Source organism: Bos mutus, chromosome 21 (genome assembly GCF_027580195.1).
Source record: "Bos mutus isolate GX-2022 chromosome 21, NWIPB_WYAK_1.1, whole genome shotgun sequence".
Lineage (NCBI taxonomy): Eukaryota > Metazoa > Chordata > Mammalia > Artiodactyla > Bovidae > Bos > Bos mutus.
Genome location: NC_091637.1, coordinates 56,650,557 through 56,722,645, shown reverse-complemented (window position 1 = coordinate 56,722,645; position 72,089 = coordinate 56,650,557). Strand labels below are relative to the sequence as shown.

The 72,089-nt window shown below is 42.8% G+C and overlaps 1 protein-coding gene across 2 annotated transcripts; it reads right to left on the bottom strand.

Annotated features, from left to right (window-relative positions):
* Positions 1-40,408: 40,408 nt before the first annotated feature.
* Positions 40,409-69,222, bottom strand: GOLGA5 (golgin A5). Of its 2 annotated transcripts, none has more exons than XM_070357874.1 (13): positions 69,038-69,222; positions 66,353-66,929; positions 60,839-61,063; positions 59,566-59,785; positions 58,989-59,112; positions 57,071-57,274; positions 52,647-52,817; positions 49,818-49,946; positions 47,546-47,644; positions 46,593-46,818; positions 44,549-44,654; positions 42,209-42,272; positions 40,409-40,878 (listed from the first exon to the last, which is right to left on the bottom strand). In XM_070357874.1, exons 2-13 carry the CDS (start codon positions 66,897-66,899, stop codon positions 40,798-40,800), a joined length of 2,196 nt encoding a protein of 731 aa, XP_070213975.1. In that variant the 5' UTR covers positions 66,900-66,929; positions 69,038-69,222; the 3' UTR covers positions 40,409-40,797. The 2 variants fall into 2 exon arrangements, with proteins under 2 accessions (XP_070213975.1, XP_005907689.1); XM_005907627.3 differs by having other exon boundaries at positions 60,839-61,066; positions 69,038-69,219.
* Positions 69,223-72,089: the final 2,867 nt, after the last annotated feature.

Sequence of the window (72,089 nt, the reverse complement as noted above, 5' to 3'; positions counted from 1 at the left end):
GGAAGCTTGAGAACACGGAGATTTAAGGAACAGGTGGGGATAGCCCACAGGTATGTTGGAGAAAACCTCCATTCTCCTGACCCTGGAGAGGAGCCTCTGACACCAACGTGCCATCCTTTTCCGAGTCCAGAGGATGCTGACTGGAGATTCTGGTTCCCTGACCATCGGCCCAGTCTCCACTCACGGCCTTGCACTGCGGGAGCCTGGACGTGTGTAAACCCAAATCCTGCCATGCCTACAGCTAACTACTCCATTCTTCCAAGTCACACCATCTAATGATAAGTCCTCACTTACATTTTCTATTTGCGTAAACTGATTAGTTAATTTTCTATATTAAAAAATATTTATTTATGCATGTGACTGTGTTGGGTCTTAGTAGCAGCACGTGGAATCTTGTGGGATCAGTTCCCTGGCCAGGGATCAAACCCAGGGCCCCTGCATTAGGAACACAGAGTCTTACCCATTGAACTGCCAGGGAAGTCCCAAGTTGCTCTCTTTTGTAACAGAAAGAATTCTCACTAATACCTCTACTAAGGTTAGTGTCTCTTGGGTGCCATTCCTGAATTCTGATGTGAAAACTTTGTTTTAAAGATTTTTCCAGGATCACCGAGACACTTACAGTCCCTGAACTACAGCAGTTTCCCTAAGGAATCCTGTTAGTGTTTTTGTTGTTCAGTCACAAAGTCATGTCCAACTCTTTGCAACCCGATGGACTGTGGCACGCCAGGCTCCTCTGTCTTCCACCATCTCCTGGAGTTTGCTGAAGTTCATGTCCATTGAGTTGGTGACACTCTCTAACCATCTCATCCTCTGTTGCCCCCATCTCCTTTTGCCTTCTATCTTTCCCAGCATCAGGGTCTTTTCCGATGAGTCAGCTCTTTGCATCAGGTGACCAAAGTATTGGAGATTCAGCTTCAGCATTAGTCCTTCCAAAGAATATTCAGGGTTGGTTTTCTTTCGGATTGACTGATTTGTTAGTATTAGTCATTTATTACTGTGTAACTAATTAGCTCAACATGTAGTGGCCTCAAACAACAATAAACATTTATTGTCTCACAGTGTCTAAGGGTTAGGAATCCCAGAATGGTTCTGGCCCAGGGTCTCTCTTGGGGTTGCAGACAAGATGGCAACCAGGTCAGAAGACTTATCTGAAGACTTGACAGGAGCTGGAGGATCTGCTTCCAAGGTGGCTCCCTCACACAAATGGAAAGCTGACGCTAGCTGTTGGTAGGAGGAGCTTCCCACGTGGCTCTAGTGGGAAAGAACCCACTTGCCAATGCAGGAGACACAAGAGATGTGGGTTCAGCCCCTGGGCAGGGAGAGCCCCTGAAGGAGGGCACAGCAACCCGCTCCAATATTCTTGCCTGGAAAATCCCCATGGACAGAGGATCTTGTTGGGCTATGGTCCACAGAGTTGCAAAGGGTTGGACACGACTGAAGCGACTTACCACACATGCACGCATGTTGGGGGGAGGCCTCAGTTCCTCACTCCCTAGGCTTCTCACAGAGCTGCCTGAACATCCTCCTGACATGCAGCTGGCTTCTAATTTTGACCTGGCCTCAGAAGCATGGCCTATGGTTCGTACAGTTTGGCTTATTCAGCCTATGGAGGTCTGCACATGCAGGGGAGAATCGCTGGGGGCCGTTTTGAGGGGTATGTACTTCCCTGAGAGCTCAGTTGGTAAAGAATCTGCCTGCAATACAGGAGACCTGGGTTCGATCCCTGGGTCAGGAAGTACCCTGGAGAAGGAAATGGCAACCCACTCCAGTACTCTTGCCCAGAGAATTCCACGGACAGAGGAGCCTGGCAGGCTACAGTCCATGGGGTTGCTAAGAGTTGGACACAACTATGCGACTAACTTTTTCTTGAGCGATACAGAACCAGGCCATCTGGTGGCTGTGACTAGGGCACCTTTCTAGCACCCCTGCTGTTCTGGAGAGAAAGACCGGCCCCACCTTACCCTGCGAGAGTGAATCTCATCCAGAAGGAAGTAGCACCATCTCTCCCACCCCTTCAGGTGGCTGTCCCACCCCGTCCCCCAGAACCACAGCCAGGAGGACCCTGATTATAGCTTCAGGTTCAAGACTAACACCATGGCAATGGGAGGGAAAGGTGGGGAAGGGACCGTGGCTGGAGCTGGGGGCTCTGGGCAGTGTGGGTGGTGGGTGGTGGTTTAGTCACTAAGTCATATCCAACTTTTGCAACCCCATGGACTGTAGTGCACCAGGCTCCTCTGTCCATGGGATTTTCCAGGCAAGAATGCTGGGGAGGGTAGTCTTTTCCTTCTCCAGAAGATCTTCCCAACTCAGAGATCAAACTCATATCTCTGGAGATTCCTGCATTAACAGGTGGATTCTTTACCACTGAGCCACCAATGATTCTCTGGGCAGTGTGAGAAGGGGCTTATTACCTAGAAACAGAGCCTGAGAGGCTCTGGGTCCCCGGGGGTGGGGGTGGAGGCTACCATTTGCTCTGGCCTCCTCTCTGAGGCCTCCTCTCACAGGTTGCCTGGCAACCATTGTTCATATAATCCCCACCGACTTTGAAAATCAAAATCAATTTCCTTCATGACCTGAGTCAGAGAGGCCATATTAACCCCCAAGTTTGAGCAGTCCCGTTTTATTGCTCAAAGCTTTATGAACAAGGATGTACACAGAGCTTTATTTATACGGGAAAAGTGTCTTGGCGGGGTGACCCTAAATATCTGTCAGGAGATGAGATTCAGTCAAGGCCCTTTCTCAACACAGAATATTCTTCCCTTGAGAAAAAACGCTGCTGGAGATCTGGGTGTGCTGACTAGTTTCACGATGTAACTGAAAAATAGCAAGCAGTTCACAGAACAGAGTGTATGGTGTGCCGCTCTTATTGTTTCACACACACAAAAAAGGTGTGTGTGGGCGTCTGCATGGGCCTATCAGTGAAAACATTCTGGAAGGATGCACAGCAAGACGGTAACTGTGACTTTCCTGGGAATAGGACTGAAAAGAATTTAAATCTCCTTTCTATCTCTCTGGATTATCTGATTTAAAGAGTAAAACAAGCACTTTTGACTTTTTCAAACTGTAAATAAAAAACGAATCTCATTTCTTTTTGAAAGTGGAGAATTCCGAGTCTGGGGCTCAGGAACCCTCAGAGGCCCAAGGGGGTTGAGATGCCTTGGTTAGCAAGGGCAGGGCCTGGTCAGGGCAGGCCAGCAGGAGGGGGAAGGAGATGGATGCACCCACCAGGGTGAGGAGACCTGGTAATGAGTAATGAGTTCACCTCTCTGGTCTCCCGGTGCTCCAGGCTGAAGCTGGTTGCTGGGGGATGGGGGAGGTCTCTGCAGTGATGGAGGCTAAGCCAGATGCTTCTTGGGTTCCAGGAAGAGAGGAAGGTTGAACCAACTCACTGAGAAGGAGGGAGAGGGTGTGGACCTCAGGCTGAGACCAGTGGGACCAGGTCTGGGAGCAGCAGAGGACCCACATCCTTTGACCACTCGTCCACCTCATCCTCTTGCTGGCATCCCCTCGGGTCCCTCTTAGCTTTGCAGTCGACGCCCTTCTGGATGGTCTCATTCACACCTGTGCCTTCAACCCCCTCCTGGCCAGAGACCATGTCATCTTCTCCACACCTGAGCCCACCCTCCAGGCTGCCCCCTCTTCTGAAAGCTATGCTTTATCATGTCACTCCTTTGCTCAAGGTCTTTCATGGGCTTCCTGTGTCTGCCAGGAAGGGATGCCAGGCCCTTCAAATCTGGCTCCAATCCAAGCCCTCCCCACTGCTATGCCTGGGGTTCCTCTCTGTGTCTACAAAGCTACCTTTCCTTTGTCTACACGACAAACTCCTATTTTTTCTTTAAGACCCAACCCAAAGGTCAACACCCTCCACTGTGAAGCCTTCTAAATACTCCAGGGATTCCAAAATTTTTTCTTCTATAAGCCTCTGTAACTTACTCTCCTTTGTCATGTGTTGCTTTCTCCCTCCATTAGAATACTAGCTCCATCAGGGTAGAGGTTGGGGATTTTTGTTCCCTGCTGCATCTCTGGCGCCTAGAACAGGGCACGGCACATGGTGGTTTCCTTATAAGTGGGTATGAATGAATAAAGGACTTTATGAATCTTTGCCATTGATGTTGTTCAGTTGCTAAGTCATGTTTGACTCTTTGCAACCCCATGAACTGCAGCACATCAGGCTTCCCTGTCCTTCACTATCTCTGGAGTTTGCTCAAACTTATGTCCATTGAGTCAGTGATGCCATCCAACCATCTCATCTTCTGTTGTCCCCTTCTCCTCTTGTCTTCTATCTTGCTATGCACTTCCCCTTATTTTTTGAATGAGGAAGCAGAAGCACAGGGATGTTAATTAATAATCTTGGCCACCTGACCAACCCAGTCCATTCTAAAGGAGATTAGTCCTGGGTGTTCTTTGGAAGGAATTATGCTAATGCTGAAACTCCAGTACTTTGGCCACCTCATGCGAAGAGTTGACTCATTGGAAAAGACTCTGATGCTGGGAGGGATTGGGGGCAGGAGGAGAAGGGGACGACAGAGGATGAGATGGCTGGATGGCATCACTGACTTGATGGACATGAGTCTGAGTGAACTCCAGGAGTTGGTGATGGACAGGGAGGCCTGGCGTGCTGCAATCCATGGGGTCGCAAAGAGTCGGACATGACTGAGCGACTGAATTGAACTGAACTGACCTGACCTCAGTATACATTCTAAATACCAGGTGCAACTATCCTGAGCCTCAGTGTTTCCATCTGTCAAATGGGGAAGATAATAATACAGCTGCCCTGAAGTTGCTACGGGTTGTTTGGGGCTCGTATGAAATGATGTTTGTGAGTGAGTGTTCTTTCAAACTGTGTTGACTATTATCATTTCTCCTCTTAAGAATTAATGTCACAAGGGAAAGAACTAAAATGAAGACCTCAGAGATCAACTAGTCTAACCATCATTTTCCAGGGAGAGAAGTTCAGGACTCCTGGTCACTTCTAGGCACATGTTGAATGACTCTGGACAAAAAAAATCGGGACTGACCTCTCAGATTGGTCCTCCCTGTAAGGAGCAGTTTGCAGGCATCCATCCGTCTCTCAGTTCTTTTCTCCTTCCACCCACCCTTTCATTCTTCCATCCATCCTTTCTTTCTTCTTCCTTCCATCCATCCTTATCCTTCCCACCAACCATCATGTATCCTTCTATCCATCTACCCATCCATCCTTTCCCTCTCCACCTATTCATCCTTTCTTCTTACCATCTGTCAAATCCATTAACCTTCCCACTCATCTATTTATCCTCCATCCCTTCATTCATCCGTCTATCCACCCGAAGTGAAAAAAGTGAAAGTGTTAGTTGTTCAGTCATGTCCGACTCTTTGCGGTCCCAGGGACTATAACCCACCAGGCTCCTCTGTCCATAGAATTCTCCAGACAAGAAACTGGAGTGGCTAGCCATTCCCTTCTCCAGGGGATCTTCCCAACCCAAGGATAGAATCTGAGTCTCCTGCATTGAAGGTGGATTCTTTACCACCTTAACCACCAGGGAAGCCATGAACACAAGCATCTCCTCAACTATTCATTCTTTCTTACAGTCATCATTTCACACAGATCGTTTCCTGAGGCTCTGCTGTTGCACTAAACACGATGGAGATCAACAGACCATCTACCTTTGGAGCTGCTGATGGCCTTGAGAAAGGAGAAGTGTAATATGAGAGTGTGGGAAGGCACCCAGCAAGGCTCTTGGTGCATGTACGTGCTTAGAACTTGGAGTTCTCCCTATGATTAAGTCACTTGCTGGAGGTCCCACACTAGTAAGTGGGGGAACTGGCTCCAGAGCTCAACCGTAAGTATTCTTCTTACCCTACCTTGCTGCCTCTTTCCTGAAAGACTTCCCTGAACCCTGTCAGCTCTGGGGAAAACATGCTAACTGGGGGGCTTCACACAATGCGATCACCCTCGTGGTGGTCTACGACATCAGAGACCTCTGTCCAGGGGACCGGCTAGGCGCAGGGAAACAGGCTGGGTGCCAGCAGGCAGGAGGCTGCAGGGAGAGGAACAGTTAATTCATTAGTCATGCAGGCAAGCGGAGCTGTGCACATTAAGCCCCTTCATCTCCGAGCAATTGCATCCATCAAGGCAAGAGAAAGCAATTTGGTTAAGTGGTGAATTTAATCACACTGCAGCCGTTCAGAAACCACTTAACGCCTTTGACGGCAATCGTGCTCTCCTTACCTGGAAAGCACACTTCTTTAAACACATGGCTTCTGTACTCTCAGCTCCTGGTTTGTCAGATTATAAAAACTACAGAATGTCGGAGCTGAAAGGCAGCCCCAGGAATGTCTTTCTGGTTCCACCCTTCCAGTTTGAAAGGATGAGAGAGCAGAAACATGAGGAATCCCATGTTCCTCATCTATTCCTCCCGACAATCCTCAGGGCCCAGGTACACCTTCCTCTCACAAATGCTGAAACTGTCACCCAGAGAGGTGAACCTCCCCACCTGAGTTCAAACTCAAGAATGCTTTATTCCTAAGCCTTCACTTCCTGTTCACTGGAGTCATTTCTGTAAAACTGCATCTTCATGTATTATTTTTGCAATTGCAATTTTTTCCATCATACTACGCAAGCTCCTGAGCCTCTTCCATTTTATCTCCTAATCACTCTGTAATTTTCTCCCCTCTCCTCCCCCCAGCCACCAAGTTCAGGCCCACATAACTTTGTGCCAAAAGCATTGCCACTCCCACTCGCCCCTATGATCTCTCTGTCCGCAATCTTGATATCCTCCACGCTTGTGCTGCACTGCTCAGCTCTCAGGCTCACAGCATAGCACACCACCCTCATCCTGCCTCTCCCTGGCTCAGAATTTTTCCTTGGCCCCCACTACCTACAAGATAAGATCTAAGGACACTGGTACAGGACACTGCCCTGTCTTCCCTCCCACCCACTCACCATTTCTCAAACAAATCTCATTTTCAAGCCTCAGATTTAGCAAGCCTCTTCCTACCTGGAAAATCCCATGGACGGAGGAGCCTGGTGGGCTGCAGTCCATGGGGTCGCTAAGGGCCGGACACGACTGAGCGACTTCACTTTCACTTTCCTAGCTCAGGGCCTTTGCACATGCTAGTCCCTTCCCCATCCCCCAGTTCAGCCTTTCTCATCCCAACCCTCTCTGGTTTCTTTCCCTAACTGGCTATCAGGCAGGAGATAGATGGATAAAGGGTCATTATTCTGTCTGCCAAGTGGTCCAAGGTGGCAGCCAGAGTCCCAGCCATCACATGAACATTTCCAGCCAACAAGCAGATAGAAGGGAGCAGAACACAGGGACTGTGAAGAAGTTACACACAACACTTATGCTGGCATCTCATTGATCAGAATTTAGACACATAGTCCCATGTAGCTGCAAAGAATGCTAAGAAGCAATGTATTCAGCTAAAAGTTAGGGTTCTATCATCAAATAGGAAGGAGGGAATGGAGGTTGGGGTAAGTGATTCAACAGGGTCTACTGCAGTCACCATTATTATTTGATGGTGTTTTGGAGGTTCTGACCAATGCAAAAAAACATAAACAGTAATAAGAGGTATAATTCCCAGAAAGGAATAGACACAGTAGCATTATCTGAAGAACATACAATTTAATTACTTAGAAAACCCAAGTTCAGTGAATCTCTGTGGGGATGGGAACTCCTCAGAAGGTTATTGCAGAATCTGTGGAGAATAAATGTCATTTAAGAATACTGCATGAGGGAAATTATTTTTAAAATGTGAGTACTGAATGAATTGAATGAAAAACCAGTAAAATTCTGTGTCTTTAAATTTTGGCATAATTATTTTAAAGTTAACATGGGAAAATAAATGTAAAAATAAGGTTTAAAAAGTTGAAAAGAAAAATGAGTCTTACCTAGTATGAAAATATAAAAGGACAAGAATTAAGACAATGTTGTTCTAGTTCATGGGACTAAGAAGGTCAGTGGCCTGTGCAGACATCACTGTAGTAACTCTAATGGATGGTCTGTAGCCAAAAGGGACGGAAGGGAGACATTTGAACAGGGTAAAGAAGAAGGGAGTGCAGATTTAGGGCTTTAAAGGGCCATTAAACTCGAGTCCTCTTGACCTGGGTTGAAATCCTATCACACTCTAGCTGAGGAAACTGGGGTGTTATGCAATTTATCACAGACTTGATTTCCTCATCTGTATAAATGAGCTAATCATATCCTATTGTTGGAAGATGACAAAAGCACTTTAAATGTTGAAAAGAAAAAAATGGTTAGTGACAAACAAGTATCTTGGAGTCAGGGTCTGAGTATGTGAGTTCTTGTTATCAGCAGGAAGTGGATTTTTCTGAAATGCAGTCCTTATCTTTTAAACTGCAGTTTAGTTCATTTACATTTATTGAGACTAGTGATGGTTTAGATTTATATATAATCCTTTATTTCCAATGTTCTATTCACCTGGCTATTTCATCTTTTTTCTTTCCTTTGTGTCTTTCATTGGATTGATCAAATTTTCTTCTTCCCCTTTGTCCTTCTACCGGTACAAAGTTATGCATTCTATTTTCCTTCCCTAGGGGTTACTCTTAAAGTTTTAACCCACTTGATTTAATAAAGTCTAAGGTTAGCCATTTTGCCTTTTCATACTGTTCATACTTTCCATACTGTTCATGACCCAGATAATCACAATGGTGTGATCACTGACCTAGAGCCAGACATCCTGGAATGTGAAGTCAAGTGGGCCTTAGAAAGCATCACTACGAACAAAGCTAGTGGAGGTGATGGAATTCCAGTTGAGCTATTTCAAATCCTGAAAGATGATGCTGTGAAAGTGCTGCACTCAATACACCAGCAAATTCGGAAAACTCAGCAGTGGCCATAGGACTGGAAAAGGTCAGTTTTCATTCCAATCCCAAAGAAAGGCAATGCCAAAGAATGCTCAAACTACCGCACAGTTGCACTCATCTCACACGCTAGTAAAGTAATGCTCAAAAATCTCCAACCCAGGCTTCAGCAATATGTGAACCGTGAACTTCCAGATGTTCAAGCTGGTTTTAGAAAAGGCAGAGGAACCAGAGATCAAATTGCCAACATCCGCTGGATCATAGAAAAAGCAAGAGAGTTCCAGAAAAACATCTATTTCTGCTTTATTGACTATGCCAAAGCCTTTGACTGTGTGGATCACAATAAACTGTGGAAAAGTCTTCAAGAGATGGGAATACCAGACCACCTGATCTGCCTCTTGAGAAACCTGTGTGCAGGTCAGGAAGCAACAGTTAGAACTGGACATGGAACAACAGACTGGTTCCAAATAGGAAAAGGAGTTCGTCAACACTGTATATTGTCACCCCGTTTATTTAACTTATATGCAGAGTACATCATGAGAAACGCTGGACTGGAAGAAGCACAAGCTGGAATCAAGATTGCCGGGAGAAATATCAATAACCTCAGATACGCAGATGACACCACCCTTATGGCAAAAAGTGAAGAGGAACTCAAAAGCCTCTTGATGAAAGTGAAAATAGAGAGTGAAAAAGTTGGCTTAAAGCTCAACATTCAGAAAACGAAGATCATGGCATCCGGTCCCACCACATCATGGGAAATAGATGGGGAAACAGTGGAAACAGTGTCAGACTTTATTTTTGGGGGCTCCAAAATCACTATAGATGGTGACTGCAGCCATGAAATTTAAAAGACGCTTACTCCTTTGAAGGAAAGTTATGACCAACCTAGATAGCATATTCAAAATCAGAGACATTACTTTGCCAACAAAGGTCCATCTAGTCAAGGCTATGGTTTTTCCTGTGGTCATGTATGGATGTGAGAGTTGGACTGTGAAGAAGGCTGAGCGCCGGAGAATTGATGCTTTTGAACTGTGGTGTTGGAGAAGACTCTTGAGAGTCCCTTGGACTGCAAGGAGATCCAACCATTCTGAAGGAGATGAGCCCTGGGATTTCTTTGGAAGGAATGATGCTAAAGCTGAAACTCCAGTACTTTGGCCACCTCATGCGAAGAGTTGACTCATTGGAAAAGACTCTGATGCTGGGAGGGATTGGGGGCAGGAGGAGAAGGGGATGACAGAGGATGAGATGGCTGGATGGCATCACTGACTCGATGGACGTGAGTCTGAGTGAACTCTGCAAGTTGGTGATGGACAGGGAGGCCTGGCGTGCTGCGATTCATGGGGTCGCAAAGAGTCGGACACGACTGAGCGACTGATCTGATCTGAAGGTTAGCCAAAATTTATCTTTTATTCCAAATAATAAAAAGATCTTAAGTGTTTTCCCTCCAAGTCTGCCCTACGTGTTGTCTTAAGTGTCTTCATTGATCAATATTTCTATTTTTTAGCTTCCTCAAATGAGTCATTTTTGTGATTGTTGTTTCCTACAGTGGACATTTGTTTAAATGTATCCAGGTTTCTCAACTGATTTGATCAAGATTCCTTCTTATAGCTTTTTCAATCTCTGTATCTCTCATTCTTAAATTGATGCTTGTATTTCCCCCAGCACTTCAAACTATTGTTAAAATAGCATTTCATTATCTTCTAGATTCCGTTGCTATGGTTAACAGTCTGTTGTTCCTTTGTAAGCAGTTTGTCTTTTCTCTTTGAGCTTCCAAGCTCTTTTCTTCTGCTTTAGGGTTCTGAAGTTTCTCTTCAGTGTTTCTAGTTGTAGGATCATTTATTTTAACCCTGCTCAAGACTGCTTCCTCAACTTAAGGATTTAGAGCTTTCCTCTGTGATGGAAAATTCTCAGCCACTATTTCTTCCATTGGAAGGAAGAAGGGAGGATGACCTCTCCTCCACTGTCACCTTTTTCTAATGGAGAAGATATTCCTGTTGTATAAAGATGAGCATCCTTCCTGCCCCCCAGCCACCTTCCCCAGCTACCCGCCTCAAGCAGGGTGAGGTCTCTCCAAGCCCAGCCCCAACTGATCAGTCAGCAGTACCTGAGAAGCCGGAATCCTGCGGATAGGCTGCTCTGGGTTTACGGGAGACTCCAGAAGCTGGAGTTAAGACCCTTTCTTCCAAACTGCCTCAAACCTCGCTTATGAGGTGGGCTCAGAAGGTCTCAGCCCAACAGAGATTGGGGGAAGGGTTCCTCTGGAGGCGTGACAAGGGCCTCCTGAGCCCCGTACCTCCTATGCTAATGAAAACATCAGAACCCACTAGCCGTGACCCCGAGTGAAGCATAGGTCCTGCCACATAGACTGGTTCCTCTCGCTTTATTCAAGTCTGGGCTGGGCTCTCAGGCCTGTTTGCTGTCACTTCTGTTACCCCAACAGTGCCCTCCTCCCCACCCGCAGGAGCCCATGAAGACCCCCACCCAGGTGCTCCGAGCCTGCCTGGAAACCTCCAGGTTCCTTCAGACACTCGGGGTGGGGCCTCAACGGAGAAGCCCTCCCTCCGCTGGTGAAAGGGCTGGAGTAGGGGTGTAGGGGGGAAGGGGGGACCCAGTGTGGCCTGTGGAGCCACGAGGAAAGCAGGCCCTGAGATAATCCTGCCTCCAGCAGAAGGTCAGCGCCACTTCCCAGGGGCCCGTTAGGTCTGAGTCACCTCAGGAGGAAGAGGTCGCTTTACGGGGGAAATACAGCTTCAACCCACAGTAAAACTACACCGCCAACCATGAATGCTCACAGGTTGTAAGCACGAATAGACTAGTGTTTCCCAGAAACTCAGACCTGAGAGGGAAAACAATTTCTGAGCCCGTTTCTGTCTTTATAAATTATAAAGCTGTGGAGCATTTTTCTATACATCAGACTCTGTGCTCAGAGCGTTACCTTATTTAATCTTGTGATGTAGGGATCTGCTATCTGCCTTACAGTCCTCCTGGGGCTTCTCTGGCAGCTCAGATGGTGAAGAATCTGCCTGTAGTGCAGGAGAACTGGGTTCAATCTCTGGGTCAGGAAAATGCCCATGGAGGCGGGCATGGCAACCCACTCCAGTATTCTTGCCTGGAGAATCCCACGGACAGAGGAGCCTGGTGGGCTACAGTCCATGGGATTGCAAGAGTTTTTCACGACTGAGCGACTAACGCACAGTACTCATGAGGAAAGCTCAGAGAGGTCGGGCCACTTGTCCAAATTCACACAGGGGCTCAGTGGCAGCCAGGATGTAGGACCGTTGCAGGATGAAAGGCAGATCTTCCACATGATGACAGAGCAGGACTTGAACTTATCCCGCCTCCTATCTGTGTTCTGTGGGTATTAAGGCTCTGCTTCATGCAGCTCAGCTTCACGCGATCCCCCTGCACTGCAGGGTTTGTTAAATAGCAGCTCCCTCTAGTGCACTGAAAAATGACTGAGTTGATTATTAAAGGGGGATGGGGGGAGTGATCAACTGTGAGGTTGGGATTAATTTATACATACTATTATATATAAAATAGGGGCTAGATAGCTAATGAGAACTTACTGTACAGCACAGGGACCTCTACTCAATACTCTGAAATGGCCCGTATGGGAAAAGAATCTAAAATGATGTATACGTGGGTATAACTGATTCACTTTGCTGTACAGCAGACTCTGCTGCTGCTGCTGCTGCTGCGTCGCTTCAGTCGTGTCCGACTCTGTGCGACCCCATAGGTGGCAGCCCACTAGGCTCCTCTGTCCCTGGGATTCTCCCGGCAAGAACACTGGAGTGGGTTGCCATTTCCTTCTCCAAGGCATGAAAGTGAAACGTGAAAGTGAAGTAGCTCAGTCGTGCCTGACTCTTAGCGACCCCATGGACTGCAGCCCACCAGGCTCCTCCGTCCATGGGATTTTCCAGACAAGAGTGCTGGACAGCAGACTCTAGCACATTGTAAATAAACTGAACTCCAATAAAAATTAATTTTTTAAAAGAGGAGAGAAAAAAACAGAATAGGAAGAAGGTGGGAGGCGAGAGGAAGGGAAAAAGGAAAAAGAAGAAAAGAAAATGAAAGGGAAGAAAGCTTTGGAACCTTCTGGAACTGTTTCTAGGAGCTGTGACTTGTGCACGAGAAGACCCACTGGTGCCCTCTTTGGGTTAGTTAAGGAAGGAGCAATACTCAGGGTCTTGGGAATAAATGTTCCAGTAAACATTACCAGGAGGCAGGTGGCTCTAACCACCACCGGGACACCTGCAAAGAGGCAGGCTTCCCAGCCGCCACTCCTGGGCACCGTGTTCAGGGTGTGACAGCGGCTGCACAGGGAGCTGGAACCACCTCATACCAGGTGAGACCTGCCTTCAGGTCTCAGGCTGGAGGAGCCGGGGTCAAGCTCATCGCTGCCAATCAGAGATGCGCCCTGGAGGCCTTCTTACCCAAATGATTCCAGAAAGTCCACACCAGGGAGGAGCAGTGAGGCCAGAGAGGGACCTGTCCTACCCCAAATGGCTTACCCCTGGTGGGGTCTTCACCCCACCGTCCCAACATCTTTAGTCATTTCTAATGCTTTCCAAACCCCCTTTAAGAGAAATTCACATTGACCAAGAGAGGCACCTGAAAAACAGTCTTTCTTTGGAGTGTTAAAAAAATAAAACCCTCTAACTATCAATTTTCTGGACATATAGGGGAGAGAGGGATGTTCAATGACACTATGAAATGTAATCAGAAAAATCCAAAATGCAAAATCTCAGCAGAACAAATGACCTAGTTTCTTGCACAAACAAACGTAAGGGGGAAAGTGAGGATGGGATAACAGAAAGACTTCTAAGGGATGGATCAACAAAATAGAGACATGAATGTGTAAGCTTCTTTTGGGTCCTGATTTGAACAAACCAACTGTAGAAAAATAACATGTATCACTGACTTGATATAGTCAAGGCATTAAGAAGTCATTGTTATTTTTTAAGTATGATATGATATTAGGATGATGTTGAAAACAAAAGGGCCGTACCTTCTGCAGACAAAAACTGAACTGCTCACAAAGAAAACTATATGATGTCTTGAATTCAATTGTGTACTAATCCAGGAGGGGGCTGTGGGTGAGACCAGGGATGATGACACTTGCCTGGAGACTCATTATCCTATTTCCTTAAACTTTTTTGTGTTTAAAATTTCCCTTATTAAAAAAAATCACTAAATGAAAGAAGGCAGACAATGTGATTCAGAAGAGTCAGATCATGAATACTGAAGTTTCTTTTTCTTATTGTTTATTTATATGACTCCTCAAAAGAGAGATAACTGATTTACTAAAATCTGTATATAACGTAGGGCTTCCCAGGTGGCCCTAGTGATAAAGAACCCACCTGCCAATGCAGTAGACATAAGAAACTAGGATTTGGTCCCTGGGTTGGGAAGATCCCCTGGGGGAGGGCATGGCAGCTCACTCCAGTATTCTTGCCTGGAGAATCCCATGGACAGAGGAGCCTGGCGGGCTACAGTCCATGGAGTCACAAAGAGTCTGACACAACTGAAGCAACTTAGCACAGCACACATACCACAAATACATGAAGTAACATTTGTAAATGATGAAGTGCCCTGGAGAGGTGCTGGCAGTGGCAGCGGTGCCCGGGCTGATGTCTCAGAGTCCATGAACCTTGGCATTCACGCTCTTCCCAGAAGAGGAAAGGGCTCGGCTGGGTTAAGGGCTTGTCCATCTTGGGCAGGGGCAGCCCCGTGCTGGTCAGGGTCCAGTCCCTGCCGCCCGCCCTGGAGGGCTTTCCATTGCACACTGTTCTTCCTCCCAGGACAAAGAGCAGCCTGGGTTTCCAGGAACCATTGATCAATAGCAACCCTGGGGGCTGATGAGGCTTAGCAGGTGGCCTCTTGGAAACAGAGCCCAGCCTGGTGGAGGGTCAGATCCCACAGGAAATGTCAAACCCAAACAGGAATCACATTCGTCCTCCCCAGAGTTTAGAAGGATGGATGGAGTGTCCTCGCTCCGATCAGACAACTGCACTATTTCAAAACCCTGGCCAAAGGCTAATCCAGGGATAGGGCTCTGGGAGGAGCCGGAGGTGGCAGGTCTACCCTTTCTCCAGGCCAGGGGCTGCTTGTGAAAGATCATGTCTGATTCCTAAAGCATTCATATAAATCCATGAGAGAGAGAGAGGACGCCCCTAGGCATAGAGACACCACCACGCAGTGCATGAAAGGAAAAGGACAGACGAACAACTCACGCCAGAAGTGTGCAGCATCAGCAGAAATCAAATTCGTGAAAATTACAGCAAGAGACTAGTTGGGCCTGTCATATTGGCAGAAGTATTAAAAATATATAATGTGTGCTTCCCTGGTGGTCCAGTGGTTAGGAATCTGCCTGCCGGTGTGGGGGACATGGGCTCGATCCCTGGTCTGGGAAGATCCACTGTGCCTTCGGGGCAACTAAGCCCATGAGCCACAACACTAAGCCCACACTCTAGAGCCTGTGCTCCACAACAAGACCAGCCACCTCAGTGAGAAGCCTTTGCACCACAACAAAAAGTGGCCCCCGCTTACAGCAACCAAAAAATTGTATATATAAAAGAATGAACTGACTGATTTTTTTTTAAACGTATAGTGCTCCAGATAACAGGTGACCAGAGATGTGACAACCAATCCTGCATTTGGATCGATCCTGGATGGGAGGGATATTATTAGAATAATTGGTAAATTTTGAATATGGATCATGGATTAGAAATAGCTCAGATGGTAAAGAATCCGCCTGCAGTGTGGGAGACCTGGGTTCTGTCTTTGGGTTGGGGAAATCCCCTGGAGGAGGGCATGGCAACCCACTGCAGTGTTCTTGCCTGGAGAATCCTCATGCACAGAGGAGCCTGGCAGGCTACGGTCCATGGGGTCACAAAGAGTCAAACACGACTGAGTGAATAAGCACAGCACCGCATTGTATCAAGGGTAAGTTACTGATTTTTATCATGCTCCAGAAGTTATGTAGGAGGTTTTTAGGAAACACACAGTGAAATATATGGGGGTAAGTGGTCCTGATACCTGCAACCTAATCTCAAATTGTTCAGAAAAAAGGGAGAAGATGAACAAATGGGGTAAATCTGGGTAAGGGGGAATTTCTTTGCACCATTCTTTCAATCTGTCCGTAAATTTAAAATTACATCAAAAAGTGAAAAACAAAAAACGACTCAGAGTACTTGACGGCATTCAGTGCTGCAGGAGGACATTTGTCCAACCAAAAGAGGGGAAGGCAGTTGTGTGTTCTGGAGGAGACTTAGGTAATAAATAATGACATGACTTTTGCCCCAGCTAATTCTCCTCTATGTAGTTAGCCTAAAGAAAGAACCATGGCTGTACACAAAGATGCAGTGATCAGGTTTTCACTGAAGCACTAAATGTTCAACAATAGATTGGTGAAATTAATGATGGTAACATTTGCAGAATGGAACACTGTGTAGCCATTTAGATGACTCTGTGAAACTATATTTAATCACATGGGAAAGTGTTCATAATTTTCGTAATACATTAACTGGGGGAAAAGGTCCCAAGACATCCTGTTCTTGATGATCATTATGTTGAAAACTAGTCAAAGCCAAACCAAACTGAGTGTGTGTGTGCATGTGTGTGTGTTGTGTGTGTCTTCATTTAAATCTCCTTGAGGTCAGGAACCAAAGTTTATTTTATTTTTTAAAATTTCTTTTTCCAACTTATTTTCAGCTGCACTGGGTCTTTGTTGCTGAGCATGGGCTGTTTCTAGTCAGGCAAGCGGGGGCTACTCTCTAGTCGTCGTGTTGCCGGGAGGAAGCCAATTCTGACTCCATGTTGGAAACTGTTTCTTTGACTTGCTTTTATTATTATATGCATACTCAGTGGCTTGCCTGGGGGACCCTGCCCCTCTGCTTGACTGTAAGCTAAAGCGCCTTTGTTCAGCTCATGGAGAGAGGTTTGTCCTGCCCACCTGTGAATAGAAGAGATTCACACACCCCTTCTGAAGGCTGGACATTCCCTTGGAGATTTTTCACCCGACTGAAGACCCTTTCACGATTCCCCACCGCATCTCCCTCTCTATTCTGCCTTTTGACTTTAGCTCCTCATTGCCTCTTTCTCTCTGCTCTATAAAGGAACCTGGCATCCAGACCCCAATAAGATGGTTATTTTGAGGCGCTAGCCTGCCATCTTCTCGGTCTGCCGGCTCCCCGATTAAAGTCTCTTCCTTGGCTCAGAACCTTGTCTCTCGGATTCATTGGCCTGTCGTGAGGCGAGCAGAGTGAGCTCGCGCTCGGTAACAGTGATGCAAGGGCTTCTGTTCTCCGTGGCTTCCCTCGATGCGGAGCACGGGCTGTAGGCTCGAGGGCTTCAGTAGTAGCAGCTCGCAGGCTTAGGTGCCCCCAAGGCATGTGGGATCCTCCCAGACCAGGGATTGAACCCCAGTTCCCCCGATTGGCAGGTACATTCTTAACCACTAGACCACCAGGGAAGTCCCCAATTTTATTTGTTATATTGCGTTCCCAGAGCCTGGGACTCTACTTGACAACCAGAACATGGTAATAAGAGTTTATTTAATGAGTGAGTGAAGAGCCAAATGACGTAAAAGAACATAAAAGGTGTCCTTCACAATGTACAGAGCAGAATTTCTGGGTGGTGTGACTCGAGTTAATTTTCTTCTCTCCTGTATGTCTGTATAGTCTAAATGTTCCACTCAGAACATTAATTCGTTTTCTTGTAAATTATTTACAACAATAAATGCAATTACTTGAACAATGGTAAATTATTTAAAAACAATAAACACAGAGCAGAAAAAAAAAAAGCAGCCTTAATCTCAGGGCCGTTGGATACAGGATCTTTCTGGAAGAAGGTTTAAGGTGACCTTAAACCTCTGGAAATCACTTCAGCCAATCTTCAGAGTGCATCAGTGCTCCCATGCCCAGTCTCACTGAAACAGGAGGGAGTTGTGCCCTGAAGCAGAGCGTTAGCCTTCTCTGTGGCCCCTGCCTTCTCCCCTGTGGAGCAGGGGAAGGACGTATGTAGCATCCAGCACAGGGCTGGATCCCTCCAAGCACCCCACAGACTGTGGGAGATTCGGAAGGGGCGAGAGCAAAAGACGGTTATTGTCCCGTTTGCAGATGAGGTGTTGGAGGTCTGGAGGCTGGAATTGGAACCTCAGTGGGGGGAGTGGTGGGTTCATGGTCTCTGTCCCTCCACCCCTGGACCCAATATCCAGGAACATGCCCCTACCCCACCAGCTCAGCTCTGACACTGTGAGTGCTGACCTCCCCAGGGCGGGTGACGCTCGCAAGTGTCCCCCATCCTTGAGTGTCCCTGGAGATAGCAGCGTCCCGCCAGGATGACAAATGTCTGCTCTCAAGGCCAGGCTGAGACTAGTCACCTCTCCGACCCAAGGAGTGATTCATTGCTGACCCTGCTCTCCCGGCACGGGCCTGTCCAGACCCACTGGGAAGACATACAGCCTGCGAGACGGCTGTTGACAAAATCCAGGCTAAAGCAAAGTGAGGATTTTTTTTTTAATGAATAGTTTTTTTTTTTTAAGCAATTTTCAGTTTATAGAAAAATTGAGCAGAAAGTACAGAGAGTTCCTGTTAAGCCCCCGACTCCAGACCCCACAGGCTCCCCTACACACCGCTTGACTTTGTGTGACACGTGAGTTAAAATCGGTGAGTTACTATTCCTAAAGTCCAGAGTTTGCAGGGTTCACGATTTTTTTTAGTTGTGGTAAAATACACAAAACATAGAATGTACTGTTCCTTTTTAAAAAAGTATTTAGTTTGGCTGCACTGCGCAGCATGTGGGATCGCAGTTTCCTGAGCAGGACTCGAACCTGTGGCCACTGTAGCCTCAGAGTCCTAACCATTGGACCACCAGGGAAGTCCTGACCATTCTAACCGTTTTCAAGTGCACAGTTCCATGACACAAAGTACTTTGACATTCTTGTTCAACCGTCCCTACTGTCCATCTCCCAAATTGAAACTCTTGCACCTGTTCAACAGCATCTCCCTGCAGAGCTGACTCGTGCTGCACATTCTGGGGTTCTGGACAAATGTACAATGACGTGGAGCCCCCATCACAGGGTTATACAGAGTCGTTTCCCTGCCCTAAACATATCCCGTGCCCCTCATCTAGTCCTTCTCCCCCACCTTCCTAACCCCTGGCAGCTGCTTTTTTTTTTTTACTGTCGCTATCATTTTTTGCCCTTTCCAGAATGTCGTGTAGTTGGAATCATACAAGAAAAAAAGTTGTGACCTTTTCAGACTGGCTCCTTTCACTCAGCATCTGACTTTCAGACTCCTCCTTGTCATCTGAGGGGCTAACGGGGCATTTTTTATTAGTGATGAATAACATTCCATCATCTGAAGGTACTGCAGTTTGTTTATCCACAAATGGGGAGTTAGTCGTGATAAAAACTTGTATATCAACTTTTGAAAACTGAGGGAAGCCAAGAGAAACGGAAGAAAAACTTTCCCCTGTTACCCCTTACAGGGATTATGCTGTGCGCCTTCTGCTGCCATTCCCCACGTTTTGTGCGCGTGTGTGTGTGTGTGTGTGTGACTGTGGGTGTGCAAGCGTGCTCAGTCACCCAGTCGTGTCTGACTCTGCAACCTCATGGGTTGTAGCCCGCCAGGCTCCTCTGTCCATGGGATTTTCCAGGCAAGAATACTGAAGTGGGTTGCTATTTCCTCCTCCAGGGGATCTTCCTGATCCAGGGATCAAACCTGCGTCTCTTGGATTGGCAGGCAGATTCTTTCCCAGTGCACCACCATCATTTTTGGTTTGACACAGCATGGTACATACATTTTGATTCCTCTTTTTTTAATTAGTTGTGACTTTGCTTTGTTCATGTTCACAAATTCTCTGTAAGCACTTTTTCTTGTGCATTGTTTTAAAAGTCTGCAGTATTTTTCCATGGATTGGGAAAGTCACCATTCCTTAACTATGCCTTCATTTCTCACATTGGAGTTGTTTTCAATTTTATGCTAATATAAATATAGCCTTCCTTGAACTGTTGACCCTTTTATAATTGTGTAGGTCCTCCTCCCACTTGCTAAGAAACGGAGCAGCTAAGTTAGAGAGGGAGGTGTGTGTTCAGTTGCTCAGTCGTGTCTGACTGTTTGTGACCCCATGGACTATAGATCTCCAGGCTTCTCTGTCCAGGGGATTCTCCAGGGAAGAATGCTGGAGTGGGTTGCCATTCCCTTCTCCAGGGGATCTTCCTGACTCAGGGACTGAGCCTGCATCTCTTTTGTCTTCTGCATTGGCAGGCAGATACTCTCCCACTAGCACCACCTGGGTAGCCTTGATTTAGAGACAGTGAATGTTTTAAAGCTATCCCAGACACTGCTCTCTTTCTTTTTGAATGCCTTAAAAAGTTTTTTCAAAACTAACTTTTATTGATTGAAGATTTACAATGTTGATTTACAATGTTGTGTTTTAGTTTCACACTTATGGATGATCATGAAAATAACAATTTTATTGTTTCGGTAAAAAAAAAAACATGTAAATTTTACCATCTTAACTGTTTTTAAATGTACAATTCAGTAGTATTAAATATATTTGCATTGTTATGAAATAGATCTCCAGAACTTTTTCATCCTGCAAATCTAATCTGTATCCATTGAACATCAATTCACGATTCCTCTCTCATCTCCCTCCTTCCCCAGCCCTTGGCAACCACCATTCTACTTTCTGTTTTTAAGAATTTGATGATTTAAAATACCATATGTAAGTAAAATTATACAGTATTTATCTCTTGTGACTGGCTTGTTTCATTTAAATATACATCCAAGCTGTGGCACGTGTCAGAGTTTCTGTTTTAAGGCTGAATAATATTGCTTGTATTTTTATACCACATTTTGCATATCCATTCATTCACTGATGGACATCTGGGTTGCTTCCATTTCTTAGCTATTGTGAATAATACTGCGGGGAACATACAGCAATGAACACACAAACAGTATCTGAGTCCCTGCTTTCAATTCTTTTGAATATATACCTGAAGTGGGGTTGTTGGATCATACGGTCGTCTATTTTAGTAGCAATAGGACCATTTTAAATCCTACCAACAGTGCACAAAAGGTTCTGATTTCTCTACATCCTTGCCAACGCTTGGTGTTTTCCTGGGTTGTTTTGTGTTTTGTGGGGTTTTTTGTTTTGTTTTGTTTTTGAGATTTCCTTTTAAGAGCTGGAATCTGATCAGTGGCTCCCAAATTTCATGTCTTTCTTTGGAACTCATGCTTCAAGAGATACTAGGCTCCAGCACATTTTCCCGAGAACTCACTATTTTTCCGTCTCTATCCTTTGGTGCTTTCATGTCTGCAGTCGCAGTCTGCAAATCACTGTGGGTAGTGATTGCAACCATGAAAGTAAAAGACACTTGCTCCTTGGGAGAAAAGCTGTGACAAACCTAGACAGTATATTAAGAAGCAGAGATGTCACTTTGCTGACAAAGGTCTGTATAGTCAAAGCTATGGTTTCTCCAGTAGTCATGTATGGATGTGAGAGTTGGAGCATAAAGAAGGCTGATGCTTTCAAACTGTGGTGCTGGAGAAGACTCTTGAGAGTCTCTTGGATAACAAACCTGTCAGTCCTAAAGGAAATCAACCCTGAATATTCATTGGAAGGACTGATGCACAAAGATCCCGTGCTTTGGCTACCTGATGTGAAGAGCTGACTCATTAGAAAAGACTTGATGCTGGGAAAGATTGAAGGCAGGAGGAGAAGGTAGCAACAAAGGATGAATGAGATGGTTGGATGACATCCTTGACTCAACAGACATGAGTTTGAGCAAACTCTGGGAGATAGTGAAGGACATGGAAGCCTTCACATGTGCTGCAGTCCGCTGAGTCACAAAGAGTTGGATACAACTTAGCGATTGAACAACAACCAATCCTTTGATCCCCATGCTCACGTCTGGGGATTTCCCTTGGGGTCGATTGCTGGCTGTCTGCCCAGTCCTGTGCCCCTTTCTTCTGGGCATGCTTCCAACTTGACACAGTTCCCAGCAGCCAGCTGTGGCTGTGTCACTATGTCCTCACCTGTGGAATGGGCACAGGAGTGATCCACACAACTGTTTAAAGGGCTGGGTCACCTGGGGTTTCTCTCTCTCCTTCTGGCAAAGAGAGCACAGGTCAGTGGCCCAAGGGATAGTGGGCCATCCTGTCCTTCCAACAAAGGTCTCTGTGTCACAGCACTTGGCCTGCAGGGACCCCCACAGAAAGACTACAATAGTCATTGTCCCTTCGATGTTGTTTATTGGGGTGTTGTTTGTCAGAGCAGAAGACTGGAAACAGCCTAAATGTCCACTAGGAGGAAATAGTTTAAAAATGGATGAGATGGTTGGATGGCATCATTGACTCAATGGACATGAGTCAAACTCTGGGAGATAGTGAAAGACATGGAAGGCTTGTGTGCTGCAGTCGGTGGGGTCACAAAGAGTTGGATACAACTTAGCAATTGAACAACAACCAATCCTTTGATACAACATGCCCAGTAGAATTCCATGCAGCTTTTTTTTTTTTTAATGCTGTTAAAAAAATGTAATAGACTATATTTTAGAGCAGTTCTAGGTTTACAGCAAAACTGAGCCAAAGGGACAGATATTTCCCGTAGTCCACAGTCTCTTCCACCATCAATACCCACACAGAGCGGTATGTTTATTACAGTTGATGAACTTGCACTGATACATCATCATCAACCAGAGTCTACAGTTGACATTAGGGTTCACTCTTGGACGTTCCATGGTTTGGACATGTTTCTAATGACACCTATCCACCATTACAGTGTCACACAGAGCAGTTTCACTGCCCCAAAGAAAAGTTTTAGTGTTAAAAAAAAAAGCAAGAATCAAAACAATATATTTATCTGCTAACGTTTTTTTCAAGTGGGAAGAGGGTATTTGAATTTGCTTATACATGCAAAGCACCACATTGGAAAAGAAATTCCAGGATCAGAATCCTAGGATCAGTAGAGACCAGTGTCACCCTTGGGTGTGGATGGGTGGAAACTGGGCAGGTAGGGGCTGGGGGAAGAAGGTTTCTGCAGTTGGTCTTTTCATACATTTTAATGTTGTGTGACTGTATTACCTATTCAGAATGTAAATAAATGCAATGTAAAATTTAAACAGTGAATAATTTTTTCCACTTTATTGTAACTCAAAGTTCAAAGTTCATATGCACCCCATCCAGCTTCTACTGTTAACACCCTGAGCTGAAAGCCGCCAGCTGAAGGCAGAGCTGCTCAGGGTTTGAGCTGTCTGTGCGGCCTCCATGCACAGAGAGCAGCTTTGCCACAGCCTCTCCCAGGCCTCCTGCCCCGGTCCGGCCTGTTTCCGGCCTGCTATGCCCAGGCGAGGCCCATGCCTCCATCTGCTGCCCCAGACAGACAAGCTGCTCACCCCCTTCCTGCCAACTGAACATTCTCTAATTACATGATAAATACTAATTGCCCATGACTAGGATCTTCCACCTTCATAGACATTAACCAAAGTCACGCCTAACGAGCCTCACCGTTAATTATCTGTGCTCACTGCTCCAGGATTTAATTAAGCCTTGGCAGGAAATAGCAGTCCACGTAGACTGAGTGAGGAAGCGGAGCTTGGAGATGCTCTCCTTTCATCAGGTGGCCTGGCAAAACTGCTCCAAGCCTTCCTGTCTCCAAGCCCTGGGGTTTTCCCAGTGAACAGGACACAATGGGGGATACGCATGGCCTGCTGTATGCCAGGCAGAATCAGATCCAGTCGCCTACACCATCTCATCTAATCTTTGCACTCACTGAGGGGGCTGGGTCTCCATTTTACAGATGAGAAGACAGAGGCTCAGAGAGTCCTAGTGACTCACCGAGCAAGTGGCAGAGCCAGGTGTATCTGAGTTGCAGGCCCATAATTCCCACTACTTGTTTCTGGAGGAATGGTCTTAACAATATTATTTTTTACTCTAACCTTGAACTTGTGCTTTTTATTTCTCCAACACATTTCCAAGTACCGTTTTGTCTTAGTCTTGTATTCGTTTATTAAGAGAACAGAAGGCTGACGTATCTGAAGCGCAGAAAGATCATGATGGGCACAAAGCCACACACCCAGGCCTCATACTCCCAGGGTCACGGCCAGGAAGATGACGGGGTGGGGAGGGGGGGTGTTAAATGACTGGCCCCCACACACGACCGCCAGGTTCTCATCCCGGCACATCTTTCTGAGGTTCTTTGCACTTCTTGAATCTAAGGCTTGATATCTGTGTTAGTTAGAATTAAGTGCCTCTTGAGAAACCTGTATGCAGGTCAGGAAGCAACAGTTAGAACTGGACATGGAACAACAGACTGGTTTCAAATAGGAAAAGGAGTACGTCAAGGCTGTATATTGTCACCCTGCTTATTTAACTTATATGCAGAGTACATCATAAGAAACGCTGGGCTGGAGAAAGCACAAGCTGGAATCAAGATTGCCGGGAGGAATAGCAATAACCTCAGATATGCAGATGACCCCACCCTTATGGCAGAAAGTGAAGAAGAACTAAAGAGCCTCTTGATGAAAGTGAAAGAGGAGAGTTAAAAAGTTGGCTTAAAGCTCAACATTCAGAAAACTAATATCATGGCATCTGGTCCCATCACTTCATGGCAAATAGATGGGGAAACAGTGGCAGACTTTATTTTGGGGGGCTCCAAAATCACTGCAGATGGTGACTGCAGCCATGAAATTAAAAGACGTTTACTCCTTGGAAGGAAAGTTATGACCAACCTAGATAGCATATTCAAAAGCAAAGACATTACTCTGTCAACAAAGGTCCATCTAGTCAAGGCTATGGTTTTTCCAGTGGTCATATATGGATGAGAGTTGGACTATGAAGAAGGCTGAGCACTGAAGAATTGATGCTTTTGAACTGTGGTGTTGGAGAAGACTCTTGAGAGTCCCTTGGACTGCAAGGAGATCCAACCAGTCCATCCTAAAGAAGATCAGTCCTAGGTGTTCATTGGAAGGACTGATTTTAAAGCTGAAACTCCAATACTTTGGCCACCTGATGCCAAGACCTGACTCATTTGAAAAGACCCCTATGCTGGGAAAGATTGAGGGCAGGAGGAGAAGGGGATGACAGAGGATGAGATGGCTGGATGGCATCACCGACTCAATGGACATGGGTTTGGTTGGACTCCAGGAGTTGGTGATGGACAAGGAGGCCTGGTGTGCTGCGGTTCATGGGGTCGCAAAGAGTCAGACACGACTGAATGACTGAACTGAACTGAACTGAATGTTAGCTTCCCTGGTGGCTCAGTCAGTAAAGAATCTGCTTGTGATGCAGGAGACCTGGGCTTGATCCCTGGATGGGGAAGATCCCCAGAGAAGGAATGGCAACCCATGCCAGCATTCTTGCCTGGAGAATCTCATGGAGAGATGAGCCTGGTGAGCTACAGTCCATGGGGTCGCAAAGAGTGGGACACAAGTTAGCGACAAAACCACCACCAGAACAAGCAATGCTAGCTGCTGTAACAGACAACTTCCAAATCTCAGTGCCCCATTAGGAAAAGAATTCATTTATCATTCACTGAAAGCAAGTGGGTGGTCATCAGGTGGCCTTAGCAGGGGCCCAGGGATCCATGCAGAGGTTGTTAACCGCTGTTCGACCCTTGAGAGGTCTATGCATAGAATTCAGGGGACCTGTGGACTTACATGGGGAAAGTTACATCATTATTTATTTTTGAATTAAATTTAGCCTTTTCCTTTAATTATGAAAACAGATAACAAACCACAAATTTATACCTGTGAATTTGTTTCCAATGAAAGTCACAGATATTTTGATATCATATTAATTGCTGCAGATAGCTTGAATTATTGTTTGTACTCATTCACTACTTTGACACAGTGGTGGGTTGTTTGGGGTCTTTTTGCTATACAGTAAGTCCTTGTTGGTTATCCATTTAAAATACAGCAATGTACACATGTCCATTCCAAACTCCCTAATTATCCTTTCCCCCAATCCTTCCGCCCCAGCAACTGTAAGTTCATTCTCCAAGTCTGTAAGTCTGTTTCTATTTTGTAAGCAAGTTCATTTATATAATTTCTTTTTAGATTTCACATATAAGGGATGTTATATGGTATTTCTCCTTCTCTGACTTATTTCACTCAGCATGACGCTCTCTAAGTCCGTCCATGTTGCTGCAAATGGCATTATTTCACTCTTATTAATAGCTGAGTAATACTCCATTGTAAATATGTACCACATCTTCTTTATCCATTCCTCTGTTGATGGGCATTTAGGTTGCTTCCATGTCTTGGCTATTGTAAACAATGCTCCAATGAATGTTGGAATGCATGTATCCTTCGGATCATGTTTCTCTCTGGATATATGCCCAGGAGTGGGATTGCAGGGTCATATGGTAGCTCTAGTTTTTTAAAGAATCTCCATACTGCTCTCCACAGTGGCTGTACCAATTTACATTCCCACCAACAGTGTAGGAGGGTTCCCTTCTCTCCATGCCCTCTCCAGCATTTATTGTTTGTGGGTATTTTTTTGATGATAGCCATTCTGGCTGGTTTGAGGTGATATCTCATTGTAGTTTTGATTTGGATTTCTGTAATAATTAGCAATGTTGAACATCTTTTCATGTGCCTGTTGGCCATATGTACATCTTTGGAGAAATGTTTATTTGGGTCTTCTGCTCATTTTTTGAGTGGGTTGTCTGTTTTGATGTTGCTAAGTGTCGTGAGCTGTTTGTAAATTTTAGAGACTAATCCACTGTCAGTCACAGCATTTGCAAATGTTTTTCCCAATCTGTGGGCTGTCTTCTCATTTTGTTTATTGTTTTCTTTGATGTGCAAAAGCTTTTGAGTTTAAGTAGGTCCCATTTGTTTATTTTTGTTTTATTTCCATTATTCTGGGAAATTGACCAAAAAAAGATACTGCTGTGATTTATGCCTATGCCTAGGTGCTCTGCCTATGTTTTCATCTAGGAGTTTTATAGTATCCGGTCTCACATTTAGGTCTTTAATCCACATTTTAAAAGAATGTTTGGCTGCACTGCATAGCATGCAGGATGTTAGCTCCCCGACCCGGAATCAAAGCCATGCCCCTTGCTGTGGAATCACAGTCTTAACCACTAGACCACTACAGAAGTTCTGAAACAATGGTGGCATTAAAGGTAGACTATGTTGCATGTGATCAAAGCCTTTCTGTCTATAGAGGCTTGGTTGGAAGCAGCTGGCCTATTGCTGGATGACTTTTGTTGTTCAGTCACTCAGTCATGTCCAACTCTTTGCGACCCCATGAACTGCAGCACATCAGGCTTCCCTGTCCTTCACCATCTCCCAGAGCTTGCTCAAACTCATATCCATTGAGTTGGTGATGCCACCGAACCATCTTGTCCTCTGTCATCCCCTTCTCCTCCTGCCTTCAATCTTTCCCAGCATCAGGGTCTTTTCTAATGAGTCAGCTCTTCCTATTAAAATGGCCTGATTTTATACAACACATTCAAATAATAAACATGAAAAACATCCTACTGGATTATATTCAGCCTAACCAGTAATCAAATGAATAGAAAACCAACGAGATATCATGCTCTCCATCAGATTTAAAGAACTGCTCTCTCTTTTTTAGATTTTTTTTTTAATGTGGACCATTTTTAAAGTCTCTATTGAATTTGGTAAGATGTTTAATGTTTTGGTTTTTTGACTGACAGGCATGTGGGACCTTCACTCCCCAACCAGGGGTGGAACCTGCACCCCCTGCATTGGAAGGGGAAGTCCTAACCACTGGACTGCCAGGGAAGTCCCCCTCTTTCCTATTCTAATACTTGCTGCAGGTGAGAGTGCGCTAAGAATCTGATCCACTGCTAGCAGGCGGCAAGCTGGCCACCGTCTCTCTGGAGGGTACTTGGGCGATTTGCAAAGCGAGTCTGAAAAGTGCCTCTCCCTGTAACCCAGTGACTCCCCTCTGGGGTATGTCCTCAGTCACTCATTCTTAGTTCAAAAAATGTATTTGTGTCCAAGTTGTTTCATCACAGTGTTATTTTGAATAGTGAAAGATTTTTTCTCTTCAAAGTACCCAGTATTAATGGAATAGTTAAATGGTAATACAACCATTACTGGAAATATTATGCGGATGTTGTTGCTCAGTCACTAAGTTGCGTCTGAGTCTTCGTGACCCCATGGACTGCAGTACCCCAGGCTTCCCTGTCCTTCACCATTTCCCAGAGCTTGCTCAAACTCATGTCCATTGAGTTGGTGATGCCATCCAACCATCTCATCCTCTGTCATCCCCTTCTCCATCTGTCTTCCATCTTTTCCAGCATCAGAGTCTTTTCCACAGCGAGTCAGCTCTTCACATCAGGTGGCCAAAGCATTGGAGCTTCAGCTTCAGCATCAGTTCTTCTAGTGAATATTCAGAGTTGATTTCCTTTAGGATTGACTAATCTTCTTGCAGTCTGAGGGACTTTCAAAAGTCTTCTCCAGCACTGCTATTCAAAAGCATTGAATTGGTGTTCAGCCTTCTTTATGGTCCAACTCTCACATCCATACATGACCATTGGAAACACCATAGCTTTGAGTATATGGACCTTTGTCAGTAAAGTAATGTCTCTGCTTTTTAATATGCTGTCTAGGTTTGTCATAGCTGTTCTTCCAAGGAGCAAACCTCTTTTAATTTCATGGCTGCAGTCACTGTCCTCAGTGACTTTGGAGCCCAAGAAAATAAAGTTTGCCACTCTTTTCATTTTTTTCCCTATTTGCCATAAAGTGATGGGACCATGATCTTAGCTTTTTGAATGTTGAGTTTAAGCCAGCCTTTTCACCCTCATCAAGAGGCTCTTTAGTTCCTCTTTGCTTCCTGCCATTAGGGTTAACAACTTGAAAAATTGTCTCGGAGGTCTTAATGTTGAGATCTTGGTTTCTATCATTCTCCTTAAAAAGGAACGCTTTTTGCAGAAATGACTGATTCCAGGTCAAGGGCAGGGAATGTTCCGTGTTAGACTGGAACATCTTGGCATGCCGGAAAGCAAAGATGTGCTCCAAGATGAAGGGGACAGGTGGAAAGGACATGGGAATTGGCTTGGAGGGGCTCCCACTGGCCAAACCTGGGGCAGTTTAAATATCAACAAGAATGACAACATTGGATTTTAACACTTTTTTAGAAAAAGGAATTCATAAGTATACAGTAATAGTATTTAAAAAAGTGTGGGGAAAAAAAGATCAGCACACAATGGTATGAAAAATGGTGATATATTAATAAAATATAATATAATAATATATAATATAATAAACTAATATAATAATTCAGGTAAGGATTGCCAGTGCATTCCTTTTTGCTTGGTCTTTTCTTTTTGTCAGTGCATTCTATAACTACTGAAAGTTTGTTGGGGAATAAGATCTTTGCATGGTCTGACGTATCACTCCACCAAATACCTATTAACAACAACAAAAAAAGGCAAAATACGCTTTTATGATGGAGAGACCTGTCAGGAAACATTTTAACTAAGTGATCAAACTTAGCATCACTGACAATTGGTGCCTCCTGAACTGATATATTGACCTGACATCATCTGCTTAAGAATTCCTCCCTGAAATGTTAAACCTGAATCCAATTGGGAAGAAACATACATCTATGTTGTAGGTCCTTCGACAAGAAAACCATGCCACTCTCTTCAAGATATCAGTGCAAGAAGGACCAAAGGATAGGACAGGACAGGGGGCTGTTCCAGATTAAAGGGACTGGGGGACTTGGGTAATTCTGTGCAAGGTTGGATTGGATCTTGGATCCTGAATCAGGAAAAAATTTTAAACAGCTTACAAAGAACATGTTTCAGACTATTATAAACATATGGACTGGATATTAAATAATATCCTTGCGCAGTGCTAAATTTATTGGCTGTGTTAATGGTGGTGGTGGTGTAGTCACTTAGTCATGTCTGACTCTTTGGGACCCCATGGACTGCAGCAGGCCAAGCTCATCTGTCCTTCACTATCTCCCAGAGTTTGCTCAAATTCATGTCCATTGTGTTGGTGATGCCATCAGATCATCTCATCCTCTGCTGCCCAATTCTCCTTTTGCCTTCAATCTTTCCCAGCATCATGGTCTTTTCCAGGGAGCTGGCTCTTGGCATCAAGTGGGTGAACCTTTAGATTTTCCTTTTACCAGTTTGAACTGGTACCTGTTGCTCGCAACCAAGGAGTCCTAGCCCTGCGCTCTGGAAATGCATAGATGAGGTGTATTTCTTTCCTATCACTGTGTAACAAATTACCACAATTCTAGCACCTTCAGACAATATGCATTTATTATCCCCAAATGTCTGTGGTTCAGGAGTCTGGGTACAATTAGCTGGGCTCTGTTCTGGATCTTACAAGGCTATAATTAGGATGTTGGCCAGGCTAATTGGGAGGCTTGACTGGGGAAGAATCTGCTTCCAAGTCTGTGCAAGCTGTGAGCGGGATTCATTTCCTTGCAGTTGTATTATCTAGGACCTGGCTTTTTGCTGGCTGTTAGCTGGGAGGCTGCCATCAGGTCCCAAAGGTTATGCACTGTCTGTTAACACATGGGCTTCTCAATACAGACACTCGCCTCATCAAGACAACAAGGAGAATCCAGTCTGCTAAAATGGAATCTTACATAATGTAGTGTAATCATGAGGCTGACACATCCAACCGTCTTTGCCTTATCATGTAACCAAATCAAGGGATGGACATACTATTACACTTGCTATATTCTATTTGTTAGAAGCTAGTCATGGATCCCATCTGTACTCACGAGAAGAGAATTACACAAAGGCATGGGCACCAGGAGACAGGAAATCATTGGTCAACTTACGGTCTGTCTGCCACAAAAGGAATGAGAAGAATCCATTCTAAAACTGCCACACTGGGACTTTCCTGGAGGTCGGGTGGTTGAGACTCTGTGCTTCCCTCACAGGGGGCTTGGGTTTGATCCCTCGTGGAGAAACGTAAGATTCTGCATGCCACATGCTGTGGCCAAAATAAAATAAAATAAATAGATACAAGTGCCACACCTCCCCTTGCCCACCACTAAATCCTCATTCACTGAGGATTTACAAGTGAGCAGTCGGAATCATTCCCTCCTTATTTAAGAGGAGTTATCCTTGGGAAGTGGCTGGATGGCAAAGTGCTAAAAATGCATTAGAGCTTTTTGCTCTGTGTAGGGTATTGCTTTGGGCTTCCCTGGTGGCTCAGATGGTAAAGAATCTGCCCGCAATGCAGGAGACCTGGGTTCAGTCCCTGGGTCTGGAAGATCCCCTGGAGAAGGAAATGGCCACTCCAGTATTCTTGCCTGGGAAATCTCACAGACAGAATTGTTTGGTGAGCTATAGTCCATAGGGTTGCAAAGAGTTGGACGTGACTGAGCAACACACACACACACGGTATTGCTTATAATTTTTATAATGAGCATGTAGTATATATTAGAAATACGATTAAAATTGAAAATTGTATATAGGGTGTAAATTCCACTATAAGCTGTTTTTCTCCACTTCTGGACCACTCCATGTACATACACATACACAATGGAAAAAAAAAAGACTGGAAGGAAACGCCCAAATGTGAAGACTTACTTGTTTAGAGTCGTGGGTCTATGGATAAATGATACCCTCTTCTTTACACTTTTCTGTATTTTTTACAACAGCAATATTACTCTAATAATCAGATTAAAAAAAAACAATAAGTGATTGGAAATGTTTTTTAGGTCCAATATTCTGACTAAAAATAAAGCAAACCCTCTTGTTTACCTTCTACAGAAGGGTAATTTCCTGCTGGGGCGGCTGGTGGAGCGTCTGCTTCTAGATCTCAACGGAAGAAATCAGATGGCAGCGGGGAACACACACCTGCTTCCTCTCAAGCTGATAAAGAACAATTAACTCTCATCAGAATATCTGGCTTTGGCCCAGGACTAAGCGTTATTTGAAAAAAAATATGGCAGGTTTTCTCCAGCGACTAAAAGCTACTGGAAGGTTCTAGCCACGATGAGAAATAGGAGCCTGGGTGCCAGACAGATCTGGTGAGTTGACATGTTCAGTAATCAAATAGCCCAAGTCCATCATGATACGAAAACAAACACAAGTTTGATCTCATTTTTGTACCTAATCGGAGGACCTTGATGGGTCTCCTAATCTGTTTGCTTGTTTGTAAATTTAAAATTATGAAGAGCTTCCAATGGACCAAAGACCACACCTGAAGTCAAAACATATAAACAAAACACAGACTCCCAAATTTAGGTTTACCAAGCTTACTGTAGCCAAGGAGGAGGTGTCCTCAGGAGTGTCCCAGCAGGGGAGATGAAAGGGGCTTCTTCTAGGGTTTGCGTTCAATGATTCAGAGGTATGTTAATCAGGGGCCTCCTCTGGGTTTGTGTGTGTGTGTGTATGTGTGTGCACGCTTAGTCGTGCCCTTCTGTTTGCAATCCCATGGGCTGTGGCCTGCCAGGCCCCTCTATCCATGAAGTTTTCCAGGCCAGAACACTGGAGTGGGCCACCCTTTGTTGAATGCTGACGAGAAGCAGGGGCAACTGGGTGACTGAGTACTTAAGTGATTGTCATCTAAAAGGAGATTCAGTGGGGCTTGAGTTGTTATTGGTTGAAACAGCAGCAATTTCTCAGAAAGGAGGAATGCATGTCAGAGAGTGTATTGGGGTGTTTAGGAATTTGGGGGCTGACCAGAGTGACTTTGCCAATGTCCCGTTCTCAGCATGGTTCATGTTTGGCTGGGAACATGGCTGACTGGATGTCAGTAGGGCTGTTTTCCATTTTCTCAGTCCCATCCATCTTTAAACTAAACAGCATCTGATTAAAAAAAAAAAAAAAACGAACATTTGTATACACTTTCAACTTAGAAAATGCTCTTTTACCTGGGGGAAATTCTTTGTGTTTCTCTTCAGCTTCTCTATTCTTAAAGATGAGGACACTGAAGATCATAAACGTTTAGTGCCTGGCCCAGTTCAGCTGATTTAAGCAAACCAGAAAGTAGAAGCGTCCAGCCTTAGGCTTATACTTTTCTGCCACCCATCACTGTTCCTCATTAGTCCTGGTTGTCTGTTCATTCCAGAAGGATGGAGTGATGGAAAGTGAAGAGACAGTTCAAGTCAACATCAGTATTATGCTTAGGGAACTACTGGGCTATTGGAGTTCACAACCAGGGAAGGACACTGTCTTAGTGGTCTATTGCTGCTGTAACAAATTACTAGAAACTTAGTGCCTAAAAGCAACACAAATTTACTCTCTTATAGTCTTGGAGGTCAGAAGTGTGAAGTGGGTCTCATTGGGTCAAAATCAAGGTCTTGGCAGGGCTTTCTTCCTTAGTAGAGACTCAAGGGAAGAATCTGTCTCCTCGCCTTTTCTAGCTTCTAGAGACTGCCTGCATTCTTTGATTCATGGCCCCTTCCTCCATCTTCAAAGCCAGCAATTCAGTCCTTCTGCCTTCTGCTTCTGACATGACATCTCTGACTCTGCTGCTTTCTTCTTCCATCTTTTAAGGGCCCTTATGTTTACACCCAGGCACAGCTGGTTAAGATAATCTTCTTTTGTTATGATCCTTAATCACATCTGCAATGTCCCTTTTGCCATAACATATTTATACGTTTCGGGAATTAAGACATGGACGTGCTTTACAGGGGGCCGTTATTCTGCCTGCTAGAGACACCCAGCCTGGTGTATTTTTTTTCTGGGGAGGGGAAGGGAGGAACTCTGACTTAATAGAGAAAAGGGCATGTAAACTGACAGCAGGAAAGGCCAGGAACCAAGAAGGGAAGTGTCCTAAGCGTAGAGGAGGTCTGGAGGTGAAGAAAAAGCAGGATACGTTGGTAGCTCCATTAGTCATCTACTGCTGAGTCATGATGAGGTTAACAACCAACCTCCAGAATCTCAGGAGCTCACAAAAGCCAAGTTGTACTTTTTGTTCAAGCTCTGTGTCCATTGTGGACACGTGCCATGTTTTGGCTCTGCTCCATGTCCTCTTCATTCTAGGATCTAGACCAAAGAACTAGCCCCTGTCTAGAATATGTTGGGCTCATCGTGGAGGAACAAGTTGGGGGGGTAAAACTACAAGATGATACTTAAAGCTTGGGAATGGCTCATGTCCCTTCCACTCACATTTCACCAACCAAATCAAGTCAGGTTATGTGGCCAAGGCTGACATTAGCGGGACAGGAAATTAAATCTTCCCATAGGAAAAGACAGTGAATAATCAGAACAGCAATTGACTAGAACAGTACAAGACTGGAGGGTCATAGACGATGTGGGGGGTGACTTGAAGTTCATGAGGTAGTGAAGGCAGATCATGCATGACTTCAAAATACAGTTTCCTTAGTTAGAATGTAGGCTTCACGAGGGCAGGACCTAGGTTGCTTTATCTTTCTAGTCCAGAATTCCTCAACCTTTTTTTTCATTATTACTCTGCACCCCAATAAAATCTTAATGTCACAGATATACTGTTACATACTGCATGTATGTTCTTCAGTAGCTAAGTTGTGCCTGACTCTTTGCGACCCTGTGGACTGCAGCATGCCAAGTTTCCCTGTCCTTCACTATCTCCTGGAGTTTGCTCGAACTCATGTGCATTGAGTCAGTGATGCCATCCAACCATCTCATCCTCTGTTGCCCCCTGGAGAAGGGAATGGCAAACCACTCCAGTATTCTTGCCTGAGAACCCTATGAACAGTAGAAAAGGCAAAAACATGACACTAGAAGACGAGTCCTCCAGGCCAGTAGGTGTCCAATATTCCCAACGCTACTGGGGAAGAGCAGAGAAATAGCTCCAGAAAGAATGAAGAGCCTGGGTCAAAGTGGAAATGACACTCTGTTGTGGATGTGCCTTGGGGTGAAAGTAAAGTCCAGTGCTGTAAAGAACAGTATTGCCTGGGAACCTGGAATATTAGGTCCATGAATCAAGATAAATTGGATGTGGTCAAGCAGGAGATGGCAAGAGTAAACATCAACATTTTAGGAATCAGTGAACTAAGATTAAAAAAAAACTGCATGTATATCTGAGCTTTATATATAAAAACAATATTTTTCCCCACCTAAGAATCAATTTTCACCCCCTTGGAGGTGATATCAATCCATGTTGAGTACGCATATTCTAGCCCCAATTACATTTAATGTTTTAATTAACTAATTATTATTATTATTTTGGCTGCGTGGTGTCTTCATTGCTTTAGTTGCAGCAAGCGGGGCCTCCTCTCTAGTAGGGGTGGACGGGCTTCTCTTGGGCAGCACAGGCTCCAGGTGCTTGGGCTTCAGCAGTTATGGTGCATGAGCTTAGTTGCTCAAAGCAAGTGAGATCTTCCCGAACCAAGGATCAAACCTGTGTCCCCTGCATTGGCAGGTGGATTCTCACCCACTGTACCACCAGGGAAGTCCAGGTTTTAATTAAATCTTGATTTCAGTTGACTTAAGCTACATTTGTGAATTAAAGCAAATTGCTAGTAGTTGATAGGTCTATATACATCAATCTTATTACTTTGTGTGAACTCAGTTTAACTAGCGCGACCAAGAAAGAAGTTCATCAGCTAAAGAGGAGAGGTCTGATGGAGTAGAGAGGAAACTTGACATTAGTAAAGAAGAAGAAAAGTTATGACCAACCTAGATAGCATATTGAAAAGCAGAGACATTACTTTGCCAACAAAGGTCCGTCTAGTCAAGGCTATGGTTTTTCCAGTGGTCATTTATGGATGTGAGAGTTGGATTGTGAAGAAAGCTAAGCACCGAAGAATTGATGTTTTGAACTGTGGTGCTAGAGAAGACTCTTGAGAGTCCCTTGGGCTGCAAGGAGATCCAACCAGTCCATCCTAAAGGAGATCAGTCTTGGGTGTTCATTGGAAGGAATGATGCTAAAGCTGAAACTCCAATACTTTGGCCACTTCATGCGAAGAGTTGACTCATTGGAAAAGACTGATGCTGGGAGGGATTGGGGGCAGGAGGAGAAGGGGACGACAGAGGATGAGATGGCTGGATGGCATCACTGACTCGATGGACGTTAGTTTGAGTGAACTCCGGGAGTTGGTGACGGACAGGGAGGCCTGGCGTGCTGCAGTTCATGGGGTCTCAAAGAGTTGGACACGACTAACTGAACTGAACTAAAAGGTATCTACATGTTGCTTGGCAGAACTTTCAAAAACTCAATCTAAATATCTTCTTGCTATCAGAAGTCTTCTCCACTACAAGCAGCCTTGCCTGTTTTTGGGGGGAGAGTCATTAAGCATGAATGAATTTTCCCTGACGATTAAAGGTCTTGACTGTGAACATCTAGGATTAGCAGTACCCGCCGGTCACCTTTTGCTTTTGTATTTTAAACTCGTATGGCTTTTCTTTCTTTGTGAAAACGCTGACAAGCTGCCCAGTCTAAATCCTCACTTCTAGCAACATACCTGGCTGGTTAGTTTCTGTTCTTTGCTCGTTTTGGAAACTAGAGATGCGGCGTGAACGGGGCAGATGCTAGTGAAGGCCCATGGAGCTCTAAAGGAGTTATATATTAGTTTAGTATTTTGCCTAAATGTCAGTGAAGTTCAGTGAGCAACTGAAGGCCGACTCTATGTCAGGCACTGCTCTAGGCATTAAGGATATAATAGTGGATACAAAAGATAATATCTTTGGGAATTCCCTGGTAGTCCAGTGGTTAGGGCTCTGTGCTTTCACCACCAAGCGCACAGGTTCAGTCTGTGGTTGGAGAGCTAAGATCCCACAAGATGTGTGGTGCAGTCAAAAGAATAATGGCTTTGTCCTCACAGGATCAGAAATGTCATTTTATGAGTTCTGATAGCATCAGAGAGGTAATACCGGACAGTGAACTGTGCTAAGGCTGGTTGATCAACGGATGGGAGACATTTGCCTTCAGACATGAAGGGCTCTGCTCTTGGATTCCACTTTTCTCTTTGTCCTTGAACTGAGACGAGGCATCAATTATGAATGTGGAGACCAAGGAGTTATGTTGGAAGGTACCAATTCTTTGACTTGGTATTCTCTGTAACTGCTCAGGAGAATCACCCCTGCCTGTTCAGGCTGTCCTCGCTTCAGCAAATTTAGCATTTGCATGTGGAACAACTGTGATCTGCAGATTTCTTTGTTTAACGTATTTATTTACTTATTGGGCTGCACTGGGTCTTAGTCGCGGCACGTGGGAGCAATAGCTGTGGCATGCAAGCTCTTAGTTTGGCATGTAGGATCTAGCTCCCTGACCAGGGATGGAGCCCAACGCCCTGCACTGGGAGCATGGAGTCCTAGCCTCTGGGCCACTAAGGAAGTCCCGGTAAGTCTGTAGATTTCTAAAACATAAGATTTTTAAAGCTTTTCCTTGTTTAAATAAGGCAGTACTTCAGGGGCAGAGGGGCTACTGAGGAGAAACTAAGTGGGATTTCAACGTCCTTACGTGGGTCTACAGGTCTCTATCCCACACTGACCCCCACCCCCACATCCCCTCACTGTGTCCAGCCACTCCAGCCTCCTGCCCCTTCTGTTCCTTGCTTGCACCAAGCACATTCCTCTTAGAGGGGGTTGCACTTAAAGTGCTCCACTTTGCATGGCCTGTAACCTTCTTCAAGCCCTGCACCAGCGTTACTCCTGGAGGGAGGACTTCCCTCCACCTTTCCCATCTCCCTCTATGCCTTTGTCTCATTTTATTTTTAATCACAGCATTTAACTCTGAGTGACAAGTTATGCATACGTTTGTGGTCTTCCCACCCTCACTCAAAGGTAAGCTCCACGAAGGCAGGACTTTTGTTCACCGCTCTATTCCCAGTTCCTAGAAGGGGCCAGCACAAGGAGCACGTAATCTGACCTATCTCGTGATGGCTTAAAAGTATTTCACCACCACTTTTTTCCTTTGAGACATCTTCTACAAATGAGGTTTCTGTAGGTAATACCCTTGACAAACAAGTGTTCGTACAAAAAAGAACATTTCATTTGAGGTGTTTGTGTTGGAGTCTGTGTCTGAAGACAGACCCCACGTTAGAACTGTGGAAGTTCAGAACCATTCAATGCACAGTCTCCTCACTCAGCAAAGAGTTCCTAGGAATACGAGCCTTACTGTGTTCAGAATAACCGCTAAGACGATACTGTCATTTCTTTCTTCTGACCAATCACAAACTGAAGTGCTTCAGGCCATCAGGTCCTTCGGCTTCACCCATTCTGTCCTACTTCCATCCAGACCCAGATGCCCATATGGGCCTTTTCCAATACAGCTGTCCTCCTGCAGTAGAGAGCTGGAGCCCAGCGAGGCATACTCACGTGGGTTGGATTTTCCCCTCCAGGGTGAGTTGTATGTTGTTGCTGTTCAGTTGCTAAGTCGTTCTGACTCTTTCCGACTCTTTGTGACCCCATGGACTGTAGCATACCAGACATCCCTGTCCTTCATTGTCTCCCAGAGTTTGCTCAAACGCATTCCATTAAGTCGGTGATGACACCCAACCATCTCATCCTCTGCTGCCCCCTTCTCCTTTTGCCTTCAGTCTTTCCCAGCATCAGGGTCTTCTCCAGAGAGCCAGCTCTTTGCATCAGGTGGCCAAAGTACTGGAGCTTCTGCTTCAGCATCAGTCCTTCCAATGAATATTCAGGGTTGATTTCCTTTAGGATGGACTGGTTTGGTCCCTTGCAGTCCAAGGGACTCTCAAGAGTCTTCTCCAGCACAATTTGGAAGCATCAGTTCTTCAATGCTCAGCTTTTTTTATGGTCTAACTTTTACATTTGTACTGGAAAAGTCATAGCTTTGACTATACATAAGTCTTTCTAAATGAAGGCTAGACTGTCCAGCCCCAGATTTTATTCCCTTATTGGGGCTATAAAACTAACCAGGGTAGACCTAGTTCCACACTTGAACGAAACCCATACTTTTCCTTTGAAGTTTTTGTTCTGCAGCAAGAGAAATGGTGGGTTTTAGCAAGCATGAAGTCTAGAGCAAGGGAAATTTCCTTATAATAAGAAAATAATCCTATTTTCCAACTGACAGCCATAACACAAAGCAGTACATTGAGAAGGCAAAAAAATTCAGCTCTCACACAACGCTTTTAAGTAGGTCAAGGAGGTTTTGTGTTATCTGAGGATAAGTGAGTGGAAGACTTTTAAAAATCCCCTAGTGTGTTAGTGGTCAAGAATACTGAAACTGAAACTCAATTAAAGATTTAAGCAACTGCAGAAAAATAATCTCGGAAACACTTTGTCAAACTATTTCCAAAGCCAAGAATGTGTAAAAACTCAACAAAAGATTTAGAGCTGCCCCAACAAAAGCCAGGAGGACACGCGGAGACGGGAAGTCTGGCCATGAACGATGATGAAGCATGCGGCGTTTTCCACTTCAAGCATGTAACCTGGTTTTAATCTTTTTCCAGAAATGTTTCCAAATTAGAAGAGGAAAAAAAAAAAAACTTTAAAAGATATTAATAAGTCTAAACTGTACTCTGACATCAGACTTGACTTTCCAGCTCAGACTGATAGGCTATGACATCTGAATAAGAACCAGGACATATAGATTTAATAACACACCTCTACCCCACCCTCCAAAATCTCATATCCACTTTTAGATGGCATGGAACTCTTTTTTATTCATGGTTGGGAAAAAAGCCTGAATACACCTAACATGACCTTTAAAACTTCATTCTGATAAAAAATAAGAAAATATCCACAGCTAGTATACCAAAACCTTTGAACAATTTATAGGACATTTAAAGTCATAGTATCAATATCATTAAGAATAGAACTGGTCAGGTTTTTGGTTAGGCACTGGCAGGCTACTGCAAAGGCAGTGACATTCCTGATAGGAAGCACTATACCTGTGCCCAGCCCAGGATCTCCATATGCTACTTACGTACAAAGAGAGACCACCAGTGCTGAGCGTGGACAAAATGAGAATTCAGACATGTACACAGGAAGAAAAGCCAAAACAGACATTATACTGGACTTCAGGCAAAGAGAATGTCCCTTTTTAAAGAATAATTTGATACCGTCTCTGCACTGGAGTATTTTAAAAATGCAATGGTGTTAAACCAAATTTGATGGATGTCCCAAGCTAAACCAAGATACAGAATGGAGAAAAGGAAAAGGGGTGGAGGAAGACAATGGATGAGGGGCGGGACTAGGGGGAAGGGATAGTTAGGGAGTTGGGGATCGACATGTACATACCACTATATTCAAAATGGATAACCGATAAGGTCCTACTGTGTAGCACAGGGAGCTCTGCTTTGTGCCATGTGGCAGGCTGGATGGGAGGGGAATTTGGGGGAGAATGGACACATGTATATGTATGGATGTCCCTTTGCTATCCCCTGAAACTGTCACCACACTGTTGATTGGCAAAAAAAAAAAAAAAAAAAGTTTAAAAAGAAACTATTTTCTTTTTAAAAAGAAAAATAAAAGGAAGACAGCACGTGGGGTGGGGATAGGGAGGAAAGAGTATATAAACCACTAATGCAATTCCAAGTGACATTGGCTCTAATTTCTGGCTCTACTCATGAACGCCCATCTGGAAAGGTCTTGTTTAATGGGGATGAAAAACTATCATTTTGAAAAAGAAAAATGCACAGTCAATTTTATTCACATATTTATAAGAAGATTTATACCAATCAGGTCTTTAACATGTAAAAAGTAAATCTACATTTGCAAAATTAAATATATGAAAATACAAGGCAGACTGAATTATCAAAAGGAAAACATTTTATTTATATCACTAAATACAATTAGTTTCCCTGATTATAGTCCATAATGAGTGTCACCTAAAATACAGGAAGCCTGTACAGAGGCATCCAACCCCAGCATCTCTGTGTATACATATATACACCGTGCTGCTGACCTCAGAAAAAGCAGAGCTGAGCTTGCTAAATTATTTTTGTTTCAGAAACTCTTACCATTTGAAGGAAATCAGAGGAAAATTTGGGTAGCAGAGTACTTGTATAATAACTTAAAAAGTTCAATACTTGTAGTGATAAAATAATGTTGCACACCCCTCTCAGGAATTTTAGGCAAGTGACCCTTCCGCAGACCCCAAGTCTGGAGAAAGGTTGATCACTGAATCAAGCAGGCTCAGTTCATTTGCCACGCGGTTGGTCATGGTGCATTTCTGGCGTGTAAGTCAACAGAACAATCATGACCCAGAGGTGAAGCAAAGCCTAAAGAAAGAAAAAACAACCTACAGATTAGCCAATAAATCAACCTCCCCAAAGGCCCTCGTGCAGTGCACTGAGCGCAGGAGCGCGTCTCATGTGTCTCCGTATCCCTGCCCTTACTATGTCTGCAACCCTGCAGGCACTTGGTACATGTTTACTGGAGAAACAAGGAAGATACAAACATACATTCAAGTGAGCTAATAAGTGCAATGAAGGGTGATAAAGAGCTACGATACCTACAGCATTCTCAGCCGAGAGGAGTAAAGTCGTGAACACACTCATAACACGCACATGTATACATAACTAACTGATCAGGGGATTAAAATACAGGGGAGATGGCCTGATTAAAAGTGCTAGATATACATGATGTTGGTTGGAAAGGGTCTCTGTTATAACGGTTATGGCTGCTATTTTGAGAGGGAGTTTAGCCATGATCTGTGAAGAGGAGATGGGAATAATGTGTCAGGTTTCAGAGGCTGACTCAGGGTCCAGCATAGGACCTGCTGATCAATTTTCACTAACTCCCCCAAGGTGGTGATGACGTGAGGAGGTGCCATGACGAAGCACCTCGCACACCAGATGTGCAACATCGCATCTCATGCTCACAGAGGGCGCCTGTGATCCTCATGATCTCCCGACCCAGACGTGGGCACATTCTGAATCCTTTATGATGTTACTCAGTTTTTTCTCCTTTTGCTCTACTACCCATCCCTCTCTTATTAAAAACTTTTTATTTAAAGGAGTAACTCTTCCCTCTAGTGGACCACAAGGAAATTTCTAGGTGTGCTTTTATTTCAAGAAAACTGCCCGTCTTAATTCAGTTCAACTACTTTTAGACAACCCCACTCCGAACAGTTAGTGGGCTCACAGAAGATAAGACATAGCAGCCAAACTATGGTAAGCATTTTATTAGACATAAGAAATCTAAAAGAATATACATTAACTTTGAGATCCCTTTAGGAAATAAAGCAAAACTTATGGAAATAAGCTTTACTTCAAGATAAAAATGAAGTCAATTGTTTTGTATTGTATTTTTATAAAAATGAAGTAAATTGTTTTGCACTGTATTTTTATCATTTGAGGGGCTCAGAAATAAAGGTTAACTATTAAACTACACTAAAGTTTTATTATAGGAAAAGCCTTTGAGCAATTTAATTTTTAGACATAATGAATTATTGACTTTACTTGCATACTTTAAGAAAAAAAGTTATCAGACATGAATTTGATACGCTTTCAAAACTGACTGCTAAACATTTAATTAAAAAGATGAGCAGCTGAAAAAAACTAGTTAAAAATCAAATGCAGCACTGTTTCCTCAAACAAGTTTACTTACCATATATATAATCACAAAAACTCGTGCGATGGGATATCTTCGCAGAAAAATTCCCAGACGGATGCTGAGCAAGGGGTGGGGGTGGAGAGAGAGGAGAGAGTTACACTCAAAACACACGTTTCTGTGATAATGTCTCATGTTTTTTGTTTTTAAAACTTTACTCATTTAAACTGTGTGGCTACCATAAGAGAAACATTTTGTTTTATAGTATACTGTTAAGTGATTACTTGTAATAACCATATAAAATATCATAGTAGTGAACAAATACTTAAGGAAATGGCAACCCACTCCAGTGTTCTTGCCTGGAGAATCCCAGGGACAGGGGAGCCTGGTGGGCTGCCGTCTATGGGGTCGCACAGAGTCGGACATGACTGAAGTGACTTAGCAGCAGCAGCAGCAGCAAATTTTTACCACATGCTACTTCTCTTAATTCTTTTTTCGATATTAATATTCTAGATATATTTATTTTTCATAAAACATTTTAAAATTATTTTTAAATTAATTATTTATTTGACTGTGCTGGGTCTTTGTTGCCTTGCCTGGGCTTTCTCTAGTTGTGGCGAGTGGGGGCTACACTTTGTTGCATTGTGAGGGCTTCTCTTGCTGCGGAGCACAGGCTGTAAGCACATGGGCTGTATGCACACGGGCTGTAAGCACACGGGCTCCAGCAGTTGCACCACGTGGGTTCAGTACTTGTGGCGCACAGGCTTAGCTGCTCTGACATGTGTGGAATCTTTCTGGTGGAACCCTTGTCCTCTGCATTGGTAGATGGACTGCTATGCACTGTGCCACCAGGGGAAGGGCTGGATCTATTCTGTTTATTACTTCTCTTCAGTTACAACTGTAGAAAGCAAACTTAGTCCCTTTAGCAATCATTTTTCTTTTAGGAACCAAAGGCAAGTGTGAAGACATGAACAGGAAAAGAGTCTAGTTGGAATTAACCTCGATATAACTAATCTAGGAGCTTTTGCATGGACAAGGCAATCGCACCCCACTCCAGTACTCTTGCCTGGAAAATCCCATGGACGGAAGAGCCTGGAAGACTGCAGTCCATGGGGTCACTAAGAGTCAGATACGACTGAGCGACTTCACTTTCACTTTTCACTTTCATGCATTGGAGAAAGAAATGGCAACCCACTCCAGTGTTCTTGCCTGGAGAATCCCAGGGACGGGGGAGCCTGATGGGCTGCCTTCTATGGGGTCACACAGAGTCAGACACGACTGAAGCGACTTAGCAGCAGCAGCATACTTGTAAAAGGTTCAAAATTACAGAAACCCAGGTAAACACTTCAAGAATGGGAAGCATTATGACATTCAGACCTTACTGCTCATGTCTTTTTCAACATTTTTTCCCTAAGACAAATACATGTACAAATACACCTTTCTTCTAAGACCTCTGCTTCTTTCATTATCCTTAACACAATGCCTTGTATATATATTCTCTAAAAATTAATATGTACGTTGAACTACTCAATAGTTGAAATAGATGTGCTCAATAATTTGGAGACAGTAACTATGGCATCCAAAGCCCATAGCTTCAGGAATTCAAATTAGTAAATCACTCTCCTTATTTTTAACACCATAGCTCCATTTTGACACAAAAAGGTAAGAAAAGATTGCTCTATTGTGCAACAATTCATTTAAACTATGTTTTATTACAAAAACTAAAAGGCCAGAGAGTTTAGCAGGTTATTTAGACATGAACTTTCTCAAGGTGATATACATACACTGGCAAAACATTTTCTTTATAAGGTGGATGACTGCTAGTATAAAAAGGTTTTTTTATAAATATACATAACATATATATATAAATTATGCTATGTATATAGTATATATTAAAATCAGTACTATTCATTTGTATATATAGCATCTTTTACTCTAATCCTATGATAAAGGAGATAAAATGTTCAAATGGATGTATTCACATGACAGAGGCTTTCTCAATAAAATTTAATGAATTTTTAAATAGAGTTTACTATAGAAAGGAGAGAAATGGTCAGGGTTAATCACCTTCAATAAAATACAGGCACTGGCAGACCTGTTAAAGGAATTTCATGACACTGAAATATCATGAAAGGAGTCAGGCAATCATCACTTTAATCATCAGCTTGGGAATCCCCCGGTAGCTCAGTGGTTAGCACTCCACACTTCCACTGCAGGAGGTGTGGGTTCCCTGGCATGGAAACTAATCCCACAAGCCAAGTGGCGTGGAAGTAAGTTAAGTAAGTAGGTAAATAAATGAATAACTATATCAGCTCTGCTGGACAGGACTCACTATGAAGCCACTGGAAAATGTTATAAAAATACGGTCCATTGCTCATTGATACTGGCACGGCTTACCTAAATTGGTCAATTGAACTAGCAGCTTTGCGGACTTTCCCATACATTCCTGCCAGATTAGTTTCTGTGTCATTAAACAGAACAGGAACGTTTCGCAGACGTGTGCCTGTATAAATAAGAAAATAATTAATGTACAGACACCAAATCAATTTTCTAACAAAATTATAGTTGAATTGTATCGGGTTTCCCTGGTGGTTCAGATGGCCAAGAATTTGCCTGCAATGCAAGAGACCTGGGTTCAGTCTCTTGTCGGGAAGATCCCCTGGAGAAGGAAATGGCAACCCACTCCAGTATTCTTGCCTAGGAAATCCCACGGACAGAGGAGCCTGGTGGGCTACAGTCCACAGGGTCACAAAGAGTCAGATGTGATTGAGTGACTAATACTTTCCCTTTCATACATTATATTACATGTAGAAGAAGTTCTTAAGGCCAATTTTTAAGCAATATAACCAAAGATGAAAACATTTTTTAAAGTTAAAATATTTAAACTTCCATATCCACAAAAGTCAAAATTTGAAAACTAAGAAAATTATTTTCCCATGAAATGATAAAAAATTAGCATTTACCAAGTGTTGGCAAGAGGTAGCACTAATGGGCACTTTCTTCCTGGGCCAGCAAAAGTGAGGCTGCACACTCTTTCTACAAAGCTAGTAACTCCCAAATCTGTATCTCCAGCCCAGGCCACCCCCAACTCCAGACTTGTCCAAGCACCCGTTCCATCTACATGTGGACGTCTGGTGGACACCTCTACCTAGCACGCCCCAAACCATCATCCTGACTTCCTGCCCTTGCTGCCAACCTTCTCTTCCTGCAGTTTTCCCTAAGTACACAAACACTTTGATTCCTTTCTCTCAAACTCCACATCTGATCTGCCAGCAGTTCTATCTGCTTCCCTTCAGATAAATCCTGAACTCATGCCTACTGTCTCCACTCTGGTCTGAGTCACCAACATCTCTCACATGGGTTAACACCAGGGCCCCTCCCTGGTCTCCCTGCCTCAGTGCTTCATTCTCTGCAGTCTATTCTTGGCGCAGCAGCCAGAGACATCTTGTTAAAATAGACAGGCCAGCTCAGCCGCTGCTCTCCAGACCCTTCTATGGCTCCCTCTTTCATTCAGAGTGGAAGTCCTGACACAGCCTCAACAGCCTCCTCCCGAGTCTGCCTGACTCGCTCAGTCTACTCCAACTGCCCTGCCCCCTGCACTGTGCCAGTCATGCTGCCGCCTCAGGGCCTTTGCACCTGCTCTTTTTTCTGCCTGGAATACTTTTTTTGCAGATCTCTTCATACCTACCACCTTACTTCCTTTGAGACTTCAATAAAATGCCACTTTTCAATGAGGTCTTCCTTTGCCGCCCTATTTGGGCTATTACCCCATCCTTACACCTGGCACCTTGTACATCTTTTCTGTCTAACTTTGTCTTAGCGTGCATCACCATCTCACACAACTTGTTTACTCTATGTCACCTCCCCTGTAGCCCCCCACGACACCAGAATGTAAGATCTACAGGACAGAGATTTTGGCCTCTTTTGCTGACGACTGTATTTCTGCAACAGCACCTGATACTGAATAGGCCTTCAACATTCTTCAGCATTCTTCTTGATCATGTACTTTGAGAATCTATACACTTCTCTACTTAAATTATAGAGCATGGATATACTCATGTGACTGACTGTATATTAACTTTAATATTCACAGTTACAGTTTTTAAAGCAACTTTTACTTTAAGGGTCCTGAAAGCCCCTCTCAGGTGAATTATTTGTCCTTGACAGCCTGTGAAGTGTCCTTGGACCTTCTTCTCCAGGTTCCAAACGAGTCAGGGATATTAATCAGCCCACTGTCCAGTTCTCTAATGATCATATCAAACAGTGTATAGACCAAGCGTCACATCAGGAGAAAAGCGGGTGCTCTGCTGGATAAAACTTTTTTTAAACAAAAATGTCTTTCTGTAACTTTTCAGATCATGTTTGAATTGGCAAGGTTGGAAATTAAAGCAATGAAATATTCCTTGGAGATTCCTCACCCCATGCCCCCCTTTTTTTTTACCTTCTCCACTGTCAACTCCAGCCATGTTAATAGAAGACCCGTTACTACTGCTTCCGGCAGCAGAGTTTATCTGCTGCTCGAGGCGCTCCAGCTGGAAGACCAGAGAGTTCTTCTCTGTGCTGAGACTCTCCAGCATGGTCTGCTTCTGGATGAGAGTCTCTGTCAGCTGATGGAGTCGATTTTCTAACTCGGACTGACTGCTGTTGCTTAGGGTTTTATTGGTAAGCTGAAAGGCAAGATGTTCATAAGATTACTGTAGCAAATGAGAGGCACAGAACGCAGAGACCATATTACTGCATTCCCGCAGGGAATCCAGGGCACTCAGTGGTTCTTCAAAACTCTACAATTCTTTCACCATCGAAAGAAGCGATTTTCTAACTGTTATTCAGGGGGTCAGGAAATCAATTTGGTGGGTCACAGTCACCACTTACAAAAACAACAATAGAACAGAGTAGTACATAGAGGGCACAGCACACAGGGTGTTATTTTGTGAAACTTCTGTTTTGGTTTTATATGTATAAGTGCGTGTGAGTGGGAGGCACAGGTTATTTTTTATGTTTTGCATTTTCAGCTAAAAAAAAAAGTAACTTTAATGAAAGACCTATTAGTAAGAAGATTTATCACTGGATCTTTCTTAGGAAACCACAATTATAATACTGGCAATCAGCAAAACCACTGATGAGGTTATAAGATATGAAACTCTAGAGTAATTAATCGCTCCTCAGGTGACTGGTTACAATATACTTGTATAAGAAGCAAGCCAAAGAATAGAGCAAATGCAGAGTCAAATGGCAGTAGATGAAAATTCTGTATCAGGTTGAAAAATAACATATCATGACTCCAAAAATAGGACTCAGGTGAAAATGTGGGGGGGCGGGGGTCTTAATGTATCCTTAAAAAAATATAGGTTTTACAATGATACCTTTTCCCAAGTTGTGAATACTGTTTCATACCTGATTCCTGAGTTTTTGAATTTCATCTTCTCGATCCTTAATCCTGCTTTGCAACGTGTTCTTTGTTCGATACAGATCTTCTTCTATGTAGTGGAATTCCTACACAGTGAGGCACAAATGAATAAAAGCTAAACCACTGCTCCCCATGGCATCTCCAGTACCTGGAACAGTGCCCAACACAAAGTAAGCACTCCATCAACACCTGCTGCCTATATACTGAACAGACTTCAGGAGATACAATGACAAGTTAGCCCTTCAGCATGATGTAGCCATCTGTATATGATGGACTATCTAAGCACAGGTTTTTATTAGTCATATATGTTTCCTTTTTTCTTGGGTAGATTATGTAGAGACAGAGCTGCTTGATCATATAAGTGAATGCCTAACATATTGGAAGAAAACCTGCCAAACTATGTTCTGAATGTTTTTCAAAATACCTGTACCATTTTGCATTCCCACAGGACGATGAGAGAGTTCCAGTTCTCCCACATCCTTTCCAACACTAGGTACTGCTCTCTGTAAGGGTGGCTATTATGGGGGCGTGTAGTGCAATCTCATTGTGGTTTCAATCTGCATTTCCCTAATGATTTTGAGCAGCTTTTCATGGGCTTAATTTTTTAGGCAGTATCCTAAAACTGTTTTATTCCATCATTGATGAAACGAGAGAGGGAAAAAAAGAAATACCTCCAAATTCACTAACAACTGCATCAAACTAGTTTGTACAATGGACACAATCAGTAAGAGTCAGGTCAGAATTAAAGAGTAAAGCGATGATAGGGAAGAAAGAGTAAATCATTAACTAAGCACCTTCAGAAGCATTACTGAACTGCAGACAAAGCAAAGGGAGCTGAATGAAGAAGCACACGTGACATGGGCTCAACCTGCTCACTGCACAGGTTGAAAAAACCGAGATAAGTGAGAAGAAAAATGAGGAAGGTATTCAGGTAGGGGAATCGCAATTTACAGGAAGGTTTGCTGGTTTCTTTTAAGCTCTAGGCTAGCACAAAATTTAAGGCTGAAAGTACTTAAATTATTTTAAGGACTCTTTGATCCCAAGATTAAGTACTTCCCATCCGGAACATCTGATTACCAAATAAACAGCCTAGAGCTACATTCAGTTCCATTTTCCTCTACTTAACTCCCTCGTCTTAGAAAAGGGCACTTCTAGTGGAGTGGTAAAACCATCCGTCACAGTAAAATGAAAGTTATCCCACTAAACATCAAGAACATCAAATTCTTGCCTTTTAATATAGACTTAAGTAAATTAAAATGCAATTTCTGGAAGGACAGCTAATCCTATAACTAAATTATCTAAGACAGTCTATGATGTACCCTACAGATTGTTACTCAGTGAATTTTTCTCTTACTACTCAGGAAACAATCACTTTCATAATAAAAACAAACACATCTTTAAGAATAGAACCAGTTTCAGAAATGATAAATCCTAATGAAAAAATTCTTAAAAAGAATATAAATAGGCAAAGCTGGAAATGTTATAAGTGATGCACTGAGAAATACACAAACAGCTTTCTCTTTTGTAAAATGAAAAGCACAGTGATTTCATTGTGAAGATGAAATACGATAATGTATACTAAGTACCTATAATAATGATGTTACTCAGTAAATTATAAATGTTATGAATATTAAATACAGATTCTTATTGTGAAAATGTGGCTATAAACATGTTTAACTCTGTTAATACTGAAACTATCATATAAGTACATTAAAATAATATAATTTGGCTTGGAGAGCAGACAATTGTTAATTGAATAGTGAAATATAATTTTAAGCACGATTTGTAAAAACAGCCTGTGACAAGCATTTTTTTCTCAAACAGCAAGAGCAGTCTATAATGGCACTAATGTCGTATTTCTATTTCTAGTAAATAAAATTTACTATTGCTTCTAGAAAGTAAAAATGTGATACAATATGAAAACCAACTGCTGTCATTAAGTGTTCTAACATACATACTCTGACAAGAAGATACAATAAAATATAGACAGGGCAGTAGAAAGAATTTTGGACTCTGGGACAGGAACCCTGGATTCTGTTCTCCAATTAGCTGTATGATATTAGGCAAATCTCAAAGTCATTCTATGTCTCTAAGTCTCATCTGTTAAAACAAACAATGAGGAGGATGGGGTAGTAATAAGGTTGGAGGGACCTCTAAGCTCAAGCTGTAAGAGTTTCAGTAAGCTGCTTTACTAGAAATCACCTCATATGACTGCTGGTGAACAGTCTTCCTTGGGAATCCTCAATCAAAAATCCGTACCTGCTTCTGTCGGTCCAATTCCGCCTCTAGTTCTTGTTTAGCTGCTCTCTGACCGGCTATTTGGTCTTGCAGATCCTGTAATTGTTCTCTTGCTGATTCTGCTTCACTCACCTGCTGAGCCTCAATATCCTAAAAAGATGATCGTTACATGTGAAAGCAATAATGAACTGTTTGGCTCAGTATTTACTGAGTGGTCATTATGTGCCGTAAACGGGACTCAGCAGGCACTGGAGGATGAAGATGAATGAGACAAACACAGCCTAGAAGGAGCCCATAAGCTGACCCCTCATTATGTACCATGGCAAACGGTGAGAGAAATGAACAGGATGCTGCAGCAGAAACCGTTCGCTTTAATGGGCATGAGCAGACTGTGGCTCACTGGGAGATTTCCCTCTGTTCAAAAGCTAACAATTTCAAGAGAAATAGAAATATAACATCAAGAAGGACTTCACTGCCTTAGTCCCCTAAAACTGTAGATTATCATTAGTTTCTGTACATGTGTGGGTATCAGAAATCAACACACAGTAAAAATACAACTTTTTTCCTCATTTCATGAGATTAGCATATTATTTTCTTTTTTTTCTTTTAGCTCTATTACTATTCTCTGTTTTTACATGTCCCCATATTTCTCCTTCTAACTTCTTCCTTTGGTGTCACTTCTCACTTCTTCATATCACAAAACCACCTTCTGCAAAATCCACCAGCGGCAAAGAACCCTGCTTTCGCTTTCTGTTTTCTCCCTCTGTGGGGTAAGCCCGAGTCCCTTCATACAGTACATGGGACAAAAGCTGGCATCTCAATTTTGCTTTTCATCTTTTGGTACACTGTGTATACACGCTCATCTCCACAAACTCTGCACTTCACAGATCATTTGAAAAGAACTGATAGATTAATGATCCTCCCAGATAATCAAAGTAAAGTACTCTTTCACACAGCCGTGTGGACGTAGCGGCAAACAGCAATAAGTTAAATTATTTTTCCTTACCATTTTTGGGGTTGTAGAAAGTAGTCTAATCTTTGTTATCAATTTGACTAAATCAGACGAATTCTCAAGAGGCAGGCAGTGTGGTTAAAGGTACAGAGTCTGGCATGAGACAGACCAGGGTTCTAATCCTGGCTCTGCCACCTTACGAGTCACAGCAAGTTATTTCCTTCTCCACACCTAGATTTCTTCAGACTGTAGAATGAGAATCCATCATCTCCTTCAAGGGGTTAAAAGAAGGAAGAAATGCAAGGAGATATGTCGAGTGCTTAGTGCAGAGCGTGGCACTTGAAGCGCTCAGCAAATGACAGCTACTACAATCACCAACAATTCTTCCATTTTGCCAGACCCAATACTATGGCCCTTATTATCAGTTTCATAAACTTCTTGAGAAAGGGTAGAGATGTGTCAATGTCATCAGTGATGCTGGGGTAGGGATGAGATATTAAAACAAATCATATTTTCCATCTCACCAAAAAACATGGAGTATATGAAAAATATACATGAAAATATCCAAAAGTTTAGTGTTTATTCAATTTCAAACTCATGGGATGAAGTCTTTGGAATTCAGAATTATTTATAGAAAAAAAATCCTACAGTTTAAAGGATAATAAGAAAAAAACTCATAAATAACAGCAGCTACTATTTACTGAGCCTGTTACATGTCAGGAACAACGCGAGGCCCTTTATACATAGGTTCCCCATAGAACCTTGTTCTCATCTGCAATTTACAGAGGAGAAAACTACAGCTCAGTGAGAGGTGGTAGTGCTACAAGGTAACAGGTCTGCTGCTACTGCTGCTGCTGCTAAGTCGCTTCAGTCGTGTCCGACTCTGTGCAACCCCATAGACAGCAGCCCACCAGGCTCCCCGGTCCCTGGGATTCTCCAGGCAAGAACACTGGAGTGGGTTGCCATTTCCTTCTCCAATGCATGAAAGTGAAAAGGGAAAGTGAAGTCGCTCAGTCGTATCCGACTCTTAGCGACCCCATGGATTGCAGCCCACCAGGGTCCTCCATCCATGGGATCTTCCAGGCAAGAGTACTGGAGTGGGGTGCCATTGCCTTCTCCAAGATAACAGGTCTATTAAGTGCTAAAGCCAGGATACAGGATCTGCATCTAGATCGGACAGTCAAGCTTATACCCTAGACAAGCCAGCCCATTCTTACCACTTCCACACTTTTCACTGTTGTTCATGTACATCTTAAAAAATCAATAATTTCCTAAGTTGATGCATGATAAACATTCTGGGCAGACAGATTTTTTCTTTTTTTTAAAAACAGAAGGCTCATTATCGCATACTTTTTCTTTCTCATCCTCAGAGGCCCCTCCTATGTCAAAGACCCTTGTTTAAGTTAAATAAGTGGCCCAATTTTACCTTTAGATTAAATATGTTAATTACACATAAACAGTAAATTATAAGAAAATGCATGAAACTATAAAAGATCATCCCTAAGCCCATTCTAATATTAGAACGCATCCTTGTTTTAGAAGTAAACCCAGATCTACTTTGTTTTTAACTACTGGGATGTTAGATCCAAAAAATACACATTCTGTCTGGTTCCCTGTGTAACTCTGAGCCTAGAAGATGCATGGCACACGGCAAATACTTGGTATTTGTTGAAAGAATGAGTCGGGTTACCTATGCTTCTTATTCCTGTAACTGTAAGTCGATCAATGGACAAGAAGCCTGCTGCTTTCGATTCAGGTACTTCTATCAGATAACTAATATCCCCACAGTTTCACACGTCACTAATCCCTCCCCCCAGACACAGAATCCGTCCCCTCTCACACCACTAACACCTGGGGCTAAACGGCTGTCAGTGAAGCTGCGCTGCGATGACTCTCACCTGTAACTCGGATCTCAGCTGGTGTATCTGGCCCATCAGTTTCTGTATTTCCTCCCTCTGCGTCTCCTTCTCGTGCCGAAGTTCCTCTAGTTCCACGCTGTTAGCAGTACTGCTATCTAGGCCTTCAAAACCAGATCCTTCCTTTAAGCTGTTAATCAGTTTTTCTTTAGACTGTCATAGAAAAAAAAAAAATAAGCAAAGCAGAGATTAGCTTGTACACTGAATATCATCTACCACACACCAATTAAACCACGATGGGAATATTTCAATTATATTCTTCATCAGAGAAAGTCCACAGAATGTTAAATCTATAGGGATAAAAATGAAACAGAGCCTTGCTGTATACTGTTCTTGGACTGTGGTCCCCAGGACCACGTCACTGTCGAAAACTTATTAACAAGAGTATTCTCAAACTTTCTCTTCATTCTTTCTTATGCTTTTTTCCCTCCCATTATATTCCACTCAACAAATATTCATGGACAATCTACAGTGGGTTTCGCACTATGCTAAGTGTTCTCTGTGATATAAATAATGTCTCTCACTCCAGATAGTACCCTTTGCCTTAACAATAAAAGAGAAGTGGCAAATATCCAACAGAAGGCAGTAAACACAAGCTGCGAGAAGGCTGGATGGAGGAAGATTACTTGCGGAGTTCTGAGCAGGAAAAACCACTTCTGGCGAAGAGAAGAGTTTACTAAAAAGACAGCTCTTATACTGGTCCTGGAAAAAGGATAAGATTTTAAAAGGTGTACAGAGAACAGAGGACAAAGCATAAAAACCCAAAAGCATGAGAGCCTGAAAGTATTCTGAGATGTGGTCAGATAGCATGTTAGGATCAGTTTTGGGGGGCCTTCAGATGACAGGCTAAAATGTTTGAATTTTATTTGGGAGTCTAAAACCAACTGCCAGAAAGTGGATAAGGGAGTGCTATGACCGGAGGTGTGTTTGAGGAGGGCATATCTGGGAGTGGTTTAAGGCAGCAGTTCACAGACTATGGTTGATGGGCCAGGTCTGGCCTGTGACCTTTCTTTGTACAGCCCACTAAGCTAAGGATGATTTTTACATTTTCAAAGGATTATAAAAAAGTAAAGACAAAGAACATGTGACAGAAACCACATTCAGCCCTCAAAATCTACAATATGTACTATTTCACCCTTTACAGAAAAGGTTTGTTGATCCCTAGTATAAGGATGAGTTGGAAGAAGAGATTTGAGGTGGGAAGACTAGTTGAAAAAGTGCTATAATCTAAGGCCAGTAGAGCAAGGACCATTGGTTCCTTCACTTTAAATATTAACTCTCTTCCATCAAAAATAGTTTCTCCTTTTTATGTGGTAGAATTACAGGTGATGTCTGCAAGCTTTTCTGCATTTTTCAAATTTTCTATAACAAACAGGATTAGGTCTATATCTCCACACCTCCATGTGGCTAACAAGCAGTCCTCTTTACTGAGCTCCAGACCTGCATTTCTGATGGCCTTCTTGATACTGTCACCTCAGTGCCACATCAGCTTTGCAAACTCACCATAATTTATCATAATCTTCTACCCTAACCTGCTGTCCTTTCCATTTTCCCTTTGGGAGTTCAGGGGCACACTCAAACCAGAAACCTGGAACCATCCTACATGCCATCCTAGATGTCAGCTCTCCCCTCACCTCTTCGTGGCTACCACAGTTCTTACACCCAAATCTCATCATGCTGCTCAAATTCTCTAACACCTCTCACCTCCTACCATCACCTATAGGATAAAATCAAAACTCCTCTGCTTGGTATGCAAGGTTTTCCACAATCTGACATCGGCTGTCTTTGGGCCTTCCCTCCTGTCTCTTGATCTCTAACACTTGTTGCTCTAGCAACAGAGAACAGGTGCAGTCCCTTAAACATACTATGTTCCCTCGGGCCCCCTTTACTCTGGCACGGGCTGTTCTATCTGAAATCTCTGCCGGATCACGAGTTCCCCTACTCGTCCTTCAAGTTTCTCTTCATCCAGATCTCCAGTGATCCCTGACATCTCCAGGCAGTTGTTAAGGGCTTCTTCCTTCAAGCTCCCACAGTGCTGCATCAATAATTTCATTATATCAATTGCCTCAGTGTCGTCCCACTAAATCAAATGCTCCCTTAAGAAAGAGGACACATCTTTTGAGCTCAGTATCCTTAGCACCTATCACAGTGCAAGTGAATAGTTAAGTGCTCAATTAAGAACCCTTTAAATAAATTAACAAATTACATTTATGAAAAGCAGAGATATTACTTTGCCAACAAAGGTCCGTCTAGTCAAGGCTATGGTTTTTCCAGTGGTCATGTATGGATGTGAAAGTTGGACTGTGAAGAAAGCTGAGCGCCGAAGAATTGATGCTTTTGAACTGTGGTGTTGGAGAAGACTCTTGAGAGTCCCTTGGACTGCAAGGAGATCCAACCAGTCCATCCTAAAGGAGATCAGTCCTGGGTGTTCATTGGAAGGACTGATGCTGAAGCTGAAGCTCCAATACGTTGGCCACCTCATGCGAAGAGTTGACTCATTGGAAAAGACCCTGATGCTGGAAGGGATTGGGGTCAGGAGGAGAAGGGGACGACAGAGGATGAGATGGCTGGATGGCATCACTGACTCGATGGACGTGAGTTTGAGTGAACTCCGGGAGCTGGTGATGGACAGGGAGGCCTGGCGTGCTGTGATTCATGGGGTCGCAAGGAGTCTGACATGACTGAGCGACTGAACTGAATACAAATAATTATATAGAAGAGTTTGAAGGAGACAGATATGATATTTCATAGAGGTAGAAAAAAAAAGGTGTTCCTAGCCAATAGCAGGCAAGGGCTAAAGTCAAAACGACACTATGGTTTCAAGCTTCACTTTCTAGGAAGACAGCAATATTATTTACCAAAACAGGAGAATGAGGGGAAAGCTGATTTGGGGTTTGCAATACCACATCCCAAGTAGAGAAGCACAGCAGGCATTTAGAAACCAGGTAGGAAGTCAGGGTTGGAGCCATGCTGAAGTCACATCAAGTGATAGAAGCAAGAGTAAACGACAAAGCAAGGTAAGAAAGAAAACAGCAAAGTAAGAAAGAATAGCAAAAGAGGACAAAAGAAGAGCGCCCAAGAGAAACAGCAGTAAAGAGAAGACAGAGCTGAGGCCGTACAAGTAAAATTACAAGGCAACTTTCAAGAAGGTAGGAGGGTGCACAGGGTCAAAACATTCTACCAAAATCAAAGTGGATGGAAACTAGTAAGAGGACAGAAAATATTTAGGTCATTAAAGACTGTGAGAAGACAATTTCAGAAATGTAATGGGGACAGAAATTACACGAAGGAGTTAAAGTTAATAGTTCTAAAATGGAGGAGACAGAACACTAATCCTGACAAAGTGAAAGTCACTCAATCGTGTCTGACTCTTTGCGACCCCATGGACTATACAAATACAGTCCATGGAATTCTCCAAGCCAGAATACTGAAATGGGTAGCTGTTCCCTTCTCCAGGGGATCTTCCCAACACAGGGACTGAATCCAGGTCTCCCACATTGCAGGCAGATTCTATACCAGCTGAGACACCAGGGAAGCCCAAGAATACTGGAGTGGGTAGCCTATCCCTTCTCCAGTGGATCATCCCAACCCAGGAATCAAACCAGGGTCTCCTGCATTGTAGGTGGATTCTTTACCAGTTGAGCCAAAAGGGAAGCCCTAATTCTGACAAGTTTGGCATTAAAAGAAAGGAGGACAGAGAAATGGATCAAAGTGATCAAAAGGGCCAAAAGCGATGTTTCTTCCACCATAGGTAACTAGGGTTTCAAGATCTGGTCTTTGTTCTTCTACCGAGTAACCACATGCTCTTGAGCAAGCGGAGCCAGAAGAAGGCAGCAGAGACAGAGACACAGAGGAAGACACAGGACAGACTTAATGGAGAATGGGCTTAAATGAGGTGGAAGGAATCAACGTACAGGCAGAAAAATTATCCAAGGGGAGTAAAAAATGAAAGGACATGTCTTCCCTCTGATATGAAAGGCAAAGAAAAGAGAAGTTGAAACTTACAGTCTTGAATTAATTAAAGGGAAGGTGGAAAGGTGGGAGAGGAGATCTGAGAGCGGGAGGAGGCCTAGGCCAATTGCTCTGAAAAATTCAAAAGAGAATCAACGAGGGAGAATAGATCCACTGTTAAAGACAAACACTGATATTATCATGGTGATTAAGGTGACAGGTTGAAGACCTGAACTAGGTGGTGGAAGGATGAATTTTTTTCTTAAAAGGAAAAAAGTGGTGGGAGCAGGAAACATTTCATTTTTTTAATAATATTTCTAAGAAGAACAAGACACCTGAAGTAAGCCAACCTAGTCAAAAGGAACAAAGCAGCTCACAGATCTACAAAGAGCTTCAGGGAGCCTCTCCGTCAACTGGCCTGCCTCAACATTCACACACGTGCATCTCAGGCTCACCTGGAGTATTCGAGTAGCTTTTTGCTTGTAGTCAGCTAATTCTTGCTTAGAGGAGTCCAAGCTGGACTTCAGCACTTTGACTTGCTGCTGTAGCTCATCCACTCTCTTCTTCTCATCTGAGTGTTTTCTTTCTGCCAGCGTAACTGCTTCTGCCAAATTCTGACGTTCCACTTCCATTTTATTAAGGCGTGCAGCAAACTCACTCTGTGGTAAATTTTTATATCATACTTATTATCATTTTGCTTTGAGAGAGTTTACAACCATCCATTTAGATATCTTTTTTTTTTTTTTTTAAAGTCTGAGAAATCTTTATTGGGCATATAACTCAGTATCTAAGTGAATAAGTAAATGTGTACTTTAGGAAAGAAAGCTAAAACTTTCTATTATTTATCAAATTATCAGTCAGTTTTTTATGCTAATAATATTCTTTTTTTTTTTTTTTTTCCTTTTCTAAATTTTTAAAAGAAAATCCATCCTGAGGGATGGTATGGGGAGGGAGGAGGGAGGAGGGTTCAGGATGCATTTAGATATCTTATGGGATTTATTAGCTCAGCCCATGAAATAGGGAGGCTAAAAAAAAAAAAAGTTCTTCATTTGTTAGGAAGTGAAGCACTGGAACTCTAAGGTTGTGGTTCCCAAACATGGCAACACATCAAAATCAATGAGGAAGTCTGTTAAAAATATAGCCAAAAAAAAGAACAGCCAACCAAGGCCTTCCCTGGGCTCAACTGAGTTGAAATTTCCAAGACTGGGCTTAGAAATCTGGTTTTAATCAGTCTCCCAGGTGAATCTGATCACTTGAATACCAGGTCTGATCTGATACTGACTGATCAATGAATAAAGGTCTACAGAAAACTAGAAAGTCTATTAGAAAACAAAGGGAAGACACAGGCATACAGCTACATCTTCTCTAATATCATGGCTAACGTTTTTCCTTTATTTCAAACTGTCTACTAAACTAGTCAATGTAATTTTTTTTAGCATAAGAAACTTTAAAAGCACACTCTAAAGAACACAAGGTCTGCCTTACTAGCCTAAATTTAGTTCTGAGAATTATTTATATTTTATCCTTATTTTCAAAAGCTGTGTGTGTGTGTGTTAGTTGCTCAGTCATGTCCAGCTCTTTGTAACCCCGTGGACTATAGCCTGCCAGGTTCCTCTGTCCATGGGATTCTCCAGGCAAAAATACTGGAGTGGGTTGCCATTTCCTTCTCCAGGGGATCTTCCCAACACGTGGGATCAAACCTTGGTCTCTTGCATTGCAGGCAAATTCTTTACTGTCTGAGTCAGAGCTGAAAAATCACTAAACTAGATGCAAAAATTCACTTAAGAGTATAATTCTAAATAAATATGATATACAATTTTCTCTTACAAAAAAAAATTTTTTTCTTACAGAATCAGATTAACTTGGAATCAGAAAAGCTTAAATAAAAAGAATAAATGAGATGCCTCAAATTAGCTTTTAATCAAACAATGGTAACGCTTGTTGCGCAATCAAATTAAATGAACAGATGTATGCATCTAATGAATACTAAGTGTTTTAAATGTTCAACATGTAAAAGTAAATACACTTAGCAAGGATCAAGAAAAACAGCCAAATACTTAGTTTTTGTCACAGAAACGAAGTTTTCTGAAATCCACAGCAGAATTTTATTACAGTACATGTGCTATGAATGGTATAAAGTGATTGCTCCTCATTCAAATAATAAAGTAGCCACGGGACTTCCCTGGTGGTCCATCAGCTACGACTCTGCACTCCCAATACAGGGGGCCCAGGTTCGATCCCCAGTCACGGAACTAGATCCCACACGCCACATCTAAAGATCTCACATGTCACAACTAAGACCCAGTGCAGCCAAATAAATAATAGAAATAAATATTAAAAAAGAACACGGAGCCCTGCTGTCCCCATTCTAACCTGCATCTGTTTGTAGCTCTCCTGTTCTCTCTTCAGAGTGGCATCCGCTTCATGCAGTCTCTCCTGAAGAGTTTGCAAAGCTTGATTCTGCAGGCTACTACCCTCACTGTGATCCTGTATTATTCTAAAGGAAAATACATCACTTGAAATAACTTATTTCCACAATATACAAGTGAAAAGGTAGAATAATTTTTAGAGCATCAGCAAATTAGCACACACAAAAAGATGGTTTTGACTAAAACATTGAGAAGTCTTTTTCCCTTTTAATGGACTGTAATCTATATTTTTAGGCATCCAAATACAAGCACATGCCACGTGTTATTGTATGTCAAAAGATTAATGACACTGCACCTCAAGTATTTTAAAATTCAGAATTTGCTAACAGTGCATCTCAAGATTCAAATAATACATCCATTTTTAATCACACACATTTCCAGCATTAACCAAAAGCTACATTTTCCCCTCTTGCAAATTTCCAAAGTGAAAATTTCACAAGATGGTATGACTACCATGTTTATCATTATGTACACTGATAAATATTCCAGCTCATTTTTTCATTATTAATAGAATTAGCTACCGTGATTTTTCACTCTGTAAGGCTTCCAGTGCTTCTGTGCGAGTATTCAGCAGCTGGTCAGCTTCCTGGAGTCTCACTTTCAATACAGCCAGCTGGGAATCCTTCGCAGCCACCGCTTCAGTCAGGTCATCAACTTGGGCTCGAAGTTCTCGAGTTATTCGATCAGTCTTTGAATGGTCAACATTCCACTTCTCAACTCTTGCTCTTGCTTTGTTTAATTCTATTTAAAAAACAAACAAAGAAACGAAAAGAAAGAAGGAAATGTCTCCATATAAATAAACATGTCTTTCTCAGAGCACACAAAGATTCTCCTTTAAATCCCTTTAGTACCTATTGCCAAAATTAGGAGCTTACAAATATATTTGAATTTTTTGCTCCAAGAGGGATCTCCATTTTTCAAGGCCAATACTCATATCTTATATTACAGTTAGTTGGTTGGAAAGGGGCATGAAGTTAGCTGCTTTTCTACACGTTTTTTTTGTAAAGCATTTGGAAGCCAAACAGTAGACAGTAGAGAGCTCACAAGACTACAACAGTGGTGGATTTTTGGAGTTCTGCTATAGATATGAAAGAATGCAAATCCAAATCAAGGGTGGACAATGTATATCCTGCTGCTGCTGCTAAGTTGCTTTAGTCGTGTCCGACTCTGTGCGACCCCATAGACGGCAGCCCACCAGGCTCCCCATCCCTCTGATTCTCCAGGCAAGAACACTGGAGTGGGGTGCCATTTCCTTCTCCAATGTATACCCTAGTAGGATCAAAAGAAACAAAAAATCTGAAGATAAACACTGGAAAGGAATCTGTTTCTTTCCACTACTGTGGCCAAAAAAAAAAAAAAAGTGCTTTGAACCTAGAAAACTGGTGGTGCAGAAAGAGCAATGCAATATAGATCTCCACACCCTTACACCATCTGTAATTGTAAGCCTGACAGCAAAAAATCACTGTTTTAAATACAGAAGCAAACTGTGCAGGGTCTCTGGGAAACATTTCTCTGCCTAAATTCGTCTGGGAAAGAGTGAAGCTTCTGAAGTCAGTTTCACAAGTCTTAATACACCTTCCTGTGCACGGTTTCTAAAGGATGACCAAATAAACCAGTGTTCTGTCTCAGGCGGGTAACATGGAGCATTTCCACATCTGGGCTCTCTATTTCCATGAGATACTACTCTACAAGTCTCATCCAGGACATTTCTAACAGTTTACATGCAATCAAGTTTTTATTATATTTTTGGAAATGCTACATTCCTAACCCTGGATAATTTAGATAAGGCTCTACCTTCTTGAGTTTCCTTGGACCTTTGAAGTAATGAGGCCATTTCTTGATTTAAATTCTGAACTTCATTTCTCAACAATTGGTTCTCCAGGCGAAGGTTAGACAGTTCATGTGATCTGCCATCATCGTTAGGCACTGGGTTGGGGTCAGTACAGGCAGCATTTGATAATACATTTTCCTTTGAAGAATCTTCGTGGGCTTCATGGCCAGAATCTGAATCCTGAGAGGCTACTGTAAGAAAGCAAATACATCTTTGTAACACTGGAACACTCCTCACATATGCATTGGTAGCTTACTGTGGTAGAACATCGTCTGGTTCAAGTTAACTGCTACACTAAAATACCATAAAAAATCAACTTACATTCTTAAGAGACTTCCCTCTGATGAAATCTCATTCTCACACACAGAGTCTCTAGATTTCTAAGGACCCTCAAAGTCTGGATACAATGAATGAATAGTGATAAAGAACAGATAGAAGAATATAGTTCTGGGAAAGGGAAAAGCAGAGATAATTTATGCACTGGGATTTAGGTAAAAACGGTTTTGGTCTCCTTTTTGTCTATGAATCATTTTTGAAAACAAGGATGAAGTTTCAACACTGAAAAATAATGGAAAGGAATAAAAGAACAACTGTGGGTTTCAAGGCAGTGAGTAATAACAGGTCAGGACAATCTGTTACACACCAAACTGGAAACTACATTGCCTTACCCAAAGATATACTCTTTAATTCAGATACTCATTGTTTTGGATTTATCTTGTTTCTAATTTGTTACGAAATATGATGCAAATACACTTCACTTGCTCCCCCAAAATTAAGTATGTGCTAAAAAATGAACCATATCTAAATGAAAAAATTTCTCAATATCTTTAGTGATCAAGGACATGCAAATTAAAACCACAACAAGAACCAATACACACCTGCTAGATGGCTAAAATTAAGAAGACAACACAAAGTGCTGGTGAAGATATGGCCAACTGGAACTCATATTCTGCCTGTTGATGGCAGTGTGAGGACAGACGGGGGAAAATGGGAAAAGTTTTCCCAGCTCCTTATTAAATTAAACACGTGCCTACCACCTGACCCAGTAATTCCACTCCTGAGTATTTACTGAAGAGAAATAAAAACACTTTCCCACAAAGAGAAGGACAAAAATGTTCACAGCCACCTTTATACACAAAAGCCAAAAACTGGAAACTACTGCAATGTCCAAAAATGAGTGGATGAATTGTGGTGTATCCATACTAGAGTAAGATACCACACAATAAAAAAATATTTATATACTCAATAACATGAGGGAATCTCACTAACATGTTCAATAAAAGAAGTCAGGTAACAAAGTATTCACACTGTATGATATCACCTTTTGCTGGTAAACATACAAAGTTTCAGAACAGGCAAAAAGTAATCTAAGGTGAAAGAAACGGTAACAGTGGGTGCTTGCAGGATGTGGGGGGAGATTAACTAGAAAAGGACATGAGGCACTCTCTGTGGCAAAGGAAATGTTCTTTATCACAACAAAGGTGTGAGTTCCATAGATATAGCCATTTGTATTAATACAACTAAGATTTGCACATTCCAGTGTATGTAAAAATGATGAGACAGAGGAAACTTGAATACTGACTAGGTATTAGAGAATACTAAGGAATTATTGGGGCTTCCCTGGTAGCTAAGATGATAAAGAATCTGCCTGCAATGCAGGAGACCCGGGTTCTATCCCTGGGTCAGGAAGAGCCCCTGGAGAAGAGAATGGCAACCCACTCCAGTATTCTTGCCTGGAGTATTTCATGGACAGAGGACCCTGGTGGGCTACAGTTCATGGGGTTACAAAGAGTCAGACATAACTGAACGACTAACACACATACAAGGAATTATTACATTTTTATGGTGATAATGGTGTGAATGATTTTAAAACTTATATTTTTAGAGTTAATAAAATATTTATAGAAGAAATGATATGAGATCTGTGATTTACTTCAAAATAATTTTGTGGAAGGTAGAGGTAAAGAAAGAGATTGAAAATGAGAGGGCATAAATTAAACCAGAATGGCTACAAGCTATTGATTATCATCGTGGGATAAACTGTTGTATGGGGGTGGAGAGGAATGATCAAACTCTACTTTGATATATTTGAAATCTCCAAAATAAAGATATTTTTAATGAATAAAATATGAGAGTTTTAAAAATTACTTTCAATTTTATAAGATTTTAAAAAGAAATAAAGTATATATCCAAGTCTTATAAGATATACCTAAAGCAGTATTTAGAAGGACACTTATAGCCTTAAATATTTATATTAAAAATGAAAAAAAGGAATTAATGAGTTATGCACCCATCATAAGAATTAAACAGCAAAATAAACCTAAAGAAAACAGAAATTAATAATAAAGATCAGAAATTAACAAAACAGAAAAGAAACACACTAGAGAGGCTTGACATGATAAAAAATGATTTTCTGAGAGAAACACTATAAACTACATTGTCAGTACATTTTTAAATCTACATGATGCTGAAACCCATCAAACTGTGCACTTTAGAAGTGTGTAATTTATTGTATATCAGTTATACTTCATTAGCACTGTTTAAAAAAAATAAGCATTTAGCACAATGCCAGATATTGGTATTCCTCAGGTAGTATTTGTGATCAAGCTTTGATTTCTGCAAGGTTACTATAAATGATTAGTGTCTGAGCTAAAATTTCAGCTGTGACCACATTATTTTCCTAAAATTAAATAAATATAATCCTCCCCAAAGTATATGAAATAGACAAATTCTTAGGGAAAAAAATGTAACTTACCAAAAACAGATTTAAAAAGAAATGGAAAATCACTTGAATCAATAATCAAATCTTCCACTAAGAATAGCCCAGACCCTAATGGTTTCACTAGTGAGTTTCAGCAAACATTTACTGAAAGTTAAGTTTGGTTTTAGGTTTAAATAAAATAAACCAACTGATCTGTATACCATATCAGTATTAAGGAGAAAGATTGTGATATCTCAATACTTACAGGAAAAACTGCTAAAATTCAACATAAAAACTCAAACTAGAAATACAGAAAGACATCCTTGACCTGATAAAAAGTACCTAAGAAAAACCTAACACAGACTGAAACAGTGAAAGCATTCTTTTTAAGACAAGGAACAAGACACACAATTGGTTTTCAAGTACTCACCAGTGTAATAAGGCAAGAAAAAGATTTTTTAAAAAGATAAAATGGGTAAGCAGAAAAGTCATTATCCACAGATTATATCATTGTGTTGCTGAAAATTTAAATGAATGTACAGAAAAATACGAAGCCTAAGAGGTGTCTACGTTGCTGTGTATGAGTGCGTGCATGTGTGCATATTTACATAAACCGATATATAGCAACAACAGAAAGTAAAAAATTTAAAGCATACTATTTATAAGAGTTTTAAAAAATATAAACTACTCAGGAATAAAACTAACAAAAGTATGCAAGACCTTTATGGAAGAAACAAAACCTTAATCAAAGACATCTAAAAAATAATTATACCATGTTAACAGAAGATTCTACATTGTAAAAATGCTGATTCTCACCAAACTATCTACGTAGAAGCGATGGACTCTCAATAAAAAGATCACAGAATTTTTGTGGAACTTGGCAAGTTCTAAGATACATATGGAAGTACAAAAGTCTCAAGAATAGCCTATATCAAGAACTTCTATTCACTGAGACATAGAAAGAGGAAAAACATACGATAAAACTGGAGGAGGAGGAGAAAGAACTGTCATATACCTTCATATATAGAGTATCTCTGAAGCAATAAGAAAAAAGACAATGCATCCACAATACTCTGACCATGTCTCAACTGCTGCATTTACTACACTACATGTAGATTATCTGTGTACAAGTGCATCTCATCTAATACACTATAACCCATTCAATTCTGTATCCTGCCCCATTAGGGTCTCAATAAGCATTTGTAAAATTAATCAAAAAATAGTTGAGAAGAAATTTAGGACTGCTTGTACTTAAGTCTGCCAACAAAGGTCTGTCTAGTCAAGGCTATGGTTTTTCCAGTGGTTATGTATGGATGTGAGAGTTGGACTGTGAAGAAAGCTGAGGGCAAAAGAATTGATGCTTCTGAACTGTGGTGTTGGAGAAGACTCTTGAGAGTCCCTTGGACTGCAAGGAGATCCAACCAGTCCATCCTAAAGGAGATCAGTCCTGGGTGTTCATTGGAAGGACTGATGCTGAGGCTGAAACTCCAATACTTTGGCCACCTCATGCGAAGAGTTGACTCACTGGAAAAGACCCTGATGCTGGGAGGGACTGGGGGCAGGAGGAGAAGGGGACAACAGAAGATGAGTTGGCTGGATGGCATCATTGACTCGATGGACGTGAGTTAGAGTGAACTCCAGGAGTTGGTGATGGACAGGGAGGCCTGGCGTGCTGCGATTCATGAGGTGGCAAAGAGTCGGACATGACTGAGCAACTGAACTGGAACTGGAACTGTACTTAAACCAACTGCCAGTGCATGTGTCTGTCTTGAAAGCCCAAAACCCATCTCTTTACCACTTTTTAGTCTTGAAATATAAGAAACATTTTGTTCTTTAAGAGCCAAGACTATGTGGTAGTGGTTTAGTTGCTAAGTTGTATCCAATTCTTGCAACCCCATGGGCTGCAGGCTGCCAGGCTCCTCTGTCCAAAGGATTCTCCAGGCAAGAATACTGGAGTGGGTTGCCATTTCCTTCTCCAAGACATCATCCCAACCCAGGAGTCAAACCCAGATTTCCTGCATTGCAGGCAGATTCTTTACCAACTGAGCTACAAGGGAAGCCCAAGACTGTGTAAGAGTCTTTAACATTTAAGAACACAAGAAGCTACCATGAATTATTAGCTCTATAAAGAATCCCTGCAAGGACTTATCATGTTCATTGTTGTTTTAAAATGTCTCCCAGGTATACAAATTAGCCAAATCATCATGTAAATATCATTTTTGCAGATGAGAAGGTGTACATTTTGAGGTAATTTCGTAGCAAATAAAACAACTGAAAACCAGAATTCTAAGTTTTTAGTTCACTACTAGGTCAATACCTTCAACTCTCCAACTTGGATCAAAGTTCAGTTTCTTACGCTTTACTTCCAGGGAAGGCAGGGGGAAAAACACACCAAAAAACTCACAATCCAGAATCTAAGTGAAATACAGCCTCCTGTCATTTTTATAATACAAATACAAAGAGAAATGAATTAGAGACATTTCCAAATCCAAAATTATATGTTTTCTCCCAGATTTCAAAATTTTCTGGGTAAAGTTACCCACAGACAACATTCAAAAGTCCCTACTGTAACTGTGTATTGACTAACAGTGTTCCACGCCGTCTCCCTTGTTCATGCCACACATTTCAGAGAGCCTGCCCTTCTACCAACAGGGAGGTAACAGATGCCTCCCCTGTCATCCTCCCAGATGATGACAAATGCCGCCAGAACATTTTAGGCTATGATAACACATCCAGTTTGGTTAACTCTAAAACAAACAGAGGCCTAATTAACTACCATGGCTTTGGCTCCCAGAAGGATTTTCTTCAACGGCTTTGATGGTGGTTACACTGGTGTTCACAGAATTGACGCTGGATGTCCGAGAACTCTGCAAGACAGGGGTTTTGGCCTTTTCTTTTTTGATTTCCACTTTCCCAGTAGGCTCCTTCTGGGAACTATTAAGAAAATCAAACAGAAGCTCATCATCAGGTTCTGACTTTTTTCTTCGAACAAATTGGGATGAAGGCCTAGGAGCAGATGCATTTTCAACAGGATAGGAGGTCTCCCCCAAAGTCCTAGCTCCTACTTTTACATTTGCAGTCCCAGCTAAGATGGTGGCTTTTTGATTTCTAATGTTATCAGCTGCTGAGGAAATGTAAGTACTTTTAGATCCCGTCTGGTAAGTCAAGTCCGTATTTTGCTGGTGAAGTTCAGAATAGTCAGTATTTTTGCCATAAATGATGTTGCTGGTGTTCTCTTTTCTACTGAGAGCTGTTGCAGCCCCTTGATCAACTCTGTTTAAAAGATCTTCTGCCTTTCCAGCTAGATCAGCAAACCAGGACATGATGGGAGCAGAATAATCCTGTTGGTGAACCTGTAAAAAGGATGTAAAAGGATCAGTGCGGCTGAGCAGCAGAACTCAGTGGTTAAGACCAGCCTCTGGAGTCAAGCCGGTCCTGGGTTGGAAAGCCTGTTTCTTACTACGCAACTTCCAGCAAAGTACATAACCGAAACGCTTCACCTAGAAAATGAGGAAAACAAGTGTACTTATACTACTGGATGGTTTTCAGATGAAACGATACACCAAAAACATTTTGAAAATGCCGAGCACATAGTAGGCACTCATGTTAGCAGTTGTTGTTACTATAATTACAACCACCACTACTACCATCACTCCTATTTCAACGATGTGTAAATCTTGATGTAAAAAAAGCCACTGAATGTCAAATAATATGGCAAAATTCCAGGACAACCAAATAAAAATAATTTTCTGAAGTTTGTTGTAAAGTGCTAAAACTTGAAGAAACTTCTGATTAATACAAAAGCTACTTCAGTGTTAAACTGCAACACTATCATGGATAATTTAGGTGTGCATATACACATTTAAAACACACCTCCAATCATTTGGATTCTCTGTACCTACCATAGCACATTAGGCTAAGTTCCAAATAAAACAAGATGATAGCATAGCCATTCATGTTGATACATATACTTGGGTACTTATCCAGTGCCGCAATGAATCAAAATAATGAAATAACTAGCTTCCATGACGTAGGAGAGTAGTATATAAAAAAGTCAACAACCATTTCTTGAGTGTGCACACTGTTTCTTTCGCCTGCGGTGCTGGCATTCTTTCACAATTAACTCTTTCGTTCTTGGTCTTCACCCAAATGTCATCTGCTCCAAAACCAGCTCTTTCTTCCCATCTAAATTAGGTTCTATCATTGTCTGTACACACACCATTCTCTTCCCTGACAGCCCTTCATGTTTTATACGTATTTTTCCCCCTATCTCTCCCTCTTGGGGAAGGAGAGGAAGAGAGTGGGTAGATAAAGGCCATGTCTTTTGCTCACCAGTGAATTCTCAGCATACCCTAGGCACCATAAATACTGCTGAATGGAATTAATTTTTTTTAGATGTCCTGCAAACATTATCTTTAGCACACATAATTTTCACAACCACTGTTGTGAAATTTCACAACTGTTAAGTAGCAGTACCCTCCCTTTTTTTCCATTAAAAAAAAGGTGGGGGGAAGGTTTAGAAAGATCCCAGAGTTTAGACAGCAGCTCAGACAGGCAAATGTAAGTCAGCCAAACCCACTTTTAACCCCTGCCTTCTCAATCTAACCTACCAGTACCTGAATAACCTCAAGAAGAAACTGACCCCCTAAACCTGTTCCTTACAAAACGGGATGATTACATGACTGTGTATTTCACAGAGTTTATGTAAATCAAATGAAAATGGAAGTGACATGCTCCCAAACATATAAAACTCCCTACAAAGTATTTATTATTCCCAAGTAAACACTGGTGGTAATTAGAGGGCAAATTATCTCTCCTAATAAGGCGATCAAAACATATTTAATTTCTTCCATCTTGCCTGCCATCTTAAAGTTTAAAAGGACTTTCAAACAAAAGCCTGTGCCTTAAGACTGACTACCCAATTAAAGGTTAAGACGGGCCCTGGGCATTTCCTCCATGGACAAGAGAAAAACTCCAGCAGACTTCTGAGGTAGAATTCTGAGGTCATTCTGCCCAGTAAATAAACGGCCCACACCGAGGTGAAGAAACAGGGCGAGGGCGTGGGACAGGGACGGGTCGACCGACTGCGGGGGCAGGGCCTGCTAGCCGGCCAGGTGTGAACACGGAGGAAGGGAGGTTGGGGGTCAGCTGGTCGGTCCCCTTGAGTCTGTTGTTGGGATCTCAGGTAGGCGAGTCCAGACCCCCAACTTTGCTTCCCACCCACTTCGTTGAGCCTCTGGAGGGGGAAGACGGGCCAAACCAGGTTGAGGTCGCGGAGACAGGAAAGGGGAGGGCACCAAGCAACGTCCGTGGAGATCCAGGGGCCTCCCCTCCCTCTTCTTGAGCCCCTAGCTGGGCGGAGAGACCAAGGTCTCCGCCAAGGGGCTGCCGCCCCCGCCTCTAAGGCCGTTAACGCCCCAAAGGAACCCATCGGGCCGTAGGGCCCCCGCGGCCGCCTCACCTGAAGGCTCTGCAGCGGCTGCACCGCGGCCTGATCACCCTCCCGGGCCGCCCTTCCTCAGCAGCGGGCCGGGAGAGGGCTCAGGTTGAGTAGACCGGGTCCCGGACCTGCCACGGCCCAGCTACTCTTCCGGGAGACGTGGAAGAGCAGCGAGGACCCCAAAACAGAGTGCCTTCCGAGCTGCCTGAGCGGCCAGGAACCTAGAGCAGCCACCTGGAGGCGACTCAGGCAGCAGCGCCGCCAGCTGCGGGGTCCTCGCGCCTGGCCACGCCCTTTCGCCGCCTGTGGCGAGAAAGGAAAAGGGCAGGGCTTGCGTGCGTGTGACGTTGCTCGCCTCCCTGGGACCACGGCCCGCACGCGGCCGACACAACATTAGAGGCCACGCCCATAAGGGGGCGGTCCCCTCTGCGGGCCTCTTTGATGGCAAGGGTGGTCCTCCCCCTTGAAGGAGAAAATAGGACTGAGACGCTGGTGTCCCTGCTGCCGTTTACTTTTACCGGTTCTTCCTCCGCCTGCTTAGATTTACGAAAAACAGTGTTGAGCAGGAGGTGGGAGTAAAGAAAATAAGTTTCAGAGCTTTACCAGAGCTGTAAAGACAAGATGATGAGAAGTGACTGGAGGTGGAAGAAGCACTTTAAATAATGTGGTCAGGGACGGTCTTACTCTGAGGAGGAAACATTTGAGCTGAGACCCAAAAGATAGAAATGGCCAGTAAAGGACTTTTCATACAGGTGTATTGTAGTTATCTTATGCAAGCTGTTCATTGAATATTTGAATTAAGTCTACAATTTTAGTAATTCAACAAATACTCAGCATTTACTTTGATCATAAAGAAAGTGAAAGTGAAATCTCTCAGTCGTACCCGACTCTTTGCCACCCCGTGGACTGTAGCCTTTCGGGCTCCTCCGTCCATGGGATTTTCCAGGCAAGAATACTGGAGTGGGTTGCCATTTCCTTCTCTAGGGGATCTTCCTGACCCAGGGATCGCACCTTGGTCTCCCTCATTGTTGGCAGACGCTTTACCGTCTGAACCACTATGGAAGTCATGTTGTATATGCTATGTTATGCTAAGTCACTTCAGTCGTGTCCGACTCTGTGCTGCCCCATAGACGGCAGCCCACTAGGCTCCGCCGTCCCTGGCATTCTCCAGGCAAGAACACTGGAGCGGGTTGCCATTTCCTTCTCCAATGCATGACAGTGAAAAGTGATAGTGAAGTCGCTCAGTCGTGTCTGACTCTTAGTGACCCCATGCACTGCAGCCTACCAGGCTCCTCTGTCCATGCAAGTTTCCAGGCAAGAGTACTGGAGTGGGGTGCCAGGCTACCACACTATTTCAAGAATTCCCACCCATACTTCCTAAGAGTCAGCATATACAGACCTACCACCCAGAAGTCACTGGGACTGGGCTACGTTAGCTAGAGAAACAGCACACCCAACAGAAAGAGGTTAGGACTTTGCCTTGTACAAGACACATGCAAAAAAACACTAACCACAGAAGAAAAGACTGCAATTTGGACTTTGTTAAAATTAATAATTTCTTTCCATCAAAAAAAGCAAAAGCAACAACAAAAACCAAGAAAGCATTAAGAGAATAAAAGGCAAGTCAAAGATTGGTAGAACATGTTTACAATACATATATCAGACCAAGGATTTGTATGCAGAGTATATAAAGCTCTCTGAGAAATCAATAAGAAATACCAATCAACCCAACCAAAATGGACCAATATCTTAAATAAGTACTTCACAAGAGAAAATATCCAACTGATCAAAGCACAGGAAAAAGTGGTCAACACTATTTATGAGTCATCAGATCAGATCAGATCAGATCAGTCGCTCAGTCGTGTCCGACTCTTTGCAACCCCATGAATCACAGCACGCCAGGCCTCCCTGTCCATCACCAGCTCCCAGAGTTCACTGAGACTCACGTCCATCGAGTCAGTGATGCCATCCAGCCATCTCATCCTCTGTCGTCCCCTTCTCCTCCTGCCCCCAATCCCTCCCAGCATCAGAGTCTTTTCCAATGAGTCAACTCTTTGCATGAGGTGGCCAAAGTATTGGAGTTTTAGCTGTAGCATCATCCCTTCCAAAGAAATCCCAGGGCTGATCTCCTTCAGAATGCACTGGTTGGATCTCCTTGCAGTCCAAGGGACTCTCAAGAGTCTTCTCCAACACCACAGTTCAAAAGCATCAATTCTTCGGTGCTCAGCCTTCTTCACAGTCCAACTCTCACATCCATACATGACCACAGGAAAAACCATAGCCTTGACTAGATGGACCTTTGTTGGCAAAGTAATGTCTCTGCTTTTGAATATGCTATCTAGGTTGGTCATAACTTTCCTTCCAAGGAGTAAGCATCTTTTAATTTCATGGCTGCAGTCACCATCTGTAGTGATTTTAGAGCCCAGAAAAATAAAGTCTGACACTGTTTCCACTGTTTTCCCATCTATTTCCCATGAAGTGGTGGGGCCGGATGCCATGATCTTCGTTTTCTGAATGTTGAGCTTTAAGCCAACTTTTTCAGTCTCCACTTTCACTTTCATCAAGAGGCTTTTGAGTTCCTCTTCACTTTCTGCCATAAGGGTGGTGTCATCTGCATATCTGAGGTTATTGATATTTCTCCAGGCAATCTTGATTCCAGTTTGTGTTTCTTCCAGTCCAGCGCTTCTCATGATGTCATCAGAGAAATGCAAAATTAAAATCAGAAAGAAATACTGTTTTTTTTAGCTGAGCATAGACTTTACAGACATATGTTTTAAATAACTAAGTTTCAAACACAGAGGTACATAAAAAAATAGCTGATAAACTTTTCTTATATTTCTTCACCAAAATGGAATCCTCATAATCATCGAAAATCCACCATCTTTCCACTAGATTTAAAAATAATATATTTGACATCAAAATATTATGAAAGATGTATAATGTCTTAATAACAAAAGGTTTAGCACTATCCCTTTAAAACTCCAAATTCTGTCTGTGTGTTTCAATTTAATCAATAAGGTTTTTGGATGTAAATTAAATAAACATTTATTTAATCACTGATTCATTCATGCAG

What these genes read in the sequence shown, in the direction of transcription:
- GOLGA5 (XM_005907627.3), bottom strand. Translation starts at nt 66,899, where the DNA reads ATGTCCTGGTTTGCTGATCTAGCTGGAAAGGCAGAAGATCTTTTAAAC. An exon ending in GTCCAAGGAAACTCAAGAAG is followed by an intron (nt 59,786 to 60,838) that starts GTAGAGCCTTAT and finishes TTTTTTAAATAG; the next exon opens with AATTAAACAAAGCAAGAGCA. An exon ending in AATTGGACCGACAGAAGCAG is followed by an intron (nt 47,645 to 49,817) that starts GTACGGATTTTT and finishes CTCACTGTGTAG; the next exon opens with GAATTCCACTACATAGAAGA.